The following is a 72,089-nucleotide window of genomic DNA, read 5'->3' as shown; positions in this document are numbered from 1 at the left end:
AGCTTGAGGAGAGCACAAAGCACACCGTGCTCCCCAACAACCAGGATCTTTTTCTCACCCTAATTGAAATAGCCTGCCAAGACGGTATCCCGGACCATGAAGCCTTACAAGACACCTCTGGTGAGTATACCTTTGTATATATAATGCATGTTTTAAAAGAAAGCCCTACCTACAGCAACCCTAACCCTAGCTCCAAGTGCCCTACCTTTGGGAACCCTAACCCTAGGCCGGGAAGCTCTAACCATAGGAACCCTAACCCTAGCTCCAAGTGCCCTACCCATAGGAACCCTAACCCTAGGGCGGGAAGCCCTACCCATAGGAACCCTAACCCTAGCTCCAAGTGCCCTACCCATAGGAACCGTAACCCTAGGGTGCGCGACCCTACTCATAGGAACCCTAACCTTAGCTCCCAGTGCCCTACCCTTGGGAACCCTAACCCTAGCTCCCAGTGCCCTACCCTTGGGAACCCTAACCCTAGCTCCAAGTGCCCTACCCTTAGGAACTCTAACTCTAGCTCCAAGTACCCTACCCTTAGGAACCCTAAACCTAGCTCTAAGTGCCCTACTCATAGGAACCCTAACCTTAGCTTCCAGTGCCCTACCCTTGGGAACCCTAACCCTAGCTCCAAGTACCCTACCCATAGGAACCGTAACCCTAGCTCCAAGTGCCCAACCCTTAGGAACTCTAACTCTAGCTCCAAGTACCCTACCCTTAGGAACCCTAAACCTAGCTCTAAGTGCCCTACTCATAGGAACCCTAACCTTGGGGTGGGCTGCCCTACCTACAGGAACCCTAACCCTAGCTCCAAATACCCTACCCTTAGGAACCCTAACCATGGGGCGGGAAACCCTACCTATAGGAACCCTAACCATACCTCCAAGTGCCCTACCTCTAGGAACATTGACCCTAGTTCCAAGTGCCCTACCCTTAGGAACCGTAGCCCTAGGGTGGGAAACCCTACCCATAGGAACTCTAACCCCAGGTACAAGTGCCCTACCCTTATGAACTATAACCCTAACTCCCAGTGCCCTACCCATAGGAACTGTAACCCTAGGGTGGGAAGCCCTACCCATAAGAACACTAAACCTAGCTCCAAGGGCCATACCCTTAGGAACTGTTACAGTAGGGCGAAAGGCCCTACTTATCGGAACCCTAACCCTAGCTCCAGGTGCCCTAACCATAGGAACCCTAACCCTAGTTCCCAGTGTCCTACCCTTAAGATCCCTAACCCTACGGCGGAAAGCCCTACCCATAAGAACCCTAACTCTAGCTCTAAGTGCCCTACCCTTAAGACCCCTAACATTAGAGTGGGAAGCCCTATCCATAGGAATCCTAATCCTAGCTCCAAGTACCCTACCCATAGGAACCCTAACCCTAAGGCGGGAAGCCCTATCTATAGAACCCTTAACCCTAGCTCCAAATGCTCTGCCTATAGGAAAACTAACCCTAGCTCCAAGTGCCCTACCCTTAGGAACCCTAAACCTAGAGCGAGAAGCCCCACCTATAGGACCGCTATCCCTTGCTCCAAGTCACTTACCCTTAGGAACCCTAACCCTAGGGCGGGAAGCCCTAACCATAGGAAACCTGACACTGACTCCAAAGGACTTACCTATAGGAACCCTAACCCTAGCCCCAGGTGCCCTGCCCATAGGAACCCTAACCCGAGCTCCCAGTGCCCTACCCATAGGAACCCTAAACCTTTGGCGGGAAGCCCTGCCCATAGGAACCCTAAACCTAGCTCCAAGTGCCATACCCTTAGGAACCCTAACCCTAGGGTGGAAGGCCTTACCCATAGGAACCCTAACTCTAGGGCGGGAAACCCTAACCATAGGAAACCTAACACTAGCTGCAAGTGACCTATCTATAGGAACCGTAACCCTAGCTCCCAGTGCCCTACCCATAGAGACCCTAACCCTAGGGCGGGAAGTCCTAGCCATGGGAACCATTACCCTAGCTCAAAATGTCGTACCCTTAAGATCCCTAACCCCAGGGCAGAAAGCACTACCCATAAGAACTCTAACCCTAGCTCCAAGTGCACTACTCTTAGAACACTAACCCTAGCTCCAAGTGTTCTACACATAGGAAAACTAACCCTAGGGCGGGAAGCCCTACCCATAGGAACCCTAACCCTAGCTCCAAGTGCCCTTCCTTCAGGAATCCTAAATGTAGGGTGGGAAGTGCTACCAATAGGAACCTTACACCATGCTCCAAGTGCCCTACCCTCAGGACCCCTAACACTAGGGTGGGGCGCCCTACCCATAGGAACCCTAACCCAAGCTCCAGGTGCTCTACGCATAGAAACCCTAACCATAGAGCAGGGCACCCTACCCATAGGAGCCCTAACTCGGGGGAGGGAAGCCCTACCCATAGGAATCCTAACCCTAGCTCCAAGTTACCTACCCATAGGATCCCTAACTCTAGCTCTAGGTGCCCTGCCCTTAGGAACCCTAGCCCTAACTCCAAGTGCCCTACCCACAGAAACCCAAACCCTAGGGCTGGAAACCCTACCCATGGGAACCCTAACCCTAACTCCCAGTTTCCTACCCATAGGAGTCCTAACCATAGGGCGGGAAGCCCTAACCATAAGAACCCTCAATCCAGCTCCAATTGCCCTACCCATAGGAACCCTAAACCTAGCTCTAAGTGCCACACCCATGAGAACCCTAACTCTAGCTCACAGTGCCCTACACATAAGATCCCTAACCATAGCTCCAAGTGCCCTACCTATAGGAACCCTAACCATAGGGTGAGCCACCCTAGCCATAGGAACCCTAACCCTAGCTCCCAGTGCCCTACCTTTGGGAAACCTCACCTTACCTCCAAGTACTCTACCCTTAGAAACCCTAATCCTAGTCCGAAAAGCCTTAACCATAGGAACTCTAAACCTAGCTCCAAGTGCCCTACCCTTAGCAACCCTAACTCTAGCTCCAAGTACCCTGACCTTAGGAACCCTAACACTATGGCTGGACGCGCCATGCATAGGAACCCTAACCCTAGCTCCAGGTGCCCTATCCTTAGGAACCCTAACCCTAGCTTCAAATGCCCTACCCATAGGAACCCTGACCCAGCTCCCAGTGTCCAACCCATAGGAACCCTAACTCTAGGCCGGGCCACCCTACCCAAAGGAACCCTAACCGTCGCTCCAAGTGCCCTACCCTTAGAAACCCTAACCATAGGGTGGGAAACCCTACCCATAGAAACTCTTACCCTCTCTCCAAGTGCCCTACCTTTAGGAGTCCTAACCCTATCTCCAAGTGCCCTACCCTTAGCAACCCTAACCCTAAGGCTGGAAGCCCTGCACATAGGAACCCTAACCCTAGCTGTAAGTACCCTACCCCTAGGAAACCTAACCCTAGGGTGGGAAACCCTATTTATAGGAACTCTTACTGTAGCTCCATCTGCCCTACCCTCAGAAACCCTAATCCTAGTTCCAAGTTTCCTACTCTTAGGAACCCTAACCTTAGGGTTTGAAGCACTACCCATAGGAACCTTAACTCTAGCTGTAAGTGCCCTACCCGTAGGAATCCTAACCCTAGGGTGGGAAGCTGTACCCATGGGAACCCTAACCTTAGCTCCAAGCAACCCACCCATAGGAACCCTAACCCTAGTTCCAGGTGCCCTACCCTTAGTAATCGTAATCCTAGCTCCAAGTGCCCTATCCATAGGAACCCTAACCCTAGCTCCAAGTGTCCTACCCATAGGAAACCTAACCCTAGGGACGGAAGCCCTACACATAGGAACCCTAACCATAGCTCCAATTTCCCTACCCTCATTAATCCTTATTCTATGGTTGGAAGCCCTATCCATAGGAACCTTAACCCTAGCTCCAAGTGCCCTAACCTTAGGAACTGTAATCCTAAACAGGAAGCCCTTCTTTTGGGAACCCTTACCCTAGCTCCAAGTTACCTACCCTCAGGAACCCTAACGTTAGCTCCAACTGCCCTACCCTTAGAAAACCTAACCCTAGCTCCGAGTGCCCTACCCATATGAACCCTAACACTAGCTCCCAGTTCCCTTCCCATAGGAACCCTATCCCTCAGGCTTGAAGCCCTACCCATGAGATCCATAAGCCTAGCTTCAAATGCCCCACCCTTGAGATCCCTAACCCTAGGGTGGGAAACCGTATCCATAAGAACCCTAACTCTAGCTGCAAGTGCCCTACCCATAGGAACCCTAACTGTAGCTCCCAGTGCCCTACCCATAAGATCCCTAACAATTGCTCCAAGTGCCTTACCCGTGGGAACCCTAACCTAGCTCCCATTGCCGTACCCTTGGTATCTCTAACCCTAGCTCTCAGTGCCCTGCTCTTAGGAACCCTAACCCTAGGGTTTGCTGCCCTACCCATAGGAACTCTAACCATAGCTCCAAGTGCCCTACCTTTTGGTACCCTAACACTAGATCCAAGTACCCTTCCCTTAGGAACCCTAAGCCTTGGGCAGGAAGCCCTACCCATAGGAGCCCTAACCCTAGGGAGGGAAGCCCTATCCGTAAGAACCCTAACCGTAGCTCCAAGTGCCCTACCCTTAGTAACTCTAACCCTAGGGCTGGGTGCCCTACCCATAGTATCCGGCCATAGCTCCACGTGCCCTACCCTTAGGAACTTCTAACCCTAGGCGGGAAGCCCTACCCATGGGAACTCTAACCCTTGCTCCAAGTACCATAACCATAGGAACCCGAACCCTAGCTAAAAGTGCTCTACCCTTAGGAACCCAAAGCATAGAGCAGGCCAACCTGCTCATAGGAACCCTAACTCTTGTTCCAAATGCCCTACCCATAGGAACCTAAGCTCTTGGGTGGGAAACCCTACCCTTAGGAATCCTAAACCTTACTCCAAGTACCATACACATAACACCAGGGCGGTAAGCCCTACCCATCGGAACCTTGACCATAGCTCCAAGTGCCCTACCCTCAGGAACCGTAATCCTAGGGCGGGACGCCCTACCCATAGTAACCCTAACACTAGCTCCAAGTGCCCTACCCTTAGGAACCCTAACCCTAAAGCAGGAAGCTCTATCCATGGGAACTCTAACGCTAGCACCAAGGGACCTACCTATAGGAACCCTATCCCAAGGCAGGAAGTGCTATCCATGGGAACCCTAACCCTAGCTCCAAGTGTCCTACCCAGAGGAACCCTAACCCGAGGGCTGGTAGCCCCAACCATAGGAACCATAACCCTAGCTTCAGGTGCCCTACCCTCAGGAACTCTAACCCTAGCTCCAAATGTCCTACCCTTAGAAACCGTAACCCTAGGCCTGGAAGCTGTACTCATAGGAACCCTAACCTTAGCTTCAAGTTCCCTACCCCAGAAACCCAAAACCTAGGGTGGGGCGCCCTACCGATAGGAACCCTAACCCTAGCTCAAAGTGCCTTACCCTTAGAAAGCCTAACAATAGGGTGGGAAGCCCTAACCATGGAAACCCTAAGCCTAGCTCTAAGTACCCTACCCAGAGGAACCCTAACTCTAGGGTGGGAAACCCTACCCATAGGAACCCTAACCCTAAGGCAGGAAGCCCGACCCATAGAAAAACCCTAACCGTAGCTCCAAGTGCCCTACCATAGGAACCCTAGCCCTAGTTCTAAGTGCCCTACCCTTGGAATCCTAACCCTAGGGTTTGAAGTCCTACGCATAGGAACCCTAGCCCTAGTTCCAAGTGCCCTAACCTTTGGAACCCTAACTCTAGGGTAGGAAGCCCTACCCATAGGAACCCTAACCCTAGCTCCAAGTGCCCTACCCTTAGAAACCCTAACCCTAGGGTGGGAAGCCATACCCATAGGAACCCTAACCCTAGCTCCAAGTGCCCTACCCTTAGGAACCCTAATCCTAAGGCGGGGTGCCCTACCTGTAGGAACCCTAATCCTAGCTGCAAGTGAGGTACCCATAGGAACCCTAACCCTAGCTCCAAGTTGTCATAAGGTATAATTCCCAAATCTGAACCTTAGTGTCCAAAATTTGGGTACCTGCATGAAACCTCTAAGCTTAATTACCAGCTTAGATCTGATAGCCTGCCACCACCCAAAAATATAGTGTTTTGGGGCACTCTGATCTCCCCAACCTTCCCTGGGGACCCCAAGAACCCAAATCCCTTGGATTCTTAAAACAAGGAGAAATAAACAATTCCCCCTTCTCCTCCCTCCCAGACTTTCCCTGAGAGAGACAGTAATCCTGGCACAGAGAGGAAATTAGCCCCTCTCTCCCCCTTCCCTCCTCCCCCAGTCCTGGTGTTTCAACCCAATCTCCTGGATAAAACAAGGGAAACAAGGAAAGATCAATCAGGTTATCTAAAGAAATCTTTTAATAAAAGAAAGAAAAAAGTAAAGAATTATTCTGTAACTTCAAGATGTAATATTACAGGGTCCTATAGTGTTACAGACGAAGGAAGAAACCCTTCCTCCCAGTACCAATACAAATCAAATATTCCCAGCAAACTACACATATAAAAAGTTAACCAGCCAGATCCACATGTGCAGTAGAGTAAAACAAACAATTAAAAAGCCTAAATCGCCTGTTCTATTTACTATTTGAACAGAACTTTAGAGAGCCTGTAGTAATGTCTGGTCCCTCTCATATCCCCAAGAGAAAAAAAAACACAGAACAACGGGACCCCACACCGAAACTTCCCTCCACCCAGGATTGAAAGTATCTTGTTTCCTGATTGGTCCTCTGGTCAGGTGTTTAGTTCCCTGTTTGTTAACCCTTTCCAGGTGAAAGAGACATTAACCCTTAACAATCTATTTATGACACAAGTGTCCTACCCTTTGGAACCCTAACCCTAGGGCGGGAAGCCCTACCCATAGGAACCCTAACCCTAGCTCCAAGTTCTCTGCTATTAGGAACCGTAACCCCAGGGCGGGAAACCCTACCCATAGTAACCCTAACTCTTGCTCCAAGTACCCTAGCCTTAAGATCCCTAACCCTAGGGCGGGAAGCCCACCAATAAGAACCCTAAACCTCGTTCCAAGTGCCCTACCCATAGGAGCCCTAACCCTAGCTCACAGTGAACTACCCATCGGAACCCTAACCCTAGGCTGGGCCGCCCTACCTACAGGAACCCTAACCCTAGCTCCAAGTACCCTCTAATTAGAAACTCTAATCATAGGGCGGGAAATCCTACCCATAGGAACCCTAACCATAGCTCCAAGTGCCCTAACCTTGGGAACCCTAACTCTAGCTCCAAGTGCCCTACCCCTAGGAACCCTGACCTTAGGGCAGGAAACTCTAACCATAGGAATCCTAACCCTAGCTCCAAGTGCCCTACCCCTAGGAACCTTAACTCTAGGGCAGGAAGCCCTACCCATAGGAACCCTAACTCTAGCGCCAAGTGTCCTACTTTTAGGAACGCTACCTCTAGGGCTGTAAGCCCCACCCATAGGAACCCTAACTGTAGCTCCAAGTGCCCTACCCTTAAGGAACCCTAACCCTAGCTCCAAGTGCCCTACCCATAGGAACCCTAACCTTATCTCGCAGTTCCCTACCCATAGGAACTCTAACTCTAGGGTGGGCCGCCATAACTACACAAGTCCCATCCCTAGCTTGAAGTGCCCTACCCTTGGGTACCCTAACTCTAGCTGCAAATACCCTAAGCTTACGAACTGTAATGCTGCTTCGGCAAGCCCTACCTATTGGAACCCTAACCCTAGCTCCAAGTGCCCTACCCTTAGGAACCCTAATGCTAGGGCAGGAAACACTACCTATAGGAACCCTAACCCTAGCTGCAAGTGCTCTACCTTGAGGAATACTAACCCTAGGGCGGGACGCCCTACCGATAGGATTCCTAACCCTAGCTCCAAGTTCCCTATCCTTAGAAACCCTAGCACTAGGGCTGGAAGCCCTAGCCATAGGAACCCTAACCTTAGCTCCAAGTACCCTACCTTTAGGAACCCTAACCCTAAGGCGGGAAGCCCTACCCATAAGAACCCTAAACCTAGATAAGTTCCCTACCCATAGGAACTCTAACCCTAACTCCAAGTGCCCTACCCTCAGGAACCGTAAACCTAGCTCCAAGTGCCCTACCCATAGGAAACCTAACCCTGGGGTGGGCCACCTTAACCATAGGAACCCTAACCCTAGCTCCAAGTACCCTACCCTTAGGAACCCTAATGCTAGGGCGGGAAACCCTACCCTTAGGAACCCTAACGCTAGGGCGGGAAGCCCTATCTATAGGATACCTAACCCTAGTTCCAAGTTCCCTACTCTTAGGAACCCTAATGCTAGGGCGGGAAGCCCTATCTATAGGATACCTAACCCTAGTTCCAAGTTCCCTACTCTTAGGAACCCTAATGCTAGGGCGGGAAGCCCTATCTATAGGATACCTAACCCTAGTTCCAAGTTCCCTACTCTTAGGAACCCTAATGCTAGGGCGGGAAGCCCTATCTATAGGATACCTAACCCTAGTTCCAAGTTCCCTACTCTTAGGAACCCTAATGCTAGGGCGGGAAGCCCTATCTATAGGATACCTAACCCTAGTTCCAAGTTCCCTACTCTTAGGAACCCTAATGCTAGGGCGGGAAGCCCTATCTATAGGATACCTAACCCTAGTTCCAAGTTCCCTACTCTTAGGAACCCTAATGCTAGGGCGGGAAGCCCTATCTATAGGATACCTAACCCTAGTTCCAAGTTCCCTACTCTTAGGAACCCTAATGCTAGGGCGGGAAGCCCTATCTATAGGATACCTAACCCTAGTTCCAAGTTCCCTACTCTTAGGAACCCTAATGCTAGGGCGGGAAGCCCTATCTATAGGATACCTAACCCTAGTTCCAAGTTCCCTACTCTTAGGAACCCTAATGCTAGGGCGGGAAGCCCTATCTATAGGATACCTAACCCTAGTTCCAAGTTCCCTACTCTTAGGAACCCTAATGCTAGGGCGGGAAGCCCTATCTATAGGATACCTAACCCTAGTTCCAAGTTCCCTACTCTTAGGAACCCTAATGCTAGGGCGGGAAGCCCTATCTATAGGATACCTAACCCTAGTTCCAAGTTCCCTACTCTTAGGAACCCTAATGCTAGGGCGGGAAGCCCTATCTATAGGATACCTAACCCTAGTTCCAAGTTCCCTACTCTTAGGAACCCTAATGCTAGGGCGGGAAGCCCTATCTATAGGATACCTAACCCTAGTTCCAAGTTCCCTACCCTATTGGGGGAAGCTCTACCCATGGGAACACTAGCCCTAGCTCCCAGTGACCTACCCATAGGATCCTTTAGCCTAGCTCCAAGTGCCCTACCTTTAGGAACCCTAACCCAAGCTCTGAGTGCCCTACCCTTAGGAACTCTAACCCTAGAGCAGAAAACCCTACCTATAGGAACCCTAACCCTAGCTCCAAGTACCCTACCGATAGGAACTCTGTCCCTAGTTCCCAGTGCCCTATCCATAGGAACCCTAACCCTAGGGCAGGAAGCCCTACCCAGGGGAACCCTAACCCTAGCTCCAAGTGCCCTACCCATAGGAACACTAACCATAGGGTGGTTCACCTTACCCATAGGAACCCTATCTCTAGCTACCAGTGCCCTACCCCTGGTAAACCTAACCCTAGCTCCAAGTGCCGTACCCTTTTGAACCCTAACCTTAGGTTGGAAAGCCCTACCCGTAGGAACCCTAACCCTAGCTCCAAATGCCCTACCCATAGGAACCCTAACCCTGGCTCTTGGTGCCCTACCCTTGGGAACCCTAACCCTAGCTCCAAGTGCCCTACCCATAAGATCCCAAACCCTAGTTCCAAGTGGCCTACCCATAGGAACCCTATCCCTAGGGTGGGCCGCCCTACCCATTGGAACCTTAAACCTAGCTCCCAGTGCCCTGTCTTTGGGAAGTCTAACCCTAGCTCCAAGTACTCTACCCTTAGGAAGGCTAATCCTAGGGTAAGACGCCTTACCCATAAGAAGCCTAGCCCAGCTCAAAGTACCCTTCCCCTAGGAACCCTAACCCTAGCTCCAAGTGCCCTACCCGTAGAAACCCTAACCCTAGGGTGGGAAGCACTACCCATAGGAACCCTAACCCTAGCTCCAAGTGCCCTACTCTTAGGAATCCTAATCCTAGGGCAGGAAGCCTTACCAATAGGAACCCTAACCCTAGCTCAAAGTGCCCTACCATAAGGAACCCTAATGCTAGGGCGGGGAGTCCTACCCATTGGATCCCTGACCCTAGTTCCAAGTGCCCTACCCATAGGAACCCTAATACTAGTTCCAAGTTCCCTATCCTTAGGAACCCTAACCCTAGGGTGGGAAGCCCTACCCATGGGAACCCTAACCCTAGCTCCAATTACCCTACCCATTAGAACCCTAACTTTAGCTCCAAGTGCCCTACCCTTAGGAACCCTAACCATAGTGTGGGAAGTTGTTCCAATCGGAACCCGAACCCTAGCTCCAAGTGCCCTACCTGTAGGAATCCTAACCATAGAGCGGATTGCGCTACCCATTGGAACTCTAACCCTATCTCCAAGTGCCCTACCCATAGGAACCCTAAACCTAGGGTGGGAAGCCTTACCAATAGGAACCCTAACCCTAGCTCAAAGTGCCCTACCATCAGGAACCCTAATGCTATGGCGGGGAGCCCTACCCATTGGATCGTTGACCCTAGTTCCAAGTGCCCTACCCATAGGAACCCTAATTCTAGTTCCAAGTTCCCTATCCTTAGGAACCCTAACCCTAGGGTGGGAAGCCCTGCTCATGGGAACCCTAACCCTAGCTCCAAGTATCTTACTCTCAGGAACCCTAATCCTATGGTCGGGTGCCCTATCCATAGGAACCCTACCCTAGCTCCAAGTGCCCTACCAATTGGAACCTTAACACTAGTTTCACGTGCCCTATCCTTAGGAATCCTAACCCTTGCTCCAATATGCTACCCTTAGGAACCCTTATCATAGGGCTGGAAGCCCTACCCATAGGAACCCTGAACCTAGCTCCCAGTGACGTACCCATAGGAACCCTAACCCCTGGTGCGGGATGCCCTACCCATAGGAACCATAACCCAAGCTCCAAGTGCCCTATGCTTAGGAACCCTAACCCTATGGTGGGAAGCCCTACCAATAGGAACTCTAACCCTAGATCCAATGCCCCACACATAGGAACCCTAACCCTAGCTCTGTGTGCCCTACCCTGCAAGTCAAATTTTGTTGCCCGGCCCTGCACCTTGACCTCTAACACCAAAGCCACAGGCACTCCAGGTAAGATGCAAAAAATGACCTTGTACCACAATCAGCTGCTATGTAATATGGATAGTGTTTTTCACCGTGAAAGTGTATACCCATTGTTCTGAAAAATATATCTTCTCTCCCTTTTTTCCCTCCCGCAGCTGCAGATTTTTCAAGCCTCCCTCCTCTGTCCCGAAGGCTATCTCGGATAAGGCAGTGAAAAAAACCCACATGTGATGAAATCTCTGAGATCATGTAGTCGTCCTGCAATGAAAGAGCTCATCTGAATGTGTGGAAGGATACATTATCACAGTACAGGAAAGGGGCCAATGAACATGAGGACAGGTGGGACAAACGTGAGGACAAGAGGGACGATTGAGATGAGAGGTGGCGGCAGGAAGATCAGAGGAGGCTGGGGCTACTTCGGTATCAACTGGACATGCTCCGTTATCTAGTAGAGCTTCAGGAATGGTAACAGGATCACAGAGTTCCGCTGCAGCCCCTGTGTAACCACCCTCCCCAAGTTCCATAGTCTCCTCACCCAGATGCTTAAGAATGCCAGGGGAAGGCTCCGTACACCCTGCCACTCCACCCCAATGGACAGCCGAAGCAACAGAAGGCTGTCATTCAACAAGTTTTGAAGTGGCCTTTTCCTCCCCTCCTCCCACACCCCATCCAGGCTACCTTGTCAGTTCTCTCCCTATATTTATAATCAATTAATAAAGAATACATGGTTTTTAAATGATAGTGACTTTATTTCCTTTGCAAGTAAGCTGTGATCGAAGGGGGGAGGGTGGGTGGTTTACAGGGAATGAGTCAACCAAGGGGGCAGGTTTTCATCAGAGACAACCAAACAGAACTGTCACACTGTAGCCTGGCCAGTCATGAAACTGGTTTTCAAAGCTTCACTGATGCTCAGCGCTTCCTGGTGTGCTCTTCTAATCACCCTAGTGTCTGGCTGCACGTAATCAGTGGCCAGGCGATTTGCCTCAACCTCCCACCCCACGATAAATGTCTCCCCCTTACTCTCACAAAGATTGTGGAGCACACAACAAGCAGCAATAACAATGGGAATATTGGTTGCGCTGAGGTCTGAGTGAGTCACTAAAGTGCACCAGTGACCCTTTAAATGGCCAAATGCACATTCTACCACCATTCTGCACTTGCTCAGCCTATAGCTGAACAACTCCTGACTGCTTGTCCGGCTGCCTGTTATGGCTTCTGAGCCATGGATTAAGAGTTAGGCTGGGTCCCCAGAGGATAACTGCAAATATTGACACATCAGCTCAGGTTGAACAAAGACGAAATGAGCTGCCAACTACAGAAACCAGTTCTCTCCCTTAGTTTTCACACCTCAAACATGCTCAGAAACAGGGCCTCCATCCTCCCTGACATTGAACTAATCTCGTTATCCTCTAGCTTACTGCTAGATATTAATAAACCGCCCTGAAATTTCCACTTAATTCCTATCTGACGAAGTGGTAATTCACCCACGAAAGCTTCATGCTTCAAACGTCTGTTCGTCTATAAGGTGCCACAGGATTCTCTGCGGCTTTTACAGATTCCAGCACTAACACGGCTACCCCTCTGATGTACTATCATAAATCATAGACAGAGGAAACTATAGGCATGTCAACACTCAACCGTTATTTTCTGGTCTGGGAAGTAAATCCTCGCTGGCAGCCATTTAAACAGATGAGTTTCCTGAAGGGTGAGCACATGAACCTTCTGGCATCCCACATGTGATCCGTCCTTGTGACCACCAGTGCTTGCAGCACCAGTGAAAAGTACCCCTTTTTGGTTTTGGGGGGTTAGTACTGGCTGCCCTGGTGTCCTGGTGCCACCACATTTAGGGAATCCCATTGCTGTATAAGCCATCCACTATGACCTGAACATTTCCGCAGAGTCATTAGTCTTTGAGCAGCAGCTCAGTCATTGCTTGGCTACTTGCATCACAGCGCCCCACATTAAGAAATTTTCCCCACCCAAATTGAATTCCTGACTGACTCCGTAGCTGTCTGGGTTGCAGGCTTCCAACAGGGCTATTGCTTACTCTCGCTTGTGAACTGTGAGGGCTGCGCTCATCTTGGTATCGGTGCTTCAGGGCAGGGGAAAGCAAATCATAAAGTTCCATGAAAGTGCCCTTACGCATGCGAAAGTTTCACAGCCGCTGGGAATCATCCCAGACCTGCAACACTATATGGTCCCACCAGTCTGTGCTTGTTTCCTGGGTCCAGACTCAGCATTCCACAGCATGAACCTGCCCCATTAACACCATCATCTCCAAAGCACCGGGGCCCACTCTTTGAGAGAATTCTATCTCCATGTCCTCATTACTCTCATCACTGCGCTCCCGTTGCCTCCTTGCCTGTTTTTCAGGTTCTGGTTCTGCATAAACTGCATGATAATGCACGAGGTGTTTACAGTATTGATGACTGCTGCATTGAGATGAGCAGGCGCCATACTTGCTGTGGTATGGTGTCTGCACTGAAAAAAGGTGTGAAATGATTGTCTGCCATTTCTCTGACAGAGGGAGGGGTGACTGATGACATGGCTACAGGGAATTAAAATCAATAAAGGGGATGGCTTTGCATCAAGGAGAAACACAAACAACTGTCACACAGAATGGCCCCCTCAAGGGTTGAACTCAAAACCCTGGGTTTAGCAGGCTGTTGATTTCACGGAGGGAGGGAGGAAGCAAATGAATACAAAACAAATCGGGTCAATTTCTTGTTTTGATCCACTCCATCTAGCTTTTACATCTTAGGCTGGCAGCAGATGGTGCAGTACGACTGCTAGCCATCGTCATCTCCTGGCTGCTTACCAGAAGATGGGAATCAACTCACCAAGGTTGGCTAAAAGAGCACCCAAGGGTATGATGACGATGGCTACTAGGCGTAGTGCACTGTCTGCTGCCAAAAGTCAATGAACTGCTGCTGTGTAGCACTGCTTTCCCACGTCTGCCAGCACCCAGGAGACATATGGTGACGGTCAGCTGAGCAGGCTCCATGCTTGCCGTGGTATGGCGTCTATATAGGTAACCCAGGAAAAAAGGCACAAACCCATTGTCTGCTGTTGCGTTCGTGGAGGGCGGGAGAGGGGGGCTTGACGACATGTACCCAGAACCACCTACGACAATGTTTTTTGCCCCATCAGGCATTGGTATCTCAACCCAGAATTCCAATGGGCAGGGGAGACTGCAGGAACTATGGGCTAACTATGGGATAGCTACCCACAGAACAACGCTCTGGAAGTCGACACTAGCCTCAGTACTATGGACGCACACAGCTGAATTAATGTGCTTAGTGTGGACACATGCACTCGACTTTAAACAATCTGTTGCCAAAAATCGAATTCTGTAAAATCAGAGCAATTTCATAGTGTAGACATACCCTTTGAATCCAACAGCCTGCCAGCAGTTATCACAAACACACACATCTTACCAGATTTGGTTAAAGTTAGCAGTGACCCCGAACACACTCCCAGTCCCAAATGTTCCCAAAACCATGTGCTCTGCAGTGTGCAGTCCTCCTGGATAGCTCAGAGAAATAATAGTTTGCTTATTCCTTTAAAGAGACAAAAGCACATTGTAGCTTATTAACTTACAGCTGGGTTAGAAACACCCTTGTAAACACTGCACTGCATAGTAAAAATAAAACAAATCTATTAACACTAGGACATAGGTTAAGTGATGCCAAGAAATAGAAGTAGTGAAGGTTATAAGCAAGTAAAACTGAAAATGTACATCTAAAACGCTAAAGCTTAATCCAGCAAGTTACAGGCTTTGTTCAATATGGTTCCTCTCTTTCTCACCAGTCTTCCTTTTTCCTACCCCTGGCTTTCCCTCAGTTAGGATCTTCCACAGAAATACAAGCTGCTGGCTTCCCTTGTCTTACTAGATGAAAATCTGTATAGGTTTCTTACCTATATTCCATTTCCAGAGATTTAAAACTCTTTCCACCCCCACTTAAGGACTCAGCTTGCAAGAACTCTGTTGCCTTATGTCTGTCTAGTGATGGATAACTTAGGGGTTCTCTGCCCCTCCCTTTATAGTTCAGTAAACCTTCAAGAGGGAGGATAACCTCATACTCTTCTTCCCTCATGGTCTTCCAATACCCCTGCTCATTTCTATGTAAATTGGGCTTCCGCTGTTTTTGGTCACACCTTGCTTAATTTCTTTGGAGACAGATGATGTGACATTCCTTCCTGTCTCTGAGAGACCAGTTTCTCCCTTTGGGTAAAAGACTGCAAAACATAATATCTGTGAGTATTCATAATCCCTTATGTAGAGCTAGTACATACAGTTCACATTATTAATCAGCAGTGTATCATGAGCTTTCATAAAGGATCTTGCTCAATGCACATTTAAATACAATAATATTGTAAAAGTCAGTTGATTTAATTTGAGGTTCAGCCCTCTGTTTTATAGGCCAATGTATTTTTTGACAAGTAAAATTGAGACCAGACTTCTCTCTCCTGCGGAGTGTAGATGTCAAGCTGTCTCCTCCCGCACTTGCTAACCTGATAGCTTTGTTTACCTAATGTGTAAATTGACCTTCATTGTCTCTGCCTGTGACCAGACTGGTCAGAGAAGCAAACTTACTCCTTTGCCTAGGGCAGACCTGTTTACTAGCTCCCTCTGACATGCCTGATTTAAACACATTTTAGTCATAGTTCTAGCATCTATCCATAACTCTTAATACCCATTGCGTACGTACATCATGCAAGAATATTAATGATCAGTGAGTTTAGTTTTCTAATGACATTACATGAACATCTTTTAGATACCTAACAGATTATTGTTATAATGAGTGTGTCAGGCCTGACACGTTACTGACAGAATAGAGAGCCACAAATGAGCCTGTGTGACACAGTAATACTTAAATGGTCAAGTTCACAAAGATACATTTAGGACTGGCTTGATCCTCCTTTCCAAGTTTGGCACTCCCATGCGTATGTGGGTTTAGAAATCCTAGGAAGAATGCCAGGTTGTACTTAATTGCGTGTTGTTGTTTCAACTTTATCATTAAATGGCTAACCCATTTTTGAAAGACTCAACACAAGAAAATGTATCTTTTAATTGATAAAAGATCTGCATGCATGCAACATTTCATAAAAATCTCTCTCAACTAGTGTGGACTTTGCAATACCCAAGATTCACAGTCAAATTTGGCCTTTTATAATAGTAATGCTTGTAGCTATAATGCTCTCGTCTTTAACTTGCTTTCAGCTTCTTGCTGTGGGAATCCTCATCTAAAACCACTTGCCTAAATTAGTTTTGATTTAGCAATACTTTATAGACAAGCAGAACTGTCTAGCTTTATGGAGCCATAACTGAAATGAGTAGCTTTCCTAATTGTCTTCAGAAATGCAGTATGCAGTGATTGCACAGCATTCATGAAATTATTGTTGGACCTGAGGATATCCCACACCACATTCCTTGATAGCACTTGGATATTGTTCAGTTTAGACCAGGGGTCGACAACCTTTCAAATGTGGTGTACCGAGTCTTCATTTATTCACTTTGATTTAAGGTTTCGCGCGTCAATAATACATTTTAACATTTTAGAAGGTCTCTTTCTAGAAGCCTATAAATTTATAACTAAACTATTGTGTGTAAAGTAAATAAGATTTTTTAAAATGTTTGAGAATCTTCACTTAAAATTAAATTAAAATGCAGAGCCCCCACGGTCAGGTGGCCAGGACCCGGGCAGTGTGAGTGCCACTGAAAATCAGCTCATTTGCCACTTTCGGCACGTGAGCCATAGGTTGCCTACCCTTGGTTTAGACCATATAAAAGGCCATAGTTCCACTACTCTTAGTGGAACTTTGCTGAATTATAACAACTGAGAATTTGATCAATTATCTATTCGGAAGTGTTTATAAAATGTGTTGTTAGGCTTCAAGTGACTTCAAATAGTGGGCCTGATTCTGATCTTATTTTACCAGTTTTACACTGCTGTAGCTTTACTGCGTTCAGTGGAATGGCTCCTGATTTATACCAGTGTAAATGGTAACAGAATTGGGCCCATTGTTTTGAAGACAAGGAAGGAAGGAGATGGATGGATATTGGGCCGTTCACTGTATGACTGATTTTAAATGGTTTCCTATTTCATATGTTAAAACAAATAGGGATGATGTTTGGAACTTGAGCCAGAGATTCAGGACACGTGAATTATTTATTCACTCTGCCACTTGCTCTGTGACCTTGCATGGCAATTGCTTGTACTGTCTCAGTTTTCTCTATTTGTAAAATGGGGATATAGCTAATGACTGATACAAAAAGAGGTAGGACATGAAACTAGATGTTTGCAAAATGCTGTGATCCTTTCAGATAAAAGGATCTGTATAAGTGGCAGAATGTTATTTGAAAGTTTGAAAATGACTGCTGTTCATCTTTGTGAAAGAAAAAGGGAATGATGAACAGTTTAGAAGTCAGTCTGACTGCAACAATGGCAGCTGTTCAGAGATCAAGAAAGTTTAAATAATCAGGCAAGGGGATATATACAATCACACGTGAATAACCTTTCTTTCTGTGTATAGACCTACTCTCTAGAAGTGAAAGGCACTTCTAGAGAGAGAAGAAAATTGAACTTCTTGGAGTTTTGAAATGGAAAGAGTCAAATGGCTACAGGGATGTGGCAGATACAAAGCTGATTGTTAGAATGTATGTCACATGGACTGAAGTGAATCATCGACTGAGGGTTGAAGGAATCTTGTACTTCAATTTTGCTAAATAGTCACATGTCTACATTCGGGGTGGGGTATTTACAAAGTCAACCTTTATTCATAGTAGTGTCTGAGATGAGTAGTGCCTCATTTTTGGAAAATAGTGAAATAATGCAGAATCTCAATTACTACTATAGGTAAATATTGACTTACCACCATAAGTGCATCCATCAACAAAGCTATTGGTTATTCCCTTTAATGGGTCTTTATTTCTTGGATTTTGACCAAGATTGTTTATTTTCTATTTAGATTTACCATTTCGTGATCTTATAAATGTTCAAGAACATCACAGCCCTTTTGTGATAGACACACTGTATATAATAACCCTCTTTAGATGTAAAATAGTTATCACTCAGTTGGGTGACTTGTTGCTGATTCAACCCCCATTTTCAGGTACAGAGTCATCCAAGCACCAAGATAAGCTGGCTATTTTCTGTCTCTGTACTACAAAAACAGATAACGTGTACAGTTGAAACACCAGTACTGTACATGGTAAGAACTTTTCCTTTAACCAGTGGCAGCTTCTAGGTGGCTGGTAAGAGAATGATAGTAGGCTATTTTTAGTTATTTGTGGTGTAATGAAGGAAAAAGCTTTTCAATGACAGCAATGGATGTACGAATTATTTCATTTCTTTATTTTATTTCTTATTCAATGCTTGTGTAAGAGGGTTTTTTTTGTATTTAGTGGGGGGAAAGTCTGCTATTAACTATAATGTAGTGAACAACTTAGTGGGAAAGTATCCAGGGTTGTCAGAAATTCTGCCCTAATTTATCCCGTCCTTTAAGCCGTCACTTTGATAAGCACAAGCTGAAAACAAATGTTTCCAAAAATGGCTTGACAGATGTAGGTATTCTGTGAACTCCATTCCTCAAGCTGATATAAATGTAATAGAAGGTGAGATCATTTCACTTTTACAAAGGAGCTTTTACAAATCCTCACCATCTCCTGTTCCGTTGGGTAAGTATTGCCCTGGGATAATTTCACATTGTATTTGATGATTTAACGCTACAGGTCTAGGATCTCAAAGGTACCTGAAACTCTTGCTTCTTTGTAAACTATGGGCTAGATCTTGCTTGTCTCAGTCATGCAAATAATCCCAAAAGGACTATTTCTTAAGTGATCAAAATGTAACCCCATAGTTATAATGTGCTGAGCCTCAGAATTATTAAAAAGTAGTGCGCCATAGAACTTCACTTCCTTTGTGACTTGGGAGAACTGGTCCATGTAAACTGAGCTGCCAGTTAGTGAGTAACCAGAATTAAAAAAGCAAGGATAATGCAGCACAAAATGAACTTTCTTTATGTATTCTGTTGCTTGCAGTTATTTGACATTTCATAGTCCAACAGTAAATGTGCTGCATATTTTGTAAAAGAAATAATGTCTTAGTAGTATCTTTTCAGTACTTAATTTAACTTTGCAACTTTGAGAGGGTTGGGCAGGTTTTTGTGTGTATATACTAAGATATATATATACTATGTCATATAATTTTTTTAATATTAAAGATTTGAATTCAGTATGAATGGAATTATGTACTCCTAATGCATACAGGAGTCCACTTGTATGGATGGTGAAACTGCACACACCTTCCAGAAGGATTTATTTAAGAAGGGCTAAGTACTCTTGGCTATAAAATGCAGGACTGAACTGCAGTAGATTTAGAACCTTATTAGTGTTTTCTAGCTGGATAAGGACCACATTGGAATCCATGGAATCAATGCAAAGTTTTCTATTGTGTTTTAAGGGGATTTGGTTCAGGAATTAAGAATAGCAAAGGTTGTTTAAAGGCACTTAATGCTTTGTCTTTTAATGCTCAGTGAAGCATCATATACATTGAGCAAACATTACAAAATAGCGATGAAACTGTTAACTCACCCGCAATGCATTTTACAGTATCACATTGTGGGAAGAGAGCAAAAACCCCATCCTTCACCTGCTAAGTTAACTTTAGACAGTCATAAATCCCCCATGTTATGTTATTGTGCAGGTACAAAATACCAGTCGTACAACTGGTTAAAAATGCTGGTCAGAATTTGTTACTTAGTTTCAAATTATATTAAGTAAAGTATTGAAATACTTAATAATGTCCTAGAAGACTTACCCTTGTTTTATGAATGATGAGTGAAGAATAACAAGTGAAATACTCAATGCAAAACAAAACAAAAACCAAAAATAAAAGTGAGATGCAAGATCCAGAAAATTCGTGTTTAAGCCAAGGCCAACCTTCCTGTCTTTGTTCCTTGCTGGTTTTATTTAAAAACAAACAAACAAACAAAAAAACTATCTAAAAGCTCAAATATTTCTTGCAACATTTCAGCCCTGAGCTAAATTGTTTTTATGGGCTAAATATAAAACTCTTGAAGCAAAAGTTTACAAGAGAAGTATTGGTTTAAGCAGCAGCTATGTTTAAAATCTTTTTTTCAGTGGATGAAAAAGGGTAAAAATGGTAAGAATAAAAGTATACCTTGGATCCCTAAGCTGTAATCAGCACACTATCTTTTCATAACTTTCTTAGAACATCATTAAACCAATTTCCTCCTAAATTATCCCAGTATTTTAGTGGACATTGTTAGTAGCAGTTTTTGTAAGCGAGTTAAAATTGGAAATAAAATTTCAATCTAGCTAATTTTTGGAAATTCTCCTTCCCGTTCCGAATACCTACAGCAGATATCCAAAGAGCTGGTTTCGTGGAAAGGAGCTAATTGTTTATGCTTCTATAGGTTCAGCTAAAAGAAAGCTGGAGGCATGACTCCATCTTGGAAGTATTCTGAAAGTGATGCACTGTAAGCCTATGGAAGGGAGAGGAGAGGGGCGTTTCAGAACCCAAGCTGTAGCTTCAAAGCACTGTTTGTTCAGCTATTTTTTGGAGTTCTAGCACAAGCCCCACTACCGCAAGTCTAGTGTTAACCCAGGCTGGGAGGCTCTCCACTGCAGGCTGGACAGATGTGCCCTAAGTGTTGAATGCTTCATCATTTGGGGCCTTATGATGCTGAAATAATAAGCAAAGCATGGTTTTCTCACTGAAGATAAAGGGCCAAATTCTGCCATCGGTTATATTTACACAGTAACCCCAATGACTTGAATCTCCACTACCCTAACCTGAGTGGAGGCACAGATCTTCTGTGAGTTGCCATGGAGGGAGAAGCATATTCTTTCTACTCTATTTCTGCCTGTGTAAATGGAGGGGAGTGCCTGGTCTGGAAAGTAAACTTGAGAGATCCCAAACAGATGTCTGTAGATGAAATCAAGGCTCCAGTGAAATCAGTGGGAGTTGTGCCATCAATTTTAATGGGTCCAGGATTTCACCTGATGTGTTGGTAAGCTGCTAGAGTCAAGTTGTTTTTGTCTAGTTGAGACAGTCATGTCCCACGCCACTTCCTAGAATAGCCCTGCTGATAAGGAATTCACCATTTACAAATATAGAATAGTTTCTGTAGCAAGCACTTAACATAACAGAGCAGCTGCCATTTAAAAACACATGGCAAACACTTTCCTGAAACTTTGTGGGAGGATTATTTTTAGTCATTCATTTCTCAGATTGGCTCTTACACACTGGGGGAGAAGGGGAATTTGGGATATGTTTGTAGACAACATAAATGGTGTTTAGTACAATTCATCGTGTTACTCTGACACTCTCACTTGCAATTTAGTGCTAAAAAAATCTCCCAAAACAGCATCTCAGAGTAACCTGTTTGAACGCAGTTATTACCTGTAACAAACAACCCCCCTCTATGGTCTCCACAGGGCCATGCTGTTCTGAAGTACTAGAGTCTGAAAGAGATTTTTCCTTTCTATTGATTTTATATATATATATATATATATGTATAATATGAAAAAATGAATTCAGTCTTAACTGCCCAAGTTCGAGGAAAAGTGGATCATCTGTAATTCATAGTAATTCAGCTCTGGCAAAGCAGGGGAGAGATGAATATTTCTGCCCTGACTTAATGTGGCTAATGGTCATTCAATAACACCAAGATGTCTCTGGACTCTTTGGGGGTGCTTTAGAGGTCGGGTTTGGATGTGGGAGACAAAGGTTTTCGTCCAGCAAACTTCTTCAGCATATGTTTACCTTTAAGCAAAAGTAATTCCATTAGCTTCAATGGGACTTACTCTTGCTGAAAGTTAAGCATATGCATACATGCTTTGCTGAATTGGGGTCCTAGTGTAGTCTTCACTGTTTAGAGTTAGTTTTCAAGACTTTCTTTTCCAGCAATGTAATTTCTAAATGATCAAGAGCTGCTTCTGCCCCTAGCCACCTGCAGTAAGTTGCTGCTGCTACAACCTACAACTGAGAGATACGATGTGTGATGAAGATGAAACCACTGCTCTTGTATGTGATAATGGCTCTGGGCTTTGCAAAGCTGGCTTTGCAGGGGATGATGCACCACGGGCTGTTTTTCCATCAATCGTTGGACGTCCTCGACACCAGGTCAGTTTGTTCCAAAAGAACAAATCTGTATGGTTTTATTTCTCCTACACTGCCCTTGAAAACTTGTTAGGAATGAAATGAGCATAATGTAGGTCTGAACCTGTAATTCTTTTGTAAAAAATTAATTTTACAAATGTTTTTTCCCTCAAAGTCAGGGAGAACAGAAAAAAAGATAAAAGGACAAGAACTTATGGAATGGGACAGGAAAGGAAGGCAAGGGAGCCAGGAAGGAAAAGGAGAGACTTATCTTGGTTTTCATCTGCTAGGAATTAATCAAAGTTTTCTAAAAAGTTAGACCAAATATTTTCAAACTTGTCTGAGGTCTCTCTTCTCCAATGATCCAGTTCTAATGCAGGCCAAACTTTCCCAAGTTTCCATGGGACACTGGTGTGTTTAGAAACTGCAGATTTGGGTTGGATGGTTTTGTGGGGCTAAGCTGTCTTGCCCTTGTTGGAATGCTTTTGCCAGTTCTATGGAAAAGGTATTGTTGGGCTGTCAAGTCAATTATTGATCTGCAGGAGAACTTTGATGGCCTTTTCAATGGTATTCATGTGCACTAGTGAAACTGCAACTGATGCTTCAATATCATGAAGAGTGGGTGTAGCAATGATCTCTTCAAAATTTCATTGTAAATATTTTCAGCTTTATAAAACTGCATCCCTGCCAGTCAGTAAATGAAAAATCCATCTACTCTCACTATTTTCCATTGTTATTTAACATGACATTGATAGTCCTCTTTTTGCCTCCCATTATAAAACTGTCTGAACACTGGGACCTTAAATCATAGATTAGGTGACTAGTGAACCTTCTGTGAGGGTAATTGACTAATGATCCTTAGCTGATAGAGGACTATAAGCATACACAAAATATATTGCTGGGAGACTATAAATACTACTAGCACCCAAATTTATAGTAGAGATAAGGTCCATTTATCATTACATTAAGCAATGGTAGAGACAATTAAGTTTCCAATTAAAGTCCTCAATAACATCCCTCTATCAAATCCAAGCAGGACTGATAAGCGTAATTTTGTGGCTAGCAGCTTTTTTAAACTTCTTAAATGTCCTTTATATTTAAAAAGAAAATACCTGTATTTTTAATAATTTTCAAAACTGAGTGCTTGCCACAAAATATAGAATATATTCTTCTACTTGTCAAAAGTGGTTTACTTAATTTCAGTAAAAGAATGGATGGAATTCAAGGTCAGGATGTTAGATTCTTGAAAACTAAATGTGTCTTGGTAGCTATGAATAAAACATGATGAATGAAAACTTGCAATACTGTATGCACAAAACATAGTATATTATTTAGCTATTTGTCTTGTACATTGGGTTTTATTAATTATTAGAGTTAGCATGTAGTTTTAAGTTACACAAATGCATGCAGCTCAATGGCTGTATCTCCTAAATCTTGAAATTAATGAATATCCAGCTACACATGGAATAGATTTTGACGGCAGTTGTTGAATAATGTCCCAGATATCTTGTTCACATTACCTTAGGCAAACAAGATACAGAAACTATTACAAACAAGACAAATTCAAAAAGATTATCCAGGGTTGGATACAGCCCAGTGTAAATAATATGTCTGAAAGTATTTTTAAAAACTTCCTTTTCAATATGTTGTATAAATGTTTTTCATCTCTCCTGTTGGTGTGTGTATAATGGCCTTTTCAACAAGAGAGAAACAGGGGTAATTATGAAACTCATTGTACACAAAACACTGCCAAGTGCACACAGAATAGGTGACAAATAAAGAAATATTCTTTCCTCTAACTTTTCATTTATAGCTTTTTGCAACAACTAAGGATGGTGACTAGAGTAGGTATAACATTTTTAGACAAAAATATGATTTTTTTTCAAGATGAGTGTTCCTTTATAATACACAAAACAACACTAACTTTTGACAACTACATTGTCCAGGGTGTTATGGTAGGAATGGGTCAAAAAGACAGTTACGTTGGGGATGAAGCCCAGAGTAAAAGAGGGATCCTGACACTGAAATACCCCATTGAGCATGGGATCATCACTAACTGGGATGACATGGAAAAGGTGAGTGTTTTTCTTAATTTCATTTTGTCTGAGTCATTATTAATTTGTTTTGGGTAGCGTCCACAATGTGTTGGATGTGTTCTGGGCAGAAAGAAGGCACAATCCCTGCCTCCAGTAGCTCATAAAAGAACAGACACACAGAACTTATGGGGAAGGTTGTACAGTACATTAGTGGAACAGTCAAGGTGGTGATTAATCTTGTCTTGGCAATAATCAAGTCATAGGTTGCTGAGGCTTTTTAATTTTTCCAAGTAGTGCACATAAAATTATTCTTATTATTCCTCAGCTTTAATAGTATGATCTAGAAATACACTGACTTTATCTGCTGCATTTACAGAGTGCTGGGACCAGTTTTGAAGTCCTAACTTAGGCAAAGTTGCTTTTTTACATCTATTGGAATTTGGTCAAAGTAAAAGTTTTAGTTTGGGATCCCCAGAATCCCAAAAGAGAAACCTTAAAACATTTTTCCTTAATCTAGAAACACAAAAATAGAAGACAGAAAGGACCGATCCTTTCTCCTAGCCTCACAGACAAGAAAGCATGAAAGGATGTCTTTGCCTTGCATTTATATGTTGTGCTCTCTGTGCTTTAGATGATCTAGGCAAAATGTATTGGGGAATTCCAAATATTTAGAGCAGAAAATATGGAAATTGTCCTTAAATCCCACACTGGCCTCCGAGCACAGATTTATTCCTGTTAAAATGTTATAGAAAATGTTATAGAACATTTTTCTGTTGAGGGCTCCAGTTTAGCCACAAATATCGCAAGGTGACAATGCTTCTTTAATTCCTATCAAGTAAGATTTTCCTGGCATTTATCTATGGACTTTATAATTCTTCCATGGAGTATTCATTAAAGGAAGGTCCTAAAATGGGCACAGACGTTAAGCTGTGCTTCTGGAGAACACATAGGAGAGGCAAGGATCACCAAAGCCTTGAAGGACTGTCAAAGCTTGCATTGCTAAATATAGATAGCACTGTCCACCATGAAGGATCTCAAAGTGTTTTACAGATTATGTGGCAAATAAACTCAGTTACTGTAGAATTAATGACAATTCAACTCTGGGTTCAGGTCCAGGTTTAGTCATTTGATTTTCAAAGATGGTGGAAATCATTGGACTTCATTTGTAAAGCCTACATGAGCTAGGACTCGTAATCCCCACTGATGGGGACACTTAGGTTACCACAGAAGCCATGGAGCAGCTTTGCAGCTTGAAATGGAGAATTCCTTCCCTCACATAACCGTGCAATGCTTAGGTTGGCTACTGCATCTGGATTTGAACCTTATTGTGCACAGCCACTTAATAGAATTTGGCCCCAAATCTACTCTGTTATACTCCTGAAAACTCATTGATTTCAGCTCTAAACAACAGCAAAATTTGTCCTGTCCTGCATATGTTTTTGTATATGTATATTTAAAATACACTGAAACTGTATTTGAAATGACAAATGCATCTTTCAACACAACTTTGACCCGCCAAGAAAGGAAGCAGTCAGCAAAATGTTGCCCTAAACTGTATTTCCATTTTAGATTTGGCATCATTCTTTCTATAATGAACTTCGTGTTGCCCCAGAAGAGCATCCTGTGCTGCTGACGGAGGCCCCCTTAAATCCTAAGGCTAACCGGGAAAAAATGACTCAGGTAATGATTTGGATATTGTTGTGTTAAATCTGTGCTGCACGGGTTGTTTCAGCATAGAGACCAAAGGTTAACTGGTCCTAGATACAAAGCTCCCCACTTCTTCCATGATAGGATCAATGGCCATTGGTTGGGACATGTGGAAAAGTTTGTTTTTCTGGTGCCTATGCTGTTCCTGTTCTGTGAATAATAGTAAAATATTTAGTTATTACATTTGGAAGTGATTCATATTTCTCAAGTGCCTTACAAACCTTAAGTAATCTTCCCTCACAAGAGTGGTTTGTTGCATTGTCCCATTTTTCTCCTGGGGAATGTGAGGCAAGGAGTCTCTAAAGAGTCTCTAATTTTAGATGCCTGGCTCTGGAAAACTGTAGCCCGATATTCAGCAGGGCTGAGATGTCTTGCTTCTCGTTGCCTTCGGCAGGAGTTGTGAGTGCTCAGCACTTCTGAAACTCAGGCCTTTAAGTGTCTAGTTTTGGGCATGTATAAACTGAAGCATGTACCTTTTAAGGATGTAGGACTGGAAATCTGGAGAATTTGTGTAATCAGCTGGTTAGTATGTTATGTGTCATTCTGAGTCTGAGCCAGAGAGGATATGAGTTTCTTCTTAATCCCTCTATAGAGCCTGGCTCTTTAGCTCCAGCTGTAGAGACTCCTGCTTTCTTCTCTGCTGGTTGTCAGGTCAAACCCCAATGTATCAGAGAAGATGCAGCTGTCATGTAAGTGGGGACTTGCCTAGGATTAAATCGCTGTAGGCTTTATACACTCAGGTTGAGCTTTCTCCATCCAGAGGAAATACGTAATTCACTGCTTAGTGCATGTTTTGTGTTTCTCCATCTCCACTGATGATGTGGATCTGCTACAGCTGCTGCTAAAAAGCCAGATTCTGTACCTGGGGCTGTAGAGACTTAAGCCTTTAACTCTGCTGGAGGTCTCCAGTTCAATTCCCAGTGTTGACCAAGATGGCAGTCATCACACACACATCCACATGATGTAATGAGTTAATATTCATATCTGAATATGCAGTATGTTATTTGCATTAATTCCCTCCCAACCAGATACATTCCTTGGCTCCACATCAAACCATAATTTTCTCTATTTTTTCTCTAGCTCTCTCTTCAAATTCTCCCTCTACTCCCTCTAAACCTGCCCCTTGCATGGTTCCCAACCTGTCCTCTCACTGCCATGTGGCTGGAGCAACACCCACATAGGTGGATGAGGCATTACTCCAGTCATATGGTAAATGTGAGTGTTGGGGACTATGCTCTAGGCTCTAAGCATTGACACACAACCTAGGGTATCTTGCCCACAACTCTGCAGTGCTATCAGCTGCAGCAGCTTCTCAGGAACCAGGAACAGGGCGTTAAAAATGGGAGTCTCCCTGCCAGTTTGGGGATTTAATAGGTCTAGAGGCATCCAAACTTAGATGGCACTTCTGACATTTTTTCTGCTGTGTGACATGACCCCCAGACTATCTAGTAGATTGGCATCAGAGCCTGATCTAGAACTCAGGAGTTTGTGTCTTCTAGAGCACCACTCCATCTGTAAGGCCATACTGCTTCCCTCAAAAATTGGAGTGCGGAGTCACCAGTAGTAAATACAAATATATATATATTTGTATGCTCAGCACCAAGAAAAAATTGACATGGATCTGCATTTCCCTTCATGCACATTTTTGGCATGCATTTAATATGACCCGTATGTATCTAATGACTATGTAAATGAGTTAATTAAGAAATAAGATACAGCTGCTTCCTGGGAGGTAATACAACGTAAGGGGTATTGCAAAGCACATGTTGAAGATAGCTGCTTTCAACCACCAGACAGTTGTTTTCACAACAAGACCTGCTTGGTAGTGTGTCCCTGCCATTATGCAGTGATGATAAATTCAATTTTAAATTTTTAAAAAAAAACATGATTATGTATCATTGATTACATTAAGCCATTAATTGGAAATGAAATGGCAGTAATTAAAATGTAGTTTGTCACTGAAAGGAAGAAATCCTTTTTGTTAAACCATAGTCTCTTTGCAGAGATGCTAACATATGAAATCAAGAATCTAAATTTAACCCATCTGTCTTCATTGGCTCCCACTGGTGTATACGCAGGTCCGGGAGGGAAGTAGTAATGAGGGAAAGTGGCCACAACAGTCCCTCCACAAGGGGCACAAATTGCTCTCAGGAATGTGGGCAGCACTGACTGGGAAAGGGATGCGCTCATGTTATCAGTGCTTGCCTTAATCAGCCTTCACTAGCAGACATCTTAGCAAGGCCAGTTGAAAACTAAAACTGCTCCACCTGGTGGAAACCTTAGGGAGAACCTGTAGTATGTAATTAGAAGCATATTTTCTAAGGTGGAAATGGTACATTATGTACCTAAGTGTCATTTGTGCCTTTGAAGATCTGCCCTGTGACGTAGAAGGTTCTCAGATACTATAGCAATGGGTACGCCTGCTATAGGTAAGTAGCGAGAACTTCATCTGTGGTCCCTCTAATCATCCTCTGGGGCAAGGGGCTAGGTCACCACAGAGATGGAAGTGTAGTTTACTTCTCTGTGTGCCCACCTTGCTGAATATGGCCCAATATGGGCCTAAGCCAAATCCTAATGAGGTCAGTTGGAAGACTCAGTTGATTTAATTGAACTTTGGATCAAACCCTAAGCAAGCACAATATGCTGCCCCCCTTGGAAAACTGGATCAGGAGAGAACTCAAGAACACTGCAAGTGGAGCTGGCAAAGGAGGGAGGTGCTCTCAGTTTGTAGGAGAGGGAGTGAGTACATTGCTTAGGGACATTCTTTGCCAGCATTTGAAGAAGTGGTATCATTTGTCTTGGGGGCCTCAGGGGAGGTGGTGGCAGCTGGGAAGGTTTTATCAGAGTGAGGAGGCAAACAGCAAGTCATTTAGTGATTAGAGCAGGGACTGGGATTCAGGACTCCTGGGTTCCATTCCCATTATGCACATAATTTCCTTTGTTAGTTTGGAGAGACAAGGTGGGTGAGGTGATATCTTTTAATGAACCAGCTTCTGTTGGTGAGAGAGACAAGCTTTCGAGCTCCACAGAGCTCTGCTTCAGGGCTGTGTGGCTCAAAAGCTTCTCTCTCTCACAATAGAATTTGGTTCATTAAAAGATATTACCTGAGCCACCCTGTTTCTTTAATATCCTGTGACCAACATGGCTACAGTTACATTTGTCAGTTTGGGAAAGTTAGTTACCCTTTCTTTGCCTTAGTTTAAATTGTTTATAACAACACCCACTTCACTGGGGTGATGTTAGGGTGACCAGACAGCAAATGTGAAAAATCAGGACAGGGGGTGGCAGGTAACAGGAGCCTATATAAGAAAAAAACCAAAAATTGGGACTGTCCCTATAAAATCAGGACTGTCCCTATAAAATCTGGTCACCCTACGTGATGTAAAGCTTAATATTCATATTTATATAAAGAGCTATAAAAACTTCAAAGGAAAGGGGCTATAGAAGCGCATATTGTTTATAACTCTTTGCTATTGCAAGTTCTTGAGGAAAAAAGTGTGGAAAGCAAAGGAGATTTGTGATATTTTTAATAGTGCTTTGACACCAGGATGAGGACAGATGCATGAGATTTAATGGTTTAAAAAAACCAAAATCCCAAACCCAGACTTTTAAATAAAAAAGTAACATTAAAATGCAAGAGAAACAATATCAGATGTATGTAATTTATTGTCCTTTTCATTTTAGACTAGTGGGTGAACTTTACCAACAAGATGTCTTATTTATATGAAGAGTAATATTACTGGAAAAGGTGCATCATTAAATAATAATTCTTTCCAGCTGAAAATGCTTGACAGAACAATAATTAACTTCTAAGTTCAAACATGTATTATTTATAGTGTGTGCTAAATCCTATTTATAATCTGAATATATTTTATAGGGATAAAATATACAAGCAATGGTTATTTTTTTTCCTTTGGGTTGACACAGAATTTTGTTTACATAGCAGTGAATGGATGAAATTGAATTTTAGTAGGTTGTTGGGGAGATGAGTTATGTGGGTATAAACCTGCACTATCAAGTGATCTATAAGTTAAGGAAAGAGTTACTGACTCTTCAAGTGCTTTTGATTGTATAGCCTAAAGATTCCTAAACTCTTAATTGCAGATCATGTTTGAGACGTTCAACGTACCTGCTATGTATGTAGCAATTCAGGCAGTTCTATCTCTATATGCATCTGGTCGAACCACTGGTGAGTTTCTATGGGTGTCAGTCTTACTGTCTGTCTCTCTCATATATGCTGCTATAGACACACTATGTATGTTCTGTCAGGAATCCATAGCCATCTAGGAACTGCATGCTTGCCCTATACTGTACAAGCATATCATGGCCCTTCCTTTCTGTTCCAAAAGTACTAACCCCCTACCTGTTAATTTATAGGAAAATTTCTGTGAGGCGCATATAACCTATGTTTATATTAGAGAAAGACGATATAAATTGAGAGTCTACTTAACTGCACACCAGATAAAAGAAGCAACCACTTAACCGACTGATGTTCCAATTCTCTGGCTTTCTTATTTATTTCCATGTTATCTTTACCATTAAACATATTCCTGACAAAAGAATACCATTGAATCATGTAAGAAAATATCTTGTTTAAACATTATACTTCTCAATTGTCTAACTCAGAATCTGCCGCGAAGAGATAATTAGCATTAGCAGAAAGATCCCTCCTGACCACCATTTAATACTGGATCAAGCATTAAGACCATAAATTATATTTCAGTAACACTAAGGCCTTGGTACATTTTGAAAAAAATTGAAAATACCATCTGGCTTTACAACCTGGTGCTTTACAACAGTCTAGTTCGGGGTGGGTAAACTATGGCCCGCAGGTCGGATCCGGCTCACCAGCCATTTAAATCCAGCTCTTGAGATTCTGCAGGGGAAAGGGGTTTGGGGCTTCCCCAGCTCCGGTGCTCCAGCTGGGGAGCAGGGTCAGAGGCCACTCCACATGGCTCCTGGAAGCAGCAGCCTGTCCCCACTCCAGCTCCTACGCCTAGGAGCAGTCAGGGGACTCTGCTCTGCATGTTGCCCCTGCCCCAAGCGCTCACCCCCAACACCCATTGGCCAGGAACCACCTGTGGATGGGGCAGCGTGCAGAGCTGCCTGGCCATGCCTCTGTATAGGAGCCAGGGTAGGGACATGCGGTGCTTCTGGGAGCTGCCTGAGGTAAGCACTGCCCGGAGCCTGCACCCCTGATCCTCTCCCTGCACCTCAACCCCCTGTCTCAGCCCTGATCCCCCTTCCACCCTCCAAACCCCTTGATCCCAGCCTGGAGCACCCTCCTGCACCTCAAACCCCTTATCCCCAGCCCCACCTCACCCCTGACCCCACACCTCCAGCTGGAGCCTGCACCCCTTACCGCACCCCAGCCTCCTGCCCCAGCCTTGATCCCCCTCCCACCTTCCGAACTCCTCAGTCCCAGCATGGAGCACCTTCCTACACCCCAAACTACCCATCCCCACCCCAGAACTTACACCCCCAGCTGAAGCCCTCCCCCCATCCCCAGCCTGGAGCCCCCTCCCACACCCTGAACTCCACATTTCTGGCCCCACCCCAGAGCCCGCACCCCAAACCAGAGCCCTCACCCCCTCCTGCACCCTAACCCCAATTTTGTGAGCATTCATGGCCCGCCATACAATTCCCTATTCCCTTGGGCCAAAAAGTTTGCCCACCCCTGATCTAGTTTGTGAGAAGAGATCACCCATTTACCAGAATCAACCTTTGTGGAAAATTGTTGATTCCTTAAAGGCTCCATTCTGTGTGTACATCTGTGTGTATTTAATATTGGAAATTTTGATCCACTTTTCAATGAAAAAGATGTTCTTCACTTCCTGCCCTAAAGTGCAGCAACACTACACAGCGCAGTGCACTGTTAAACAGTTGCTATGTTCAGCCTAGAGGAGGCTGTATTTTAATTGTTGATGAGATGATCTTTGTGTGTAGTTTTACATCATTTTTAGTCCATATAGTGCTTTGAATCTTTTGAGATGAAGAGATCTGTATAAATGTAAGGTCATTATCATTAGCATCTGTTGAGAGAGAACAATACAGTACAATTGCAGAATGCTTCATGCTTTTGCCAAAGAATGCTTCATGCTTTTGCTTTTGTGTATGCTAACAATTTCTACCACACACAAGCAGAGCTCCACTTATAGTGAAGACAAAAGATGTTATCATATGACCATTGCCCAACAAGTCCTTTTATTATTGTTTCAGCTTTCTGTTTAGAATGTGCAGAAATTGTGGGTTCTACGTTGGCTGAGAATGTCAAGCTTTTCCTTTTCTTTCCCAGGAATTGTTCTGGACTCTGGGGATGGTGTCACACACAATGTACCCATCTATGAAGGTTATGCTTTGCCCCACGCCATCATGAGGCTGGACCTGGCAGGCAGAGACCTCACTGATTATCTCATGAAAATTCTCACAGAAAGAGGCTATTCTTTCGTCACCACTGGTAATAAGATGCCTTCCATATGTAACTTACATGCGCACGCTAACTCTTTTTGGCGTCATATTGGACTGCAAGTATGTATGTGATTTGCTGCACCAAAGCTGTGTGGCAGGGTACAACCCTCGATAGGCCAGAGATATGGACAGTGTGATCTAGTGGGCTTCTAAGATCTAGGATGCTGGTGCTGTGCTGGCTGAGCAGCAGGAAATCTACAACATAAATAACACCCCCCACACACCATGTATTAAAACAACCATTTTGCCCCCAAGTGGAACTAGTATATAGCTATATTTTTATTACTGTGTTCTGACTAGTGGAATTTGATGGCAGTTTGGTGGGACAAACATGAATTAATCTACACAACACCCCTAGAAGGAAGTATGACACAATCACCATGATTTTACAGATGGGAAAACTGGGGCATGGAAATGTTAAGCAACTTACTGGAGGCCACACATTGGTCAATGTCAGAACTACAACTAGAGCCCACGAGTTCCTACGTCACAAGTCTGTGATTAATCCACTAGACCAGGGGTAGGCAATCTATGGCATGCTCGCCAAAGGCAGCACGTGAGCTGATTTTCAGTGGCACTCACACTGCCCAGGTCCTGGCCACTGGTCCAAGGGGCTCTGCATTTTAATTTAATTTTAAATGAAGCTTCTCAAACATTTTAAAAACCTTATTTACTTTACATACAATAGTTTAGTTATATAGTATAAACTCATAGAAAGAAACCTTTTTAAAATGTTAAAATGTATTACTGGCCCATGAAACCTTAAACTAGAGTGAATAAATTAAGACTCAGCACACCCCTTCTGAAACGTTGCTGACTATGCAGCATCCCTGCACACACACACACACAAACATGTGTGATAGAATCTGTCCTGAGTGTGTCTTCTGGCTGCCATATTGTATGTTGATAAAAGATATAATTAATGTGATCCTTTTTAAAAAATAACATTTCTTACTTATTTTTTTGGGGTATTTGTAGCGGAACGTGAAATTGTGCGTGACATAAAGGAGAAGCTTTGCTACGTGGCTTTGGATTTTGAGAATGAAATGGCAACAGCCGCTTCCTCCTCTTCTCTCGAGAAGAGTTATGAGCTTCCTGATGGGCAAGTCATCACCATTGGGAATGAAAGATTCCGATGCCCAGAAACTCTCTTCCAACCTTCATTCATAGGTAGGCTTGGGCAGTGTTTACAAAGGGCTTGGTTGAATTGGAAAAGAAGGTTGGGTTTAACTGTAAGAGGAACATTAAAATGTAGAGACTTTTATGTCCTGAGAACCTGTAGTTTCTATTGACTCCATCAGGAGTTGGGTTTGCTCAGTCCCACTGATACATAGGGAAGTTACTCTTTGGAAAATGTAGACAGGTCTGCTGGTCTTGCTACATATTAATTTGCCTCTCAGGCTAGAAAATACTAGGGTTCTAAGACAGTGACACTTCCTGTTTGTTTCAAATACCTGTATCAGTTCACCAGACTAAGACCAAAGCCTACCAGCCAGTACTTCAGTACCATGAGAAGATACTGCTTCCAATTCAGACTGATTGATATCAGTACAGCAGTGCTAAGTGAGATAAATATCTAATAATGTAAGAAAACATATTTCTCATCCATATGCTGCCTCTGCTCCACAATCAGTTCTTCTAGTCTTCAACTTAGCAAGTTATAGAGTATAAAACCCATGTATTATTATTTTCCAGTAGTTTTATCTACTGGAAAATTATAATAAAGTCAAAATCCACCTTCAGTTTATGATAGTTCAAGCCTTTCTCACAGAACTCCCATTGACTTCAGCAACGAGAACGGAGTAACGACAGAAGGATTGGCCTTTAGTCAATTTAGTCCTGCTTCCCTGGAAGTCAGTGGTAAAACTCTCACTGATTTCTGTCTAGAAGTCTGTCCACTGAAGCACCTGTATAGCCCCCATGTTGGCTGAGCCCCTGTCCTGGAGCAGGAGCAGGTCTTTGTGGACATTCTCTTTTACAGATGGGAAAACTGGGATGTGGAAAGGTTAAGGGACTTGAGGATACACAGTAGCAGAACCACCACTGGTGCCAGCAGTTCTTGGGCACACAAGTCCGTGTCCGAATGAGAGTTCTGAATTATTTGAAAGCATGACACTGTTCAGATTGTACTCTGTCACAGGGAAACCCCTTGTATCTCTTCTGTGGGGGAAAAATATCACCACCATAAGTGGGCTTTACTGTATTTTCATGTTACCCAGTTATTCAGACTGGCTTATAAGAATCACTTTAACAAACTGGAGTTAGGAGTGGGTATTACTTCTAGCTAAAACCAATATACTTGGCGATAGGAACGGCAGACTATTGTGGAAACAGCTCAAACAGCTCTTTTTATTGTTTGCTAAATCACGGCATCAATTTATACTTGAGGCAATCTAAATTCCAAGCATTGGAACACAGTAGGAGAGAATCTTTCTTGTTTTCAGGTCTATTTTATGTCTACCATTTGTAATCCTGTTCCCACCTAGGAAAGTAAAAAACTGCACTTAGCTTTATCTCTCCCCCTGCCTCTCTCCCAGCATCTCATAGCTTGTTCCTGGAATTTTCTTAAGGGAGTAATGTCAGCAAATACAGTATGTTTAGGGACCATTGCCCTGATCTGTATGAGTCATCCTTCCATGTTGACTGTAGTAAAGAAATAGATTCCTTAACATATGGATGTAATATATTGAAATATTATTTTCAAACAGGTATGGAATCTGCAGGTGTTCATGAAACCACTTATAACAGCATTATGAAATGTGATATTGACATCCGTAAGGATCTCTATGCTAATAATGTGCTCTCTGGAGGAACAACAATGTACCCTGGTATTGGTGATCGCATGCAGAAAGAGATCACAGCTTTGGCTCCAAGTACTATGAAGATTAAGGTAATCCTAATACTTTATACAGATTTTTTTTCATGTTTCTTTTGTTAAGAAATCAGACCACACATATATATTCACAAGAGAGTGAGTGTTTAATGCTTAGAACAGAAGACTGGGAGCTACTGCAGCTGGATTCTGTTCCTGGCTGTGCCACAGATTTTTGTGACCTTGGGCAAGTCATCTAACCTCCCTTCCTTATTTTATCAATGGCAGGATTCAGAGACAGATTTGTCAGTTATTGGCATAAAAATTGAAACTCTGTGAGTGAATGAGGTCTCACAAAGAAAGTGTAAAGAGGGAGCCAACAACAGAGCCCTCTGTGACTCTAATGGAAATTGGAATAGGAGAAGAGAACCCATCAAAAGAGACACTGTGAATGAACAACCAAAGAGGTAGAAGGAGAACCAGGAGAGGATGGAGCTGCACAAACCAAAGGAAGACGGGGTCTAGGACCCTGCATCGTGGGAGGCTCCCAGAGCCGGGCCTGAATGTCTGCACCACAATTAAATAGCCCCTTAGTCTGAGACCTGTGAGACTGAGTCAGATGATGTGGGTCAGCTGTGGGTGTCTAATTGCTACTTCAGACACATCCTAAGAGACCAAAGAGAGTCTGCTAAGCCAGTGACTGTGCCTCAAACTGAGGAGCTCCAGACTAGAAGGAAACGACGCAGGGGAAAACATAATTTGAGGGTAGCTCAGTAACGAGACTGGACACTTTGATAAACCCCTAGGGCCCTGGGTCAGCACCTGATGGCCCAGGTCCCTCTATCTTGCACTGTTCCCCACCCCCCCACCCACTCCTTTGTAGTGACCCAGCTCTGGGGGAGCAATTGGAGCATGAGGGGTGATTGAGGCCACAGTCTGAGCTCCCTCTGGGATGACTGGATTTCAAAAGTTACTAGTGATTTGCGGGGCTTGACTGGAGACACCTTAATAGGGCCTGATTTTCCAAAAGTGCTAAGCACCTGTCCTCTGAGACCCCTTTAAAGTGCCTCAGACACACTCACTTTTGAAAATCTTGGTCTAAATGTATGTGGGGCCCAATCCTGTGAGGTTCTGTGCAATCTTAACTTACTTGACAGAAATTCAGGTAAGTATATTGGCCCACATGCGTCCAAAGAAAGTTAAAGCACTACAACACATCTTAATGACAAGGCCATCTAGGGATTGTAGTATGGGGTAATATGCTGGGACCCCCAAGTACATGTGAAGCAAGTGGTTGTTTTTCAACTGCGTACATGTAATAAACACCTGATGAGCACTTTCTTGGTTTCAAGGTGAATCAAGCTACTAAAACCCCCTGGCAATCTGCAGATAGCTGACTGTTTTGGTCCTTGCCCATTTTTCATTACCATCTTCAGGTCTGATTCAGAATAGTGCTGAATATCTGCCACTCCATTGGCTTCCTCTCAGGTAATGGCCCATAAAGTCAGGGGCCAAATTGTTACATTGAAATAATTCTGACTGCAGCTGCAAGGCGGAAGAGATGACTGCCTTTTTAGCTGTTGGATGATTTATTTCAGTGGTGTTGCACTGCTGTAATGGGGACCTAGTAAATTTGCACAGACAAGAGATATTACTGTGTGAGCTACTCATTTCTCTGCTCGTAAAACATTACATTTCTTTCCTCTTCTAGATGATCGCACCACCAGAACGTAAATACTCCGTCTGGATTGGGGGCTCAATCTTGGCTTCTCTATCTACCTTCCAGCAAATGTGGATCAGCAAAGATGAATATGAGGAAGCTGGTCCTTCCATTGTCCATCGCAAATGCTTTTGAGTACGCTCATGATGTGCCATCAATGATAAGTAACGATGGTTATCTACACCACATCCCCCCTTGTGGGAAGTACATGCTTTAGGCTTCCTTCTATTGCTTATTAAAACACAATAAATGGTTATCATCCCGATTAGTATATTGTTTGTCTTGTTTCTGAATGAGGAAAAGACACTGTAATTTAACGTGCAATTGACAGATGCCTTCCAAGAGTAATTATAGCAATAAAACAATAAATTCTGTAGAACTTTTCCTTCATGAATCTCAGAGCGTTTTACAAACATTCATGAGTTAAACCTCACAAAGTTCTGTGGTGTATTATTACCCTCTTTTACTGATGGAGAATCTGAAGCGCACAAAAATTAAATGGTTTCTCCAACTTTACATAGGTAAAAATTCTCCTCTTGTGCAGAGACCCCGCACAAAGTCTATGCACCCTGTAAGCATTGTTTTGAGTATTATGTGATGCATAGCTTTTTTCCCTCTGAATAGGGATGAATTTCACCACAATGAGAAAGTGGCGGACACAGCAAATTTGGATGGGTCCTAAAATGCAAAGTTCTTTGTGCAGAAGTTGCATATAATCTTTTCCTTTGCTTCCCATCATTGTTTGGCAGGAACCCATGCTACCAGCCATGAGTATCAACAAACTGTAGTGGTTTTGTGCTGTAATTACATGTACCAAATTAATTTACCTGTCACACATTGTTCTGCTTAACTGTCTCTTTTTTTAGCAGTTAATTGATTTTAATTAACTTGCTATCACTGTCCTTTTTATGCCAAAGAAATGAATACTGAGTAAATAACAAGCCTTTCAAATGTGTTATCAAACTCTTCTGGTTTAATGGCTCAATAAAAGTGTAATTATCCATGCTAAAGTGTTTTACATTAATTATATAGTGACCAGTTTATCTATTAAATATATACAAAGTATTCATAACAGTCTATTTTAATTTAATTAAGTCATGAAAATTGCTTTGTTAAATCCTAACTAAGTGTTCAAGATAAGCAATTTTAAAATTAAGCTAACAAGTTTCACAATTTCTATAAAAAATATTTGCCTGTACTTCCAAATGGCTCAGTGTACTGTAATCCTCTATCCTTGAAAGTGATGACAGGATTTGTTTCCTCCTTGCTATGTTTCAAGTGCCAAACAAACTCATTTGACAGATGGGCCTGATTCTGCACTCCTTAGGCAAGCCTCCCTTTGACTTCATGACTTTAATATCAGGCCTTCGGGGTTCACTCACTCTGAGTGAGTAGGTAAGTATTATCCCTGTGCTTGAACTGAGAAAGAATGGCAAGGAGAGAAAGAGTGATTGGACAAGGTCTTCCAAGGGTGGAGTCTGGAATATAATCCAAGATTCTTGACACCCAGTTGAGCGATCTAACAATTGGACAATGATCTCTCTCTCACTGGTGTCACTGCACTCTACACTGATACTTCCTAAATCCTTCCTTCATAGCTGGAAAGAGTTGTTGTCAGCAAGGATAGCTATTCTCTTTCAAGGAGGGGAAAAAACACATCAACTGTGTAGCGTATTGATTTTCCGTGGCCAGGGAAATAGATTCAATGTACACTTCCTCAGCTCACAGCCTGTTTATGTGGACTGTGCTCTGGGGAAAGAGTGTTTTTTTTTTAACTGGCAACTTTTATAGAAGCCGGGTTTTTTCTTCTAGGTAAAATGATCAACGGTTATTTCAAGGCAACATTCTTAAAGTATGAAAAAAAATAAAGGATGCTATAAATAATTCCCATTCCCTTCAGAGGCAACATAACAGACATTGCCCTGGCCCACAGCACGTAAGCAAGAAGTGATTAACTGATGTCAAGATCAGCAGTTCTTATCAAGTGCTGCTGCTGGCCCATTTGTTTTTCAGATCGCCTCTTGGGTACTGCTAGTCAACTGTTGCCCCTTGAATTGAACCAGCATTTTTGGTTGACATTTGATCTCCCCTCTGCATGCTGTGTGTTTGTCCATGCCACTTCCAGCTCCTCTGTGTAACTGGGCAAAAAACTAAAAGGTGATGACTAATACTCTCCAGAGATTGTTTGCCTTTGTTCCACGAATTGCATTACAAACCCGTATTTCTGTTCTTGTTTCTAAAAGAGAGAAAGCTTCTGTTGCATAGGGCTTACTTCATAACACAACTAGTGTTCTATGAAAGATCATTAACTGATCCTTATATCAGATAATGTGATTCTGTTCCCTTAATGTATTTTTCAGAGGTAAACTAAATGTATGTAGAACTTGATGTTAATTCAGTATCATTGATAATAAGAACATCCACAGCCTTTTGAAAAAGAACTTTATGAATGTTTTAAAGAGGTTATCTAATCCTGTTAGCTGCTAATTCTAGCCCTATGCAAACTCATTTCTTCACCCAAATACTGCTCTCTGAGAATGGGAGCTGAAAGACCAGTGAGTCAGTAGCAGGCAAAAATATTAATCCTTGTCTTGTTCCTAGTTTTGATTTTTGAATGGCAGCATAAATTCTAATGGTCAGTAACTGTATTTGCCAAACAAATGTAAATATTTGTAAGAATCACTGAGAATCTTCAAAATAAATTGTACCATAAGCTTAATGGCTTGATCTAGGTTTATATCACCCCTTACTTGAGATGCTGACAAACTGACACAATGTGGACTGAGACTAGCAGCCTTGAACAGCTCTTGAACTTGATCTTGTCATCTCTCCAGGCAATACACAATCATCTTTAACCTGTGTGTCTTGCAGCCAGTGATGTTTGTGGGGATAGCCTTAGGTTCTCAGATTAGTGATGTGTGTTTATTTTTACAAATCCTTGTAATGTTGAAACAGAATATAATCAGGTTCATTAATGAAAATGCCACATTTACTCTGGTTTTCCCATTTTTAAGGGTTTCCTTAAATGTTCATGCTTTTTAAAAAACCTTCCCCAACTCCTTGTACATCTCCCTTCTGTGCGTACTCACATCCCATTAATCTGAGCAAAAATTGTCAGAGTGGCACAGCTCTGGGACCTGCAATTCCACAAACTCATTTTTAAAGGTCATATTCTGAGAGCCCCAAAGCAGTAAAGGGATCAAGTATCCTGGCTAATATGGTGTTGCCACAAAACATATCAGGATGTACCAGTCAAGTCATATTGTTATTTTAGCATGACGTGTGTGACTGATGAAAAAATGATTGAGCATACTACACTGCCTCATAATAAGGTTTCTGAAAATGACTTACTAAAATGAAACTTTAATAGAAGAAACAGTCAGCAAAGGGACATTGGTCAAAATGTAGCAAAACATGTTACCCAATGTTACCCAACCTAAAATCAGTAGAAATGTTTCCATGTATATTTATAAATGATCCAGTGGAAGTAGGGTTTTTTTGTTCATTCCCTTGCCCTATTTGCAACACAAACATTAAAGCATTGTGTCACTGTGCTAGAACCTGAAGGTGGAATTGACTAGAAATAAAAGTGAAACTGACTTGTGTATATTCTTCATCTAAGCAATCCAAAAAAGAAACCAACAGCCTTTCAATTTTTAAAAATACTCTGTTTGGGTAATTTGTCAGTGCTATTTACCTAGGTAAGTATATGGTTTTTACCAAAGACAATGTGCCTTTAATGGAATTTAACCATTGAAAATGAGACAAAGAGAACTTGATTTAGTGTATTTTATTTTTTTTTAAATCTGAAAACTTTGCTTTTATTACTACTTAGGAAAATGCATGTATTTGATACACATTTGTCTCAGATAAGCAGAAATACTTTTGGAAATTGCCTATATTTAATTTTTTGTTTATTAAAAGCCTTCTGACATGCTTCAGCCCAGTTATATTTTCCCCAAACTAAAAATTCCCTCGTGCCCTGCCATCTCCTCAGTCAAACCATTGAAAAAAAATATATGGGCCCTTGTACTGAACCATAAAGCTCAATTGACTCTGGTTTTATGGTACACCTGAAACAGAAGAGCTGAGATCCCACTATTGAGAATACTACTCACATTTAAATCTAAGGCTTGTTATCTTGAGTGTCCCACACTGAACCCACCTGCAGAGATCAGTGGCCTCTCAAGTAGTTAGGTCCGAACCATGAAGTATATCAGCATTTCTGTATCATTAATTTGTATAAAAAGTTACTTCATGTTTTCTGGGTTGATCTTATAGTATGAACAATTGGGTTAGATCTCCAGAAATCTTTCTCAAACGACATTACTCAAACTTCTCTCCACTATCTAGCCTGAGGCAGGTTGAGTGTCCTTTAATGAGCACAACTATGCAAAAATATTTTTAAAAGAAAATTCATGTGTGTACTGTATTATTTTTAAATGTAGATAGCAATTTCTTGACGTCCAACATCCGTGAATGAAATTGCAGTTATTCTGCAGATAATTAGAACACTCCTTTGGGTTTGGTTTTCTTTTCTTTCATCTACCAAACAAAATCCTATTCAAAATCCTTATCTGGCATATTCATCTGTCCAGCTGAGACTAATGCTTGAGTTCTCAATGCTCAGAATAGGAATCTGCATCCTGCAGCTGATTCTATTTTCAATGTGGAAGACGCTCAATTATGTTCTGAATACACCCCTAACAATCCACGTGTGCAATCTTATTCAAAATTAAGATGCATTTTTAAAAGAGAATTAATTATGTGCTATGAGTGAATACTGATAAAAAATGAAACCATTTTGGCAAACCCTCTCTTTCCTTGGGATGAAATTGCCTCAGCCCCATTTAAGCCTTGGTTTAGCTCTCCACAGGGGCTTGTGGACATCAGAATGCAGCAGGTGGCGATTTCCCAACCCCCAAGAGAGTGACTTAGCACTGGCTGCAAAAACTCTTCCACGGTACACCTCATGTATCTTTTTACCCCAACAGTGTCTCTATACCCATATAAGCTCTAAAATCTGTCCTGTTATACCTGTGCAAATCCCACTCAGCAAGCTCAAGTGCTATGCTATTTGGGTTCCAGTGATGTCAACAGTATTACCAACCCCAAGCATTCAGAGATCAGACTGATGGCTTAAAAATAATTATATTTTTAATAAAACAATGCATTTGAGATTTTTTAATTTATCCGTTGTATCATTCGTGTCATATTTTCTATTTCTTTTTTCAACTATGAGCAATATAAACCTCTCCTTAAATAGGAAAAAAAGATGCTAGCTGAGATTCTTACTACACCAGGAGCTGAGACTTTAAGAAAAACACCACATAACATGAGATTCATGATAAAACTGTGAGTCTGAAACACCATCAAAAGGGTTTCACATGGTAAAGTGTAGTGCAGAAATTGGAAATCAGAATGGTAATAGCCTGGTTAACAGGATAGGAACTCGATGAAATTACTGTGCTCTACAAAAGGATATTGGCAAAGGTCATTTGGATTTTTAATCAGTCCTATTGTTTCTAAAATATAACAGCAGCTAGGAAACCCACTGGAGGCTCCAAAGGTGGAGCATCATTTTTGGAAGAAATGTAAGACAGGACCATAGGGTAGTAATAGTCTTATATAATCAGCTGTGGACACTCTGCTTTACTCATTCTTTTGTTGTTGTGCTTGTTCTTTTAGATCTCAGTAAAATAAATACTTTTGTTAATAGGCTATGGATGACTCACAGTGTCTATGAAGGCATATAGACCAAGCTTACCTACTCTGGGGGAAACATTAGAGTAAAAACATACTGAGGTACCTGCACTATAGAGGCTATGTCAGACTTCCCCACCTGAATGAGGACTGATGTGATATGGAGGAAGTGGATCATCTTTGGAAGAAGGTTTGTGGCTGTTCCGGTAGTAGAGTCCAATGGCAGACTTTGCTAGGGTGACCAGATGTCCTGATTTTATAGGGAAAGTCCCCATTTTTGGGTTTCTTTCTTCCATAGGCTCCTATTGCCCCCCTCCCCATCCTGATTTTTCACATCTGCTGTCTGGTCACCCTAGACTTTGCTGTTGTGCTGATGGTAGTAAGTGATGATCATTCTTATTGTTCTGGCTTTTAAGGTGTAAAATAGATGCCCTGTAACAAAATTATGTTCCCTGATGAGCTAACCACATCTGTGTGCTGAGAGAGCAATGGAAGGGAAGAAGGCATGGTTTCTCTAAGGTTGTATATTTACATGACTAGGTACTGAAGAGGCATTTTCACCCTTCACTCATGGCAGCCACTTCTTTATTGCTGTACTAGTAGCTGAAAGCCCATGCTGTCTCACAGGTGTAATTCATAAAGTCATGTGTTTAAAAAAAAGCCAAAAATGAATGAACTTAAAAATCCAATGGTAACAGACTGAAACCCAGCGCTGATTGAACCTGGTGATATACTGAACAAAAAGAGCCCTCAAAGATGCTTGTAGCTGTTTCCATTGCTTCACACTGTCTCAACACATATTCTAGGCTTCAGAGTGCCACACAGAAAGGCAACAATTCTGGAATCTTATTATATGGGTACTACACAGTGTTCAGTCAACATACTATATACAAGTATCAGAGGGGTAGCCGTGTTAGTCTGGATCTGTAAAAGTGGCAAAAAGTTCTGTGGCACCTTATAGACTAATGAACATATTGGAGCATGAGCTTTCGTGGGTGAATGCATGCATCCGATGAAGTGGGTATTCACCCACGAAAGCTCATGCTTCAATACATTTGTTAGTCTATAAGGTGCCACAGAATACTATATACAGGCAGTCCTTGACATTATAACATTCGACTTACAATGAATGACACTTACAGTGTTTCTGAATTGTCACCCTGATTCAATTTATAACAGTTGGTTTCGACTTTACAATGCTTGGTCCCGCAATGGAATGGATTGCTGTTCCGAGTTATGACGTTTCAACTTACGACACAATTTTCAGGACACAATTGTGTCTAAGTCCAAAGACTGCCTCTACACCTCTGCAGGTGTGTACAGTGGCCTTCAGGAAACAGCAACATAGTGTCACACAGAGGAGAATATGCTCCTTTGTAACTGCCCTTTCCATGCTCCCTAGCCCTAGTGCCCTGATCCCTTTGTCTGTAATTTCCCTCCAGACTGACCCTTCCCCCCTGCATCCCATGCTGTTGCACACACAGATTCTAAAGATGAGCTGAAGCTGCTGCAGCAGGGTGACCTAGCTGGTGTGCACGCTTTTGCTCTACATAGACCTTAGAACAGTGGTCCCCAACGTGCTGCCCGCTCACCTAGTGCCCAGCAGGGGAGAGAAGGTGGGGCCCCATACCTGCTAGGGATAGAGTACTTCAGGTCTGCAGGCTGTGGGCACTGGTGTTCTCTGTCCTTGCGGTTTCTCTCTGGCTTCTCTCTGCGCTGCCCAGAACTGACACCAAAAGAACAACCTCCCCCACTCCAAAAAAACAAAAGACAAACTCTCCAACTCTGCCATCCCTAGAATGGATGGAATGCCGCCTCATAGCATGTGCTGCCCTAGGCACATGCTTGCTCCACTGGTGCCTAGAGCTGGCCCTGTATGTGAGTATTCTTCCCCTGCACTGATACTGCTGTTTTCTTGTGCTTTGTGATTTATCATTTTTTTTAACATTTTTGCCCCAAAATGAGTGGTTCAGATAAGACAACGAACGTATTCTTCCAATGCAGAGTGGGAAGAATCTTATTTTTTTATTGAAAATAAAGGGAAATGTGTTTGCTTACTGTGCAGGAGTGCTGTTGCAGTGCCAAAAAAACATAATTTCAAACGCCACTTCCAAACTAATCATGGTTCTTTTGACATTAGTCATCCACTTAAATCTGAGTTGAGAAAGAAGAAAATTAATCAACTGAAATCAAACTTATCTGCCCAGCAATCTGTTTTCACTAGACAAATGGTAAAGTCTAAAGGTGCTACTATTGCATCCTTTAAAATTGCTTATCTGCTCACAAAGAAGAAAAAATCCTTTCAAAATGGTGAATTGTTGAAGGAAGCATTTTTGACTGGTGCTGATTGCCTATTTCAAGGATTTCCTAACAAGGATGAGATTTTGTTGGCAATACAAGACTTGCAGATATCAGATAACACAGTTACGTGGAGTATACATAAAATTTCAAGCGACATGCAAACTCAGCTAAAGGATGACTTGGAAATACGTGACTTGTTTTTACTGCAATTCGATGAGTCAACAGATATATCGGATACATCGTAGTTGGCAGTTATGGTGAGGATGGTATTTAGTGACGTCACCATAAAAGAAGGGTTACTAAAAGTATTGCCTATGAAAGGGTGAACAAAGGGTGAAGACATCTATAATTTATTCAAATCATACGCAACATCAGTTAGTATGCCACTACACAAGCTGTCTGCGATCACCACTGATGTGGCACCAGAAATGATGGGCAGCATCAATGGATTCATTGCTCTCTGTAAGAAGAATGAATTCTTTCCAAACTTTGTCTTATGATTGCATTATTCACCAAGAAGCTTTGTGTCAAAGTTCTTTCTTTTCAACACATTATGAATGTTGTTATTAAAATAATTAACTCTCTTTTCAAGCGAAACCTTTGTAACACTGACTTTTTAAGGCCCTGTTGGAAGATGTTGATGATAAACGATCTGATCTTATCTTGCACACAGAAGTACGATGGCTGAGCAAAGGTAAAGTTCTTGCACATTTTTTAAGCCTAATTGAAGAGATCAAAGAATTTCTGAAGTCCACAAATCAGAACTTCGAGCAACTACAAGACTCCAGCTGGTTAATGGACTTGGCTTTTCTTGCTGACATCACTGACAAATTGAACATTTTAAATCTTGAGCTCCAAGTAAAAGACAAACATGTGGCTCAAATGATAGGTTCTGTAAAATCATTCAAAGCAAAACTGATCTTGTGGATGTCACATATGAAGACGAAGTCTCTCGTACATTTCCCAAGTATGAAGAAAATTATACGTGACAGTGATTTTAACCCATCACCACTTGTTATCCACATTCAAACACTTCTGGAACAATTTGAAAAGAGATTTCAAGAGTTCACCATCACTGAGCCTGTAGTTGCCTTTCTTGTGAATCCTTTTACTTGCCAAATAGAGGCAACAGAAATGGCTACATCAATTCTGAGTCTCATTAAAGTAAGAACAGAAGACGTGGAACTGGAGATTTTGGGCCTTCAGAATTATATTGTTCTAAAATCCTGTGCAACAGATGAAAACTTTTGGAATCTGGTTGACTTTTTAAGGCAGGAAACTTTTTTCAATGTAGCATATAAAATAAAATCTTATTTCGATTCCACTTATCTATGTGAAGTTCTGTTTTCAACAATGAACATCATAAAATCAAAATACAGATCTCAGCTTACAGATGCCCACCTTGATGACTGCTTACGAATGGGAATATCATCCTACTCGCCCAATTACGAAAAATTGGCCGAAGAAATACAGTGCCAAAAATCACACTGACTTTATTAGAAAAACTACATGAATTAATGATACCTATTTTCCATTAAGCGCTGATGAGCGTGTATGATTAACTTGTGTTTAACCTTTTTTCATATTTGTTTGTTTATTGAAATACAGATACAAGTAACAATACAAAGAATATTTTTAATTAACCATAACTGACTATCTATGTTAAAGTAAGAATAATAAATATATTTGGACCAGCAGTTCAAAAATGTTTTACTTTTTAAAAAATAAATAAGAGGAAAACTGTTTACGATATATATTTTGTAAACAAATCCTTAATTTTTCTTACAGGTAGATAAAAAAGAGCAAATTAACAAGGTAAGGTGAAAGAGTAATTGCCGAATAATTTAACTAATATCTTTTACATGTAAAGTTACCTTTTTTATCTTATGGATTCATATATTATGTAATATTAAATATGTTTTTGTATTATTTAATGTACAAATACAAAATAAGCCTTGAAAAATTGTTGGCCCCCTGCCACATTCCTTTCTGAAACATGAATGTGCTATTGGCCCACAAAAGGTGGGGACCACTGCCTGTAGAGGTCCAAGGCACTATTGAACAGGTAAGGGTTTGACCCAGAGTCCTGGGCCAAAGTTCACGTTCCTGCCGCTCCCTAAGCTTGTACCAGCATGGTAGGCAACCATTGTCCTGCTTGCTCCCTGTGTCCCAGAGGGTGAAGTTGATTATTTTAAAATGTAAAGTGAGCAGGGATTTAATACAGCATGTTACCATTTGTCCTACTTGTTTCCCTGCAGCCTAGAGGAAAGTGTGATTCTTAATGTACGAAGACTGCAGACCACAATTTTAAGAAAGTGCTTGTCTCAGAAAAGCTCCCCTTCCCATTTTTGAATCAGGTTAGACCATCTCTCCAGAACATTCATGATAATACAACATCCTCTCTATTTAAGTATCCTATTACGGCCCCCTTTCCTTAGCATCTGAGTGCCTCATATCCTTAATGCAGTTTTTCCTCTTAACACACCCCTGTGATAATGAGGAAAGTACAATTACCCTCACCGCCATTTTACAGAAAGAACTGAGTCACAGAGAACATACATAAGAATGGCCATACATGGGTCAGAAAACAAGATCCATCCAGCCCAGTATCCTGCTACCGACATGACCGATGGCCAGCTGCCACCAGCCCAAAAATTCCAGTGTTTGCTCAATCCTGGTCCCCCAAACCATCCCTGGGGACCCAAGACTCAATTGCCCCTGAGTCTCCCACAAAGGAAATAACCCCACTTCCCTTCCCCTCTTTACCTCCTCCCAGGCATCCCCTCCGCTGGGTACCCTGGAAAATTACTGTACTTTAAAACTCGCTTGAATATAAAACAGAGAGACAATTCACCCTTCCCTCCTCCTTTTTTCCCCTCTCCTAGTCTTTCCCAGGAGATAGACCATGTAATCCTGGCAAGCGCGATTCAGCTACCCCTGAGCCTCAACTAGAAAAGAAAATCCAACAAGTTAAAAGAAAGCTTATATAAAAAGAAAGAAAAACATACAAAGGTCTCTTGTATCAAGAGTGAACAATATACAGGTCAATTGGCTAAAAAAAACCAACCATGAATAATAAACAGCCTTCTAATTCAAGAAAAAATAACATATAAAACATTCCAGGCAAACTACACACATATCAAAATACAAAAACCAATAATAAAAACCTATATTTTCTTATACCTGTACTTACAATTGGGAAACAGAAGATGTAGAAAGCCCTGAAGGTAGAGAGATCCTCTCTCAGAGCCGAGAGAGCAACAGAACGAGACAAAGAACACATACCCAAAAATTCCCTCCCTGAGCTTTGAAAAATCCGGTTTCCTGATTGGTCCTCTGGTCAGGTGTTTGGTTCCCTTTGTTAACCCTTTACAGGTAAAAGAAACATTAACCCTTAGCTATCTATTTATGACAGCGTATGTGTGGGAAAAAATTAGAGAGAACACTGGTTGAGAGTCACTACGCTTATGTTTGGTAGCGGACATGCAAGAATAAAGGGTATGCACGTAATTAAATGCATCACTTTGGATATTAATTCATTTCAGCAATGGTGTATTCAGATACTGCTACAAAGCACTAGAGAATATTCCTTAAATAAATGGAACATTGGTGCTGGGTTTTGAAACAAAGGTCACTAATTGGCTAGATTTGGTTTAGATTTTAACTTGCAAGATTCATGAGCGAAACTTCCCCAGAAAAGGCGACTTGTCTGTGGATTAGAGTTGAGGGGAAGTATTGAATTGTCATTTCTCTTTTGTATTTAGAATAATGAATAACTGATGATACGCAGTTTAGCCAGGCTACATCAAGTTAACAATTTCTAATCCTGACTCTCACGCTGTGCCTCCCTCTGTTGCCTTGGGTGAGTTACTTAATCTTTCTGCCATCTGTACAATGGGGATAATACTCACCTAGCTCACAAGGGGAGTGGGAAGATTAATTGGTTAAGGTTTTTAGAGGACTTTCAGGATGAAAAGCCCTTTGTAAATGCGAGGTAATTATCTTCAGTGGGGATTGCATTTTTTTTGCGTAGTAAATGAAACCAGGGGGCCTCTCTTGCAATCTTTATCCTGGCTAATCCTGTTGAAGTTAGTGGGAGAAGGTTCTGAAGATTTCATCTTACCTCACAGAGACTAGTACTACCTGGGCCGGCTCCAGCTTCCATTAACATAAATGGCTGTTTTGACATTGACTTCAGTGGAAGTAGGACGGTGCAGTACTTTCTGAATACAGATCGCACACATTCCTGTGTAGCTAGCCACTGTAACAGTCTGCGAGGAATGTTCCACTTATGGCAGTTTTTTCATCCTGGTAGTCTCATAAAGAGCATTTTCCATTGCAGATCACACACTAAATCAGCCGCCTGGCTCGCACATAAAGAGAGTGCTGAATTAGCATGACCCAAGAATGCAAAGGGATTTCTTTCATTACCAGAGGCCTGATGCAGGGAATAAGAGAAGATGGGTTTCCTAGACAACCACCGGTGCTGTGTGTAACTGAAGCAAGGCATAGAGACTGAAAAGAGAGTTTATCAAGTGCAGGAATCAGTTTGGAAGGAGGTCTGAATAGAAACATTGAATTTTGTTTTAAAATGTAAAATATATCAAACTTTAACTCTTCATGGACACCAGTTAAGGGTGCTAGGAAGCAATAATGACAATTTCAGAACTGCAAGTACAGGAAATACAGTGTAAAGCATATGCCTACATATGCCACCTCTCCATATGATGCACTCATAAATGCTCACATATACACCATCCTTTCCCCATCTACCTCAGCTTTGTTACCAAGATCACACCCAGATAGCCTTAATTCATCCATCTGATGCCAATATTCCTGTGTCAATGTTTATTTCCTCCTGTTTGTGATTTAGGGTCTAGCATTATGTCCGCTTAGTAACCTTAACTAGTCATTACAAATGTGTGTATTTGAAATGTCAGAATTGTGAACTGCAATACGTTGTCATTAGTAAATTATTTTCTGATGGATATACTCTATACCCCTTAGTTTTTAAAGATACATTTAATTTGCATGTGTGTCAAATGAAATATCTGTGTATAATGTATGTGGAAATAGGTTAACTGTGAATGTTATACTATTTGGAAATGTCATTGTTAGCGCTCTAGATTTTCAGCTCATGAATGTAAGCTGCCTGTTGTTTTGATTTTTCAGTGCAGTATATTATTTATGGTGAAGATTTTATAAATTGGCATTTTGATGAATGCTGCACTTTTTGTAAGTGATAATTGCAGAAATGGTCATGTTTGCATTCAGTGATGTACTGGGACCAGATGGTTTATGCCATGCATTGTGATCCCACATTTGTAATGTAGCATATTTTTGGTGAATTATTTTGAGACAGAGATCAGTGATGCATTTTAGCAGTGTGGGTGGGCTGTGTTATTTTGTATTGTTTCTTGTTCCAGATATTTGCATTAATTTATTTGTAAATGCTATTCTGTACTGGGCAGAGTTAAGGTTGTTTGGGATGGTTTTGGTGATTATGATTCAGTAGGATTGACTGGCTGATTTATTTTGAGAAGCATATAGTTGAGGGAAAGTGATATATGTAGATATGTGATTTTAGTCTATATTTCCCGGTTTTGAGGATTTGAGTGAACCACGGGCTTGGGAGGCTGGTGCCTCATCCCCAGCGCCCCCAGCCTCCCTGAGTGCCAAATGGCACAGCCTCAGCACCTGGGACCCCCCCCCCCAGCGCTGGGCAGCCCCAGGCAGCCCAAGTCCTGGCTGCAGGCTGGCCATGGCCACCTAGCCCCAGGCCCAGCAAACTTCTCTGAAGAGAAGCAACCATCCTACCTGGGCTGGGGCCAAAGGGAAAGAGCAACCAGGAAGGGGCCTTACAGGGAGGGTGTGGGTGAGGTCACGCTGGGCTGTTTGGGGTGGGATAACCTTCCCCATCCTATGATACACACCACTCATGGTTTTAGTGCCACTAATGCACCATAATATATATCCTGTTTTTAAAAAGAGAGGAAATTCTGAGCATGTGACACATGGTTAATCTTTCTATTCACAGATATGATTTTCTAAAATTTATAGGACCTGATTTAGTTTTGCCATTGATTTCAATGGGAACAAACTCAGACCAATATTGTATATCCTGAGCCAGTTGTTGTTAGTATTTTTATTGTTAGTTATGGTTATTACTAAAGCACCTAGGGGCATACGATGGGGGCTAATTTAGCTACAATGAATCAGGAAAAAGATCTTGGATTCATCATGGATAGTTCTCTGAAGAGGTCCACGCAGTGTGCAGAGGTGGTCAAAAAAGCAAACAGGATGTTAGGAATCATTAAAAAGGGGATAGAGAATAAGAAGGAGAATATATTATTGCTCTTATATAATTCAATGGTATGCCCACATCTTAAATACTGCGTACAGATGTGGTCTCCTCATCTCAAAAAAGATATGCTGGCACTAGAAAAGGTTCAGAGAAAGGCAACTAAAATGATTAGGGGTTTGGAACAGGTCCCATATGAGGGAAGATTCAAGAGGCTAGGACTTTTCAGCTTGGAAAAGAGGAGACTAAAGGGGGATATGATAGAGGTATATAAAATCACGAGTGATGTGAAGAAAGTGGATAAGGAAAAGTTATTTACTTGTTCCCATAATACAAGAACTAGGGGTCACCAAATGAAATTAATGGGCAGCAGGTTTTAAATAAATAAAAGGAATTTCTCTTCACACAGCGCACAGTCACTTGTGGAACTCCTTGCCTGAGAGGTTTGAAGGCGAGGACTATAACAGCGTTTAAAGAGAACTGGATACATTCATGGAGGTTAAGTCCGTTAATGGCTATTAGCTAGGATGGGTAAGGAATGGTGTCCCTAGCCTCTGTTTGTCAGAGGGTGGAGATGGATAGCAGGAGAGAGATCACTTGATCATTGCCTGTTAGGTTCACTCCCTCTAGGGCACCTGGCATTGGCCACTGTCGGTAGACAGGATACTAAGCTAGATGGACCTTTGGTCTGACCCAGGATGGCCGTTCTTATGTTCTAGGAGCCCTAGTCATGGACTAGGACTTCATGGTTTTATGTGTTGTACCAAAACGGAACAACCAGTCTCTTCCTCAAAAAGCTTAAAATTTTATGATGGAACTAATGTAAATGTAATGTACAAGGCCAGTTATCTGAAGGTATTAGTGTAAATACAGACAAAATACAGATCATCTTTATGTGTGCACAGGAAAAGAAGTGGATAAATGAGGCACAACTGTTATACCCTGCTCTGAATTTCCTTTTGTAAGCCTACAGAATTCCTTCTGAGTCAGAGTTATCAAGCTGCACCTCTTGTGTAGCTTATCATACCTACCAGCGACAGGAGTCTGTGCAGGTGGCTCTGAACAGGGGCTCTGGTCATAAACTCCAGGCACAAAGTGTATCCAATTTTGTCAGAAAAATGAATAACATCTGAATGTTCCTCCGGGTGTGTATATAAAGCAGAACCATGGTCAGACAGGTGAGGATGCTCTGAGGAAATTCAGAGCCATGTCTGGATCAAAACTGCATGGACAGCCCTCCAAACCATGGATCTGAATTGGAGCTTGGAACTGGTTTTTGTGGCTTGGGCCCCCCTCTTAATTATGATATGGATTTACACATTGGGTCAGATACTGCTGCTATTAAAATCAATGTCTCTTTGACTTCCATAGGAACAGGATTTGGCCTATGAGAAGGCAAGTCTTGATAGTATGTACTTAAATGAGTTTAAATGCTCTCTGTCTGATCTGTTTCAGGAACTGCATTTTGCAGATTTGTGTTATAGATTTGTGCCCAAGCCTATTAAACAAATAATGGGTTCTCCAAACACATCTCCAGTTTAATGCTTTCAATTTCTGCCCAGAATATCTTACAGTGATGACTGAAAGGGCTTCAGGTAGATCCTTGCCAATTATTCTTTGTAATGAAGTCAAATCTTGTTCCATTTAGTATTAATAAATACTCAGCCAGATGCTTCATGTTGGAAGGAAAATGTATTGCTACGGGATAATCTGAATCTCTCCTAATAGGGCTCTTATGTTTGCTAATGCATTGTTTTAGTGTTGTGTTGGTTTAGCCAACCCAACCAGTCCTAGAAAGGCACTTCAGTCTAGTCCTAAAATGCATTCATCTATTAAATCAGGTAAATTGTTGTATTGATTTAAGATGTAATTTCAAATTTTTGTCTTATCTTTCTCTAAACTTATTTTGTCTTATGACATTTTGCCCTTCTCTCATGGGATATATGTTTCCTTCATTTTAAAAGAGTTGGTAAAATGGTTTGCTTTGATGGGCATACAGCACAGTTCCTAGCAAGTTCAATGTATGCAAGTATATGAACACATAAGAATGGCCATACTGGGTCACGCCAATGAACCACCTAGCCCAGTAGCCTGTCTTCTGATTGTGGCCAGTGCCAGGTGCTTCAGAAAGAATGAACAGAACAGGACAAATTATCAAGTGATCCATCCCGTCATCTAATCCCAGCTTCTGGCAGTCAGAGGTTTAGGGACACCAGGAGCATGGGTTTGCATCCCTGGCCAACCTGGTTAATAGCCATTGATGGAGCCATCCTCCATGAACTTGCCTAGTTCTTTTTTTAAACCCAGTTATACTTTCGACCTTCACAACATCCCCTGGCAATGAGTTCCAGCAACTGTGCATTGTGTGAAGAAGTATTTCCTTATGTTTGTTTTAAACCTGCTGGCTATTAATTTCATTGAATGACCCCTTGTCCATGTGTTATGTGATGGGCTAAATAACACTTCCTTCTTCACTTTATGCATACCATTCTTGATATTATAGACTTCTTTCATGTCGCCTTTAGTCATCTCTTTTCCAAGCTGAACTTTCCCAGTCTTTTTAATCTCTCCTCATACGGAAGCTGTTCTATAGTACGAATCATTTTTGTTGCCCTTCTCTGTACTTTTTCCAATTCTAATATATCTTATTTGAGCTGGAGTGACCAGATCTTCATACAGTTTTCAAGGTGTGGTCAGGTTGTTGGTAGTATATTCCTTCTGCTCTACTCTTGTTATACAAGCATGGAATTTCTATCCATAGAGATTCTATGGTACTGTTTGATTCATTTAAGATTTGTACTATATTTGACTCTATGCTGTCTTTCACATACAGTGCCATTCCCCTACCAGAGCAAGCTACTCTGTCATTCCTGTGTATTTTGTACCCTGGTATTACCATGTCCATTGATTATCTTCATTCTGGTAAGTTTCTGTGATGCCTATCAATATCTTCATTTAATACCAGGCACTCAAGTTCATCCATCTTCATATTTAGACTTTGCATTTCTATACAATTTACCAATGTTTAGTTGTCTGCCTTTATGTAATGTGATTGGGAGTCTTTTTCATTTGACTGTTTCTCTGCAGTTCCAATCTGTACTTTATCAACTTCTCTCCTCTCCTCTTTACAAGGATATAGAGTATCCCCTTTAATAAATCCTTCCCTAAGGGATATAACCATATGCTGTCCACACCTGTAAGGTTTCCCCCAGCCTTTAGCTTAAAAACTCATGTATGACCTTTTTAATTTTACATGCCAGCAATCTGGTTCCATTTTAGTTAAGGTGGAACCCATCCTTCCTGTCTAGGCTCCTCCTTTCCCAAAAAGTTCCCCAGTTCCTAATAAACCTAAATCCTTCCTCCCAACACCATTGTCTTGTTCATGCATTGACACCCTGAAGTTCTGCCTGTCTAACTGGAAGAGGAAGCATTTCAAAGAATGCTTCCATGGAGGTTCTGGTCTTTTATCTCTTATCTCTTATCTAGCAGCCTAAATTTAGTCTCCAGGACCTCTCTCCTATCTTTTCCTGTGTCATTGGTACATACATGTACCACAGTAACAGACTCCTCCCCAGCACTGCACTGCACATAAGCCTAGATATTTCAGCCGGTCTGTAACCTTTGCACCCAGCAGGCAATTTACCATGTGACTCTCCCAGTCATGACAAATCCAACTATCTGTCTATATTACTATTATCTGTTTCTTTTAAATAACAGGGGTCCCATCCCCCAGAAAAGTATACTCAGTGCAAAAGGGTACCATGACATCTGGAAGGATGGTCCCAACTGTGGGGTCATTTCTCTCCACCTCCAGCTTGATGCTTTCCTTCCCAAGGCTTACATCTTCCTCAACACCACTGAAGCTGTCAGATTTGGGAATGGAGCCACTGTATTATGTCCCTGAAAGTCTCCTCAGTGTACCTCATTGTCTCCCTTAGCTCCTCCAGTTCAGCCACTCTTGTCTCAAGAACCATCCTTAGTCTCTGAGGGTCATGCGTTGCTTGTACTGAATGCACACACATGCCACCTGCCCACAAGGCAGGTAATCATACATGCTGCATTCAGTGCAATAAACTGGATATCCCCCATCTTGCTGCTGGACTTCTGCCTGCATTATTTGTACTCTTGCAGGGGTTTTTTGTTTGTTCTTTGAGTTTGTGTTTTTCGTGGGAGAGAGGGGTAAGTTATTGGTCTAAGTTTAGAGAATGTTTGTTAGATGTATCTGGCTCTCATGCCTCCTCTCTAAACTCCCCCACAAAACTCCCCTGTTCGCTAGATCCTCTGATTGTTCTCCCCAAGCTAGCTCCACCCCATTGCCAAGTGATTCTAAAGGCATTAGGGACCAAAGGATGGCAGACTAGGAAGCTCCAACTCTTGCCTACCAGGTTGCTAGGTTCAGCATACAGACCCCCATACAAACCACACTGTAAACTTAAATCAAGCAGGCACACGTCAACAAACTAACTAACTGATGACAAATTCACCCCAAGGGTCACATAGTTGCTCTTTCTTCACTAGGAGAACTCCCTTGCAAACCTCCCCTGTTTGCTGCTTCTGTTCACTAGCCTGTGATTTTTGTTTTCCGTGTCTAATGTCTTTACATTTTTTAAGGAATCTGCCTGTCTTCAGGGGCAACGGCCATTTTTTTTAAGGCAGAGCTGACACAGAGTGTTAAAAAGGAGATGCACACACTTTGCTTTCCATGGAATTTTTCCACTGGTTCTTTCTTATTCTAAAATAAAGGTCATTATGGTTGCTGTATGAGTATGAAAAAGGAACGAAACCAGTTTGTGAAAGGATTTGCCTTCATGAATGTCTATGTGACTGTTTCTGCGGAAGCAGACAACTAGGGAGGTAATGAACACAGAAGTGTTGAAAACTGAACCTAGAAAATACTACTTTAAAAGACTGTCCTTGCATAAATTATTTTCAAAAGAAAACAAGCAAGAACAACAATTATCCTCACGAGACCAACACGAATGACAGCTTAAATTTGATCACATCCAATTAAAATTTTACCTCAGAGTTTGGCATATGTGAGTGCACAGAATAAGTAAATGCATCTGAAATAGCATCAAAAAAGTTGAAGGGCACTAACAACATGAAGAATGATGCAGGCCTTTAGTTAATAGCTAAAGGTCATTCATGACAGATAGCAGAACAGTACTATGCATCAACTCCTGAAGCTGGTTTGTGTCTAGGCAAGCAGTTTATTGTTGACAACTATGCTATGTATTAGGAATAGGATACCAGTTTTTATGCATTGGTATAAGTGTGAAAGACTTTAAGTTTTTCAGTTTATGGCTCTTTGAAAGGAATAATAGAAAAATAGTTATGCTAGGTTTCAAAAAATTGGCTTGGCTTGGCCTCCCCCACCACAAGATTACCTTTTAAAATTTCAGGTGTGTACTGTTCAGACAGATGTGGACTGAGTGCTGCATTGGGAGCTAGGACCTCTTTGGTTATACTCCCCAATCCAGCACTAACTCCTTCTGTGACCTTAGGCAAGTACTTTGTATTTCAATAATATCTTTCATGTGAGATCTCATAGCCCTTTTCAAAATTTTAATAAATTAATCCTCAGAACACCTTTTCAGTGTAGTATTATTATCCCTGTTTTATAATTGAGGGACAGAAAGGTTCTGTTATTTGTCCAAGGTCACATAGGAAATCTGGGGCAAAGCTGGGACAAGAACCCCACATCATTATGTGACTAGCCCTATTCGCTAACCAAAAGACCATTCTTCCCATGGCTTCCTTTTGCCTTGCCTCATTTCCTTACCAGAATCTTTCATAGATTCTAAGGCCAGAAGAGACCACTGTGATCATCTAGTCTGACCTGCATAACTCAGGCCATAATATTTCCCCAAAATAATTCCTGTTTGAACCAGTGCATAGATTCTTTCAGGATCAGATCCTATAGTTACCAAGTGGCAAACCATTACACCACAGGCAGAATGTGTATAACAAGTCACATGCCGCTTCTGCTCTGTTAAAGGATATAAGTAAGTTATCCTAACTACCTTATCTATAGAGGAAATTGCTAATATGAAATTTAAATAATTTAGTGGCTTCAGGAAATTGTGAAAGAAATTGAAATGGAACTATTTATGAGGCGTCTATTTGTTATATTTCTGGAGCCTGCAGAAGAAGCAATAGATAGATGCAGAGGGAGCTGATGGAAACCCAGCTGCCTCCTGTGGTGGCTTCATTGTTCTGTCTGCAAAATTGCAACTAATATGAAAGTGAGGCTTTACACTAGGCAGGGAAGAAGTACAGAGCCACCTTAACACCTAAAGGGACAGGGCATCACTATTATTTTAAATTTTATTTTTAAATGAATAGTTTTGTCTCTGATGAAAAAATCTGTCATGAATTTGGTATATCAGCTTTTTGACTCTATAAGGTTAGCAAGGAGCAAAGTTCTTTGGCTAAAGTTTGTTGCAATATCTTCTGATGCTTTTGTAAAGTGTAGTAATTGTTGAACATATGAGCAAGCAGTTATGTAAATGTACAGTCCTAGAACATTACAATCATAGCAATGCACTGAATTGTTTGATATGTTTTAATCTTCACTGCCTACCAGTAGGTGTCACACTTACACAATATTGGCATAACAAACAAACCGACTTTCTATATCTCCCATTATAAATGCTCCAAGGCCAAAATCTTTCTTATTTCTTACTTGAGGAAAAATGCCCAGTGACTTCAGTGAGACTTTAGTTTGGTAAGGACAGCAGGATTCAGCCCTCAGACTGTACAGTCATTTTTCAGAGTGGAATTACAGTTTAAGATTTCATAGCACAGGAACATAACTGTAGATCAGATTAATGGGCTATCTAGTCTAGCATCTTGTCTCTGACAGTGGCTAGTATCAGATGCTTCAGGGAAAGATGTGAGAAATCCCACAGTGGACAGTTATGGAATAACCCACTCGTAGAAGTTTCTTTCCAACCTTCTCAGTAAATTTGTTTCTACAAAGTGAAATCTGTTATTGAACTTAGCCAAATATATTTACCTAAATCAGCAACAGTCTTTGTAGTATAAGCATCTCTTCTCTGGGATCTCAGTGTGGCCCCGGCACGTTTATTTTCTATCCCTGGTAGAAAATAAAAGGACTTGAAATTTAAAAAGCAAATACTGTGAAATGTATTGTCACAAACCTGGTTGCTCAAGATTTACAAGACAAACTTTTATTGAGGCCCTGTTAGTGTATTTTGGCTCTAGCTCTCCCCTGGTGACATTCGCAAACCAGGGTTTGCAGGATTCCTACATGACAGAGAGGAGCACTGAACTACAGGGGACTATGCCTCCACTTGTGGGTTTTGTGTCTCTAACATGTGGTACCATACCTCAACACTCACTATCCACCTGGATGTATAAATATAATGTACCCCATGATAGAGAAGAGTCAGATCTGGTGTGATTAATATAACAGGGATTGTTTATTCAGGCCACTGGATGCAGGCAGATCCAGAATGAATAACACACCCTGTGCTGCCTGGTGCCATCATACAGGGTGTCTATTCCATAGCCTGCTGTGGATAACACAGTCATAGAAGAAACTACTGTGCACACAATAGGAAAAGTGCAAGGGAGTGTGGATTGCTGCCTTGGAGTTTCTTGATTTGGCAATAGGACAGATATAAACTGGGAACAGTTCTTTAATTTTTTTAAGACCTCTGAGAGTTTGGCATGAAGAAAGAGGATTGTTTATATAGGACTGCACAGCTGAGCTGTCCTCCTTCTTGAGGGGCAGGCATCTGCTGTCCTGATTACATGATCACTCACAATGAGATGTTAGGCAAGCTGTTTTATCAGCTGTTACAACTCTGGTGGCTGAAGTGCAAAAATCTTCTCCATCCTGCTAATCAAGTGGGGAATTGTCTAGAGGTATAAACCTTGAAAGGAAGGAATGCAGGGAAGCTGGAGTTCTGCAGCAAATGGAGTTCAATTTATCCCTGTGTGGAAATCTTCAAAGTAGCTTTAACTGCTAAGGAAATGAATGATCACACTTATTCCATGGTAATATTCTCCTTCCTCCTACTCATTTCCTTAGCAAGATTTCAAAAGTGAATGTTGTGTTGGTGAAAGATGCCAGATTGATGATCCTGGAAGCAGAAGGCTTCTGTTTAAATAGGAGGAATAGGCGCTCACATTGCCTCGCCAATGTGCCTCCCTGACTACCTGGAAGGATCACCTCTAGAGTTCATTCAGTCAACAGACTTCGTTAACTTTGGTGCACATGCTGATGGTGGTATTTGTAAGGTGGAGATCTGTGGCATTGATTCACCTACTCAAGAAGCCTATCATTGCTCTTAAAGCACAAGTCTAGGAGTCAGGGGACCTATATTCTATTTTTTGCACTGCCATTGACTGGCAATATGACCTTGCTCAAATTACCTAGTGTCTCAGTTTCCTACTCTGTAAAGTGGTGATAATATCTACCTCACAGGGGTATCTAAGACTAAAATTAGGGATTGTAAAGCACTGAACACTGGATAGAAGGTGCTACAAAACTGAAAAGTAGCATTTCAATTTGTCCAGCAACTGGTTGTCAGATGGTGAAAAGCTTTCATATCCTGTCATCCTGGAATGGATTCACACAGGTGACATAGGGGCATGAAACTTTTAGTCCCAGTACTAGGCGTACAAAAGATGATGTTACTGTCATCCTTGTGCTGGTAACACTGGGCTGTACAAGGGGAAAGGAATCATGACTAGATGATCTCCTGAGGTCCCTTCCAACCCTGATATTCTATGATTCTATTCTGTGAAGATTATTCCAGGGTAAGCCATATAGGACATCAGGAGCTTCAATAGGTTCTAAAAATACAACAGTTAAAATAGTTAAGATGAGTTACAATAAATGAGATGACTCATCCATTGACAGATTTTCCTTCTCAGAAGACTGAGGATCTATATTTATGTAATATCACATAGTTACACCAATGCAGAGCAATCAATGACTAACGAAAGTTGAAGCTCTGCAGTAACACACAGAGTTTTCATGTCTCATGGCTAAGGCTACTGTTTCTATGGGTGCTTTCAATGAGTTAAGTGGTCATGACAGAAAACTCACTCACCTTTGAAATCTGTCTCATTTCATGTGCACCCTAATGGTGTTTTATAGTGGCTCTACACTTACCACCTTTCAATCACTCATTCCTAAGGTTAAGATTTTGTCACAGTTATTTTTAGTAAAAGTCACGGACAGGTTGCATGCAATAAACAAAAATTCACGAGAGCTGTGACCTGTCCTGACTTTTATTAACAGTAATGGAGGCGGGGAGGAGAATGACCACTGGAGCCCCTGGGGGGGAATGACAGCCCTAGCCCCATCGCCACTTGGTGGGGTGCACAGCCCAGGCTCCAGCCCTGGATGAAGCCGCAGGTCAGGGGTGCACAGCCCTGGCCCTGGCCAAAGCCTTGGATCAGGGACACAGAGTTCTGGCTCCAGCGCTGGCTGAAGCTGTGGGTCGGCGGCATACAGCCCCCACTCCAGCTGCAGCTGTGGGGTGCACAGCCCCTGCTCCAGCTGCAGCTGCAAAAGGAGTGCACAGCCATGGCCCTGGCCTAAGCCACAGGGAGCAGGGTGTGAGGCACATAGCCCCGGTTCGATCTGAAACCACAGAGAATAGTAGGGTGGGGAAAAGGGGCACACAGCCCCAGTTCTGGCTGAAGCTCTGGGTCGGGAGCGCACAGCCCCAGCTCTGCCCCCACCATTGACAGCTGAAGCTGAAGTCATGGAGGTCCAGTAAAGTCACAGAATCAATGACTAAATCATATTCTTACTCATTCCCTTTGCTTGTTTGGGCCTTCTCCTTTGTGTTTGTTGTTTTTCATTGGGGTTTATGTGGATGGCATTCTACTGGGTTTTTTTATTCTATTAATTTATTTTATTCTGTTGCGCAATATACTCAGCTGTGCACTAAATGAATACAGTATTATTAATTATTATGATTTGGAAAGATGTGTGAAGTCTCTGTTCACTGCAGTAGGCTTTTACAAACTTGCAGTAAAATGACTGACGCAGTGGTAAACACAGCGGTGTCCTGTCTACACTCGTGTTCCCACATTTGCTAGCACAGGTGGAGAGGCACCAATTGTAATGTACCAGTGGGAAATATCCCCCAAATAACTAGTATAGGAAAGGCCTATGGCAACCGGAAAACTAGTGAATACTGGACTCACAAGGGCGGGGGAGGCGGGAGTTTGAGACTGACTTTAAAGCTTTGCTTTTAGTTGATTTTCATCCTCAGCTATTTAACACTAGTGAGTGTTCTGAACAAAGCATGTAACCGACAATGATTCAGCCACTTTTCACCCTTCAATTAAGGTATGAGAGATCACAGTCCCTCCAGCAAAGCCAGGGAAAAGCAGATTTGCCATTCCTGATGTTTGCAAGAAAATCGGGGAGGGGAAGGAGAAAGGGATTTTGGACAACACTCCTCTCGGGCTCTCCTTATAGGTCATAAAGAACAAAAAAAAGTCACAAGCTCAATTTTTCAAAATCACCTTCGAGCGTCACCTTTCCAAGTCACCTTCGAGCGTCTGCTTGCAACATTGTATTTCCTGCAACACCCACAAAACTGCTGCTTTGCTTTCTACAGGCATGGGCAGCTGACACTATCTCTTACATGATTGCTAATGTGGAGAAGGGAGTGGGCTATGTTACATATGCCAGAGGAAGATAAAGTGGTTACATACACAAGCTTTTTCCAAGCAGTAACTTTGAAGCCTGGAGGTCTCTTGCCTCAGGTGGAAGTGACATCTGGCAGCAGAATGAAAGAATCCCACGTTTTGTGAAGTTTGACTTCTATAGAAAACATCTCTCTTCCTTTGTTACTTCATGGCAGCTTCTCTTCTCACCCAACTCCCGACCTCCACCCCCCATAGTCATGGTTTGTTTGCATTTGGATGACAAGCTGACACTGGGTTTGAGCCTCATGCAGCATGGCAGGCAGACAAAGAATATAAAAACAACAATAATCAAACAAAACCTATGTTCTTCATTACTTCCCAGGTGGCAGCAGACTTGCACCAAAGCCAGCATGCAAGTACTTAATTCCCTGCTATGCTAATCGATACTTTTTCTTACACCTGAGTGGACAGTAATGTCTCTAGTTAAGACACTTGATTGAAAGAAATGGATTCATGAGAGAGCACCTCAGTTAGGAGCTACTAGGCATGAACAGTGTAAGAGAAGATAAAGTTTTAAAAACAAATTGGTGAGAGTGATTTTTCTTGGACTGAGTAGACCTCTGTTTTAGGGCTATTTATTACTGAATACTCTGGGCTGACTTACAGCCCCAGTGTTAACTCAATGAAGGCTTTGGACCCCTGGTAATATAAGTCTATGTCAAAGCATGCCCCCTGCAAGAACCAGGCATGGAACTCCAGTTGGTGGCTACAACTTTGTACCTTGTAATGTTCCAGATATAGGCTCAAATTCCTAGTAAACATTAAAACAGGCTTATTATGTAAGGCCATAGCAGAAATAACATTTCACAGTAGTAGAAATATGATTAACAACAGTGAAACAGAGTCCTTGCAAGGAGATCTTAGCATTTACAGGCCCAGTTAGGAGACGAATCTCTGTCCTCATGCAGACAAGCCTATCTGAAACTGCAGAGTTGGTCAGCACAAGCAGTAAAAACACCCTGCCTGTCTACACTACAACTTCCACTCCTGGTAGCATCACTAGAGCTGTATTGGTACAGAAAAATGTTTATACACTTTCTCAGTAGAAACAACCTCCAAAGACTCATCCAAACTAACTTTCTAAAATTTCCCATTATTAAACAACTACTGGTACAGTTACACCAGTAGTAGCAATGATGGTATCCCTAATGGGGTCTTTACTATTATACTGTCTAAGTCTGTTCCATGTACGATATAGGTGGCTATTACCTTGCCTCCTCTGAGGAAACTCGGTGACTTTCCATAGGAAGTCACTTGAACATTCTGTCATTACTAAAAAGCGACAAAGAGTCTTGTGGCACCTTATATACTAACAGACGTATTGGAGCATAAGCTTTCCGGGTGAATACCCACTTCGTCAGGTGAATGTCGTGGCCACTACAGATCCAGACTAATGCGGCTACCCCTGCGATACTTGTCATTACTAAGTGATTTTGAAGAAATGCATGTCTTCAGTGTCACCACAAAAGATATTGAGTGATTTCAGTGACTGGAAGAGTAATCCTCACGTGTAGAACAAATGCTATGCCAATAAATGTTATGTAGACCATTCCAGGTAGCAGAAACTGACAGAAGAAGGCTCTTTCACCACAGTAGTGAGACTGTGTGATTGGAGAGAGAGAAGGTTGAGTATTAGATAAACTGAAAAAAAAAGAACTGTTTGTAGGTCACTTTGCAATGAACAGTGCTACAAAAATGTAGGCTATTATTTACATGCATGTTTACATTGTCAGTTTGGGTGAGATAAGAAACTGCTAATGGTCTGTCCCAATCCACTTATTTTATTGCACTCTGGGCTTATTCCAAAGTCTGTTAAAGTCAATGGTCTTTGGATGATGCCCTAGGTGAATGAGGGGGACAGAGATCACCTCATGCTGGTATATAATACACTTTATTTTACACCTGTTATTGTGGTTAAACATTTCATAATGCAAATAAATAACAAATGCTCATTCATTGCTCATTCAGGATGTGTCACTTAAAAATGTTCCTGATAACTCTTTATTGGATTTAGTTGAATAGTTGTTTTTTTCCTGGCTAATGGCAAAACTACAAGATTCAGTTAAGTAATATAAGAATTCCCTTGTTCCTCTAGGTTTCCTGTGTTCTCACAGACTTTGGCACATGAACATCCTGGCTTACAGTAGTCTTTCTGTGAACAATGAGAGACATCTTCCTCTGACCCACCATAGTTCAGATCTTCTATCTTCTATCACATCATTCCTTGACATTATCACATTTTGTTTCTGGGTGTTTCTGTTTGATTTGACAGTTTCTGTTCACTGATGACCCGATCCGGAGAGCTGACTTCAGTGGGAGTAGAGCGTGCTTGGCATCTCTCAGGAGCAACCCTTAAATAACAGAAACATGTAGTGAGGCCACTATGCAGCGAGGATGGTTAGAGATTAAGAATAATCTGGGTATGGCCCAGCATTAAATGAATAATATGCCTCTGTCAGTTAGGATGATAATTTAGAATCTGGGGACAAAGGCAGGATGGCTAAAGCGCTGAGGTTGTGGGGGGGAGCTGCATAATCTCCATCCCAGAATGGTAAAAGAACTGGCACTTGATATTGCAAGTGCAATAGCAAGGGTTTTTAATAAATCAGTGGTGATACCATAGGGTTGAAGAATAGAAAATATAGTACCTACAGCTAAGGAGAAGGGGCAAATGGTCTGGGAAACTATAGCCCTGTTAGCCTGAGCTTCGTAGTATGTGAGGCTTTAGAACAGATTTTGAAAGAAAGAATAATTAAAGACATGGAGGTAAATGGAAAATGAATTAAAAAGCAACATGGGTTTACCAACAAAGATACATTGTGCCAGAATAACCTAGTATCTATCTTTCATAAGATAACTGATTTCTTTGTTTGTAGACATGAAACAGAGCTAATTTATCTGGACTTCAGTAAAGCGTTTAACAATTTCCTGTATAGTACCATGTCAAACTGGAGAAAGTGGGCATTAGTACAAAAATTGTAAGTTAGGTAAAGAACTGGCTAATGGGGAGATGACGAATTGAAAGGAACCCTATCCGGCTATAGGTTGGTTACTAGGAGAGTTCCTCAAGGATCAGGCTTGGGTTTGATCTTATTTAATACTCTAATTAATGACTTTGGCACAAAATGAGGGAGTGTATTAACTGAAATTTGCTGATAAAAAATTGAGGAGGCTGGGATGATTATTCAAGAAGAATAAGATGACCTTCAGGAGGGGAGTAATAGAAATAGGATGAAACGTAATACTATGAAGGGTCAGGTCATACTCTTAGACTAATAACAAGAATTTCTGCTATAAACTGATGGTGGGAGGTGTCTTCAGTTAAAAATGGCAGTAGGAGAAAGTCTTGAGTACATTAGTCAATCATAAGATGACTATGTGCCCCTAATGTAATATGGTGCGGGGAGAGAGGTAAATATGATCCAGGGGTGTATCATGGGAGCTTTCCAGTGAGTAGAGAAAGACAAGTGTTAATGTCGTGGTACAAGGTTTCATCTGGAATACTGTGTACAATTCTGGTCACTTGTTCAACGAAGCTGAATTCAAGCTGGAACAGATGCACAGAAGAACTACAAGGATGATCAGGGAAGGAAGAGCCTATTTTATGAGAGAAGACTAAAAGAGTTTGTCTTGTTTAATCTACCAAAATGAAGTCTGAGAGGGAATATGGTTGCTTTCAATAAATACAGCAGGGAGGGAAGCAAGCTATTTAAAATAAAGGAGAATGTGGGCATAAGAACAGATGGATATAAATTGGCCATGAATAAATTTAGGCTGGAAATTTGAAGATGGTTTCTAACCATCAGCAGAATGAAGTACCAGAACAGCCTTCCACTAGCAGTAATGGGGTCAAACAACCTAACTAGCTTTAAGATAGAGCTTGTTAAATTTATTAATTGGATTATATGATGGGATTGCCTGCAGTTGCAGGGGACAGGACTTGATGACTCAAGAGGTCCCTCCTATTCCTATGTTCTTTTCCCTAACGACATCAAAACCTGTGCCAATTTGCCTGGAATGCCCAACAACCCATAATGTACACTCTTCAAAATGATGAATGGAGCCCTGCAATCGGAACCCAGCTCACTGTAGCTCTAGACGCTGCCTTTTAGCACCCTGGTGAAAGATGTCACTCAATGCTATTGCTCTGTATATCAGAAAAGATTTTTCTCTGTACTGTCAATCTGGACTGCATCATGAAGGTTCACACTTCAGCAACCCAGGGAATTTGACAGTAAAAGGAGAATTGCAGAGGATGATTTTTTTTTCTTTCACTATTCCTTTGTCTTATAAAGAAGGCCTCAAACTTTCATTCCCCCTTCTCTGTGCCCCCCAAATAATTTTTATCTAGTTGTACAATAGAAATCGAAGGTCATGACTTACCTCTTCCTCCTGGAGAATTCTAACAATTTTGGAAAACCAGGTGTCTGATAGCACAGCTGAAATTTTAGCTGCTAATCTTCCAAGAAACAGCTTTTATTTTGGGGGAAAGGGAATGTTTGAAGCCACCTTCATATCTCTGTAAAGAGCACAAAAGAATAAAACAGCACTTCATTTTCTTTGAATTGCCATTCGCCTTTAAATCCCAGACTGTTTGCTTTGAATGCCTGCATGTGTGTTCCTTGCATGCAGATGTACACATTTAAAGAATTGCTTTAATTTGTCAAGCTTAATTGTTGTGAGCACTTAAAAAAACCTCATCAAAATAAACTCCACAAAATATAATTGTCTAAACTCTTTTACCAGTGTATTTATACCAAAGAGACAAATATCACAGCAGACTTAAGTACAATTATTATTAGGTGGAGAAAATTATTCTAGTCTTGCTGAGCAAAGTTGTTAGCAAAAATGACTTTGTTATAAGTAATATTCTGAATTTCAGTGACCAGGGAGGAAAAATTACTCTTCAGAATTGTTCTTTTTGCAATCAGAATTTCTGTTGGAGAGAGAAAAGTAAGCTCCAGATAACTTTTAAAACTGAGATTCATGAGAACATATTTTTTCTTCATTTTTCCGGATTAAGCTAGTGGTTTCTTTAAAGAGTGCTATCGCTTGTAATTATATAATATACTTCAACCCTAAGGCTTTTAAAGTGCATCCACTTCAGTAATTTTTGTGACAGTTGTCCTGATCCATTAAAACTCCCCATGAACTCAAATGTGTGAATCTCACTAGGAAAATATAAAAATTGCTTTTCTCTACCTTTCTTGTTTTAGGGATTTGGTCTTTAACTGTTTCACATCTGAGAGGTCTTTTTGCTGAAAGATGCCAGTGCTCTCATTAGTATTAACTACAGTGAGGACAATAGTTTCTCCACCATTACAAATAACTTCCATTATTTAAAAAACAAAACAGAATCCCTGTCACTGTGAGTCAGGAAAGCTGATTTAGCCTGAAAATAGGCACATTTATTTTGAAGGCAAAGTAAAATATTTCTGCAAAGTTTGAATAAAATTAAACAGCTCTTGAGTTACAAATGATTTTAAAATTACCTCAGTTTGAGATGCTGATTTTTCTAGCATTTCTTTGTCCCTCTCTACCTCCAAAGCAGCTTGTTACTCCAACTTCAAATCTTCCAAACTGGTGAATTTCCAAGAATAGTGCACTGGTTCATTTGAAGAAAATAGGTTATAATTAAGCAAAATTAACAACAGTTGCTGTGTTGGATAGTTTGGGGGCCAATCCTGCATACATGGATGTCAATGGGAGTTTGCCATTGACTTTAGTGACAGTGAAAGTGTCTAATATCTGTTTGTAATGCTTTTGATTTGGCTGACTGTTCTTAAGAATGATGAAGGGTATTTCTATAATTGAAAACAAAGATCTTTCTTTCACTCCGGGGCAGTGGCCTGAGTTTCTGGAGATAAGGTTCAAGGCTGCATAGGTGGTTTATGATAGAGAGATGATAGTGTCCTGATAGGTGCAATGGCTGGAATTTTTAAAGGATCCTACAGGAATTAGGTCTTAATGTATTTCAGTGAGGCTTGGGTGCCTGGGTCCTTTGACAGTCCCAGTCAGTCCCATTATAAGGCTGAGTTTGATTTCCCCATGTAACCCCAATAATAAATGAAAACATTTCTCATACTAAATAACTCCCTCCCTTCTAAAGTAAATGAAAGCTCAGCCCACAAGACTGGGCTGGGCAGTTCATCCCTTCTCTGCTTTTAAGAGGACTGGTCTGCTCAGTCCTGACTCTGTGTCCCTGGTCCTGTAGCAACTTCAGAAAAAACCTGACATAAAAACAGTTAGTTTCCCCACTGTCCCCTGGGGTCACCAGCTCTCTGTTGGAGGCTTGTGTAAACCTTCCCCTCTTGCCCCTTTCTCCAACTTTCCTTGGAGAGGCTGATCAGGTTTCTAGGGCTTTGTAGGTGCAGAAGTACCCACAAGTTACTCTTGCTTCCTCTGTTTGGGGTCTGTCAGTTGGTTGAGAGACACCTACTGCAGTCTCTTCCAAAGCTCCTTGCTGGCCCTTTGCCTGAAGAAATCCAACAACACATCCTGTTCTGAGCTTTTTATTTCCGTCTCCTCCTTTCCCAGACTATAATGCTGACAAGCCTCCATTTGGTCTGAAATCAGTAACAGGCTTGTGTTGGACCTGGGCTTGTCTTATCCCCTAGCCAGATGCTGTGCCCCAAATTAATTTTCACCTCCAAATATTTGTCTGCTCTCAACAACATATAAATTTTGTCTATTTTACTCTTGGTAATTTTGTCAGAGATTAATGTCTGTATTGGAAACAAAAATGCATAAATATGTTTGCTGCCTTTCCTTTGTTCATAGTAGTAACATTGCTTAGTACATAAAGCTTTTCACCTTCATTCACTAATACAGACATTAATCAAGATGCCCGCTTATCCCTTGATTAAATTACTCTTCTTCTAGCATTTATCATTTCTATTCTCTTAAGAACTTTGCATAGCTCAGTGAGGTTCTCTCTTACTTGTCTCTTTCCTACAGTATGTTTAACCATTTTTCTCTAATGATATAGGATTGTTAAGGCCTGTTATTCCAGTTGTCCTCCCGTGAACCCCTTCTGCCTTTAGGTTTTCCTTTTTTTCAGGTAACCAGAATTGTGAATGTTGGCTCAGATTCAGATCTGAGTTACCACAATATGAATCAGGGGTAACTGAAATAGGAGTAGCTCCATTGGAAGCCAGAGAACAGAAGCTGGCCCAGAATCTCAAATATAACTTGCTACGCCCATGTAGAATACTGCTACAAGCTATGAAACTGTGATGCTTTTATTTTCTGTGTGATAGGAAACTTCTAGGAACTTGCTCTCTGTGCAGATTAGAAAAAGGCCACTACTAGAATACTGCGTCCAGTTCTGGTTTCCATGCTTCATGAAGAATATGATAAATTGGGCACGGTATCTGAGAAGAGCAAGAAAAATGATTAAAGAATTAGAAAACCTGCCTTAAGAACCGAATCTATTTAGCTTAACAAAGAGAAGGTTAAGGAGTGACTTGATTACAATTTGTAAATACCTACATGGGGAACAAATATTTGACAATGGACTCATCAGTCTATCAGAGAAAGATCTTATGTGATGCAGTGACTTGAAATTGAAGCTAGATAAATTCAAATTGGAAATCAGGCATACATTTTTTACAGTGGGGGTAATTAATCTTTGGAAGAATTTACCAAGGGTTGTGGTGGATTCTCCATCACTGACAAATTTTAAATTTGGTACTAGATGTTTTTCTGAAAGATCTGCTCTAGGAATTATTTTGGAGAAGTTCTTTGGTCTGTGTTATACAGGAGGTCAGGCTAGGTGACCACAGTGGTCCCTTCTGGCCTTGGACTGTCTAAACCCAATGTACTTTTATATGCATCTCAGACTTTTCTTTGTTTTTTTCATGTTTCCCAGTATTTGTTAATGCTTAATTATATCATCCAGTGCTACCAGATCCTTCTCTCTTGGTGTACTCCAATGTAAAATCTCTAACATCTTATTCCTTCTCCATCTCATAGGCTGAATTATATCCCTCTGTGGTGTTCCCCTGGTCATGATTAACTTCCAGCTTCTTACTCTATCAAAAAAGTTTCCTGCAGTGTAGGTAAATTACATCCACAGTTTCTCTGTGTGAAATCTTGTCTGTTTCTTCTTCCATAAAGCGCATTCAGACATGACCTCTGTGGGTAAATCCATGCTCATTGTCTGCCACTTAGCTATAATTTTCTAGGTGATCACCACCAATGCCTATTCTATACTAGGTTTTCCATCTATTTCTTATCATTGAAATTATGCTTGCAGATCCTTGATTTTCTGAATTTCCTCTGGGATCCTGTCACAGGGTGCTCTGCTCACCACTGGAGCACCTTCCTGTGGCTGCAGCTGGGGATTAGCTCTGCCAATCTGACACCTGTTTCTGCAAGTTCTCTCTCCATGTCTCTCTCTGGGTCTGTCAGGACTTGACTGCTCTGTCTTCATGGCTTTGTCCCTCTGGCCAGGTCATTGTAGTTTTCCCCTTCTGGGGGTTTTGTTTACCAACCGTCCCAAGCAGTCTTCTGATTTGCTGACTTTCAATGGCGCCACTTCCCAGAGTGTGGTGGGGAAATCCAGGCTCGCCCTCTTTCCCAGGTTCTAGCCCAGGGACCCTACAACCAGCAGCTAAAGTCTGCACTGTCCCACTTCTTGCCACTGTTTCCCTTCACAGCTTCCTACATTGCCTCTATTGGATTCCTTCTCCACCCTCTTCCAAGTATGCCCTTCCCTCAGGGCCAAGTTCCCATCTCTCCCTAGCCTCAGAGAAAGAGTAACTTCAGACCTCCTTCCTGCAGCCCCTTTCAGCCCTCAGCTACCTGGCTTTATATGAGTCCTCACCTATCAAAGTGAACATCATTCTTTAATTAGTCGTTCTTACTACCTGGTTCCTCCTCCAGGTGAAGCCTAGACAGTTAATTAGCCCTAGCCACCTGAATCCTGTCAGGAGCTGGTGTGGAGTGAACACTCCATCACAACCCCACTTTGGAAATATAACATAAGCTCCTTCCCAGTGCCTGGCTATCTCCTATTTCTAAGGAGGATTTTGTTGTCATTGTTTAAATTTTCCCGAAGTACAGCTGGGGGAATGGCTGGATTTTTTTATTTGGTGACACTTGCAAAAAACAGAAAAGAAAATTTTTTTGGCCTGTGCTAAATCAGAAATTTTTCAGAATTTTTGGTGAATCAAAAATGTCCATTTTGGGTCTGCTGCAGAGCAGGGATTTGTTCCTGATTCTCTCACGTCTCAAGTGAGTGCCCTAACCACTGGGGTCAATAGAAACTGCATTTCTTGGTGAATAAATTATTCATCTGAAGAATTTCACCCGCCTCTACCCTGAAGCACTTTGCTTATGGCTTCCATACACCTTTGGAGTTTCTAATTGCCAGTCGTTGTCATTACTTGCCCATCTGCTTTATTATTCCTTCTTCCAGTATTTGCCTTTTACCTCCTAAAGAAGTATGTGTTTGTGTGGAATCTACTCTCACATCTTCTCTGCTGAGCAATCAGATAAAAGATTCATTTAAAGTAAAACTTGAACCTCTTATAAAGTCTTTCTTCCATTCTCCACCTTTGCTTTTCATACCAATTATTTTACACTTCATATTTTTCTGTAAATATTTTCTTCTCTTTACTTAGTTGCTCCTGTCTTGTGTATACCTCTGAATTCTCATAATTTTGACTTACTCTTCATCAGTACCATCCTCCTTTTATTCCTTGTTTGTACTGCTGATGATAATTACATATCTTGGGTACACAGTGTGTTAATCTATCTCAGAGCGCTTGTCCATTTTTTCTCTTTCATTTAACCCAGATATTCCATCATGCTTCCAAAGTCTGCATAGTTGAAATGTATCAGTGCCCTTGTCACTGAAGCATTTTTAATGTTGCTTACAAAGAACCAAATCCATTGTCATTATTGCAACGATCCTTCCAAGACCCCCATCCCCTTTTCTTTGTGTCTCCCGTCATGTCTGCTTTGTAAGTATAACAGCTTTTCAAGGACATGATACCAAACATAGTCTTCTGCCAGTGCAGTGATGACCCATTTTTATTTTGTGTCATTCTTCAAAGACAAAAGAAGGTGAGAC

At 42.1% G+C, this 72,089-nt stretch overlaps 1 protein-coding gene across 7 annotated transcripts; it reads left to right on the top strand.

Annotated features, from left to right (window-relative positions):
• Positions 1–22,154: 22,154 nt before the first annotated feature.
• LOC116825210 (actin, aortic smooth muscle-like) lies at positions 22,155–37,137 on the top strand. 7 transcript variants are annotated; one of them, XM_075064599.1, is made up of 8 exons: positions 22,155–22,283; positions 24,206–24,334; positions 25,952–25,975; positions 30,107–30,191; positions 32,298–32,459; positions 33,449–33,640; positions 35,179–35,360; positions 36,994–37,137. In XM_075064599.1, exons 1-8 carry the CDS (start codon positions 22,155–22,157, stop codon positions 37,135–37,137), a joined length of 1,047 nt encoding a protein of 348 aa, XP_074920700.1. The 7 variants fall into 7 exon arrangements, with proteins under 7 accessions (XP_074920700.1, XP_074920699.1, XP_032636883.1 ...); XM_075064598.1 differs by having other exon boundaries at positions 25,865–25,975; positions 30,107–30,120; positions 32,278–32,459; XM_032780992.2 differs by having other exon boundaries at positions 25,865–25,975.
• The last annotated feature ends 34,952 nt before the right edge of the window (positions 37,138–72,089 follow it).

This window comes from Chelonoidis abingdonii, chromosome 4 (assembly GCF_003597395.2).
Source record: "Chelonoidis abingdonii isolate Lonesome George chromosome 4, CheloAbing_2.0, whole genome shotgun sequence".
Classification (NCBI taxonomy): Eukaryota; Metazoa; Chordata; order Testudines; family Testudinidae; genus Chelonoidis; species Chelonoidis abingdonii.
Note: the sequence above shows the minus strand (reverse complement) of the source record. Positions and strands in the feature narration are given on the sequence as shown.

Coding starts and splice junctions, on each gene's coding strand:
- LOC116825210 (XM_032780992.2), top strand. CDS start 22,155: ATGTGTGATGAAGATGAAACCACTGCTCTTGTATGTGATAATGGCTCT. Junction 25,976..30,106: donor ACCGGGAAAAAATGACTCAG/GTAATGATTTGG, acceptor TCTTAATTGCAG/ATCATGTTTGAGACGTTCAA. Junction 32,460..33,448: donor CTATTCTTTCGTCACCACTG/GTAATAAGATGC, acceptor GGGTATTTGTAG/CGGAACGTGAAATTGTGCGT.